This window comes from Mytilus galloprovincialis, chromosome 7 (genome assembly GCF_965363235.1).
Source record: "Mytilus galloprovincialis chromosome 7, xbMytGall1.hap1.1, whole genome shotgun sequence".
In the NCBI taxonomy this organism is placed as follows: Eukaryota; Metazoa; Mollusca; class Bivalvia; order Mytilida; family Mytilidae; genus Mytilus; species Mytilus galloprovincialis.
Genome location: NC_134844.1, coordinates 75551242 through 75623330, shown reverse-complemented (window position 1 = coordinate 75623330; position 72089 = coordinate 75551242). Strand labels below are relative to the sequence as shown.

The 72089-nt window shown below is 32.1% G+C and overlaps 3 protein-coding genes and 1 long non-coding RNA gene across 4 annotated transcripts; 2 read left to right on the top strand and 2 right to left on the bottom strand.

Moving 5' to 3' along the window:
• The first annotated feature begins 11521 nt into the window (after positions 1-11521).
• On the top strand, positions 11522-21577 carry LOC143083662 (uncharacterized). Its single transcript, XM_076259945.1, has 7 exons — positions 11522-11654; positions 12475-12586; positions 14897-15037; positions 16616-16726; positions 18125-18308; positions 20596-20728; positions 21212-21577. Exons 2-7 carry the CDS (start codon positions 12512-12514, stop codon positions 21372-21374), a joined length of 807 nt encoding a protein of 268 aa, XP_076116060.1. The 5' UTR covers positions 11522-11654; positions 12475-12511; the 3' UTR covers positions 21375-21577.
• Positions 21578-34313: 12736 nt separating this feature from the next.
• LOC143083661 (uncharacterized) lies at positions 34314-44594 on the bottom strand. Its single transcript, XM_076259944.1, has 8 exons — positions 44416-44594; positions 43942-44033; positions 43450-43490; positions 41354-41515; positions 40003-40119; positions 37362-38018; positions 36730-36790; positions 34314-35380 (listed from the first exon to the last, which is right to left on the bottom strand). Exons 1-8 carry the CDS (start codon positions 44463-44465, stop codon positions 35271-35273), a joined length of 1290 nt encoding a protein of 429 aa, XP_076116059.1. The 5' UTR covers positions 44466-44594; the 3' UTR covers positions 34314-35270.
• Positions 44595-45092: 498 nt separating this feature from the next.
• Positions 45093-50459, bottom strand: LOC143083668 (uncharacterized). Its single transcript, XR_012980827.1, has 3 exons — positions 50327-50459; positions 46935-47817; positions 45093-45661 (listed from the first exon to the last, which is right to left on the bottom strand). It is a non-coding gene; the product is annotated as an uncharacterized LOC143083668 (long non-coding RNA).
• Positions 50460-50593: 134 nt separating this feature from the next.
• LOC143083667 (uncharacterized) lies at positions 50594-61222 on the top strand. The gene is made up of 12 exons (XM_076259948.1): positions 50594-50735; positions 51472-51592; positions 52723-52806; positions 54120-54251; positions 54516-54647; positions 55268-56036; positions 56928-57005; positions 57480-57774; positions 58133-58234; positions 59230-59325; positions 59864-59951; positions 60989-61222. Exons 1-12 carry the CDS (start codon positions 50613-50615, stop codon positions 61072-61074), a joined length of 2106 nt encoding a protein of 701 aa, XP_076116063.1. The 5' UTR covers positions 50594-50612; the 3' UTR covers positions 61075-61222.
• Positions 61223-72089: the final 10867 nt, after the last annotated feature.

Here is a 72089-nt window from a genome sequence, read left to right as displayed (position 1 = left end):
GGCATTGCGAATCAAGAGAATATGCTCTACTGAAAATACGAAAAATGCTAGACTTGGACAACTTCGTAAACATCTAGTTGTTCGAGGATACAATAACAACATTATTGATAGCGCTTTCGAAAGAGCAAACAAAACTAGTCGCCAAGAACTTCTTGAGTACAAAGATAAGAATAAAGCAGCTAACAGAACACCCCTTGTACTCACTTACCATCCTGATTTTAAAAATGTGTCATCCATTGTTCAGAAGCATTGGAAAATTATAGAAAATGATTTAAATCTAAAAAAAGTATTTTCTTCACCACCAGTCATGGCCTTCAGAAGACCTAAAAACATCCGTGACAAATTAGTGACATCTGTATTAACCAAGCAGCCTAATCCATCGCCCGGTTGCTACAAACAATGTGGTCGAAGGAATTGTTTGTGTTGTAAAGCTGCCAATACAAGCAGTTCTTTCATCAGCTCCGTTACTAAACAAAATTATACCATCTACTCTAATTCCAACTGTAAAACGGAGAACTCAATTTATATATTAACATGTGACACTTGTGGCATTCAGTATGTGGGAGAAACAATGGACAAATTTAATATTCGGCTCAATAACCATCGTTCATCGTACAAAACCAACAAAAACTGTCCTCTCACAAGACATCTTCGTTCAACGAAACATCCTTTTGATAATGTCACTTTCCAAATTATAGAAGTCAACACCGAATGGGACACCACGGCGAGAAGGAGAAGAGAAAACTTTTGGATCCACCAACTCCACACTTTAGAACCTGATGGTCTTAACGAAAAAGACGAAAAAAGATACAGAAAAGATAAAGAATAATTTAAAACAAAGCATCGTCCTTTTTATCCCATAATATTGGCCAATGGACGTTGCTAACTTCAACTACCAATTATGTATTTTTAAGGTAGCTAAATCCAAGTGCAACATGTACATTGAGCTGCAAAATTTTCTTATTTTCAAAGCAGCTAAATGCAAGAGGTCATGTACATTGAGCTGCAAAATTTTCTTATTTTCAAAGCAGCTAAATGCAAGAGGTCATATACATTGAGCTGCAAAATTTTCTTATTTTGAAGGCAGTTCAGTGCAACACAGACGTTGAGCTGCAAAAGTTTCTTATCATCTACATCCTATTTCACCTGGATAGATGCACGCTTGATAAAGCTAGTTGGTCTAGCGAAATATTGCATTTATTTTCATCATTTTGTAAATATTTTAAACATTCTTATATTTACATACTAAATAGTGTGTTAAAATTACATTGTTAGGCAATCTATATATATATATATATATATATATATATATAATATTGGGACGAAATATAACACGAAATAAGTAAACATAGAATGACACAAATGCATTAATACAAAAGTGCGATTTGAGAGGACTCGCAGTTACTGAAAGCTAGTTAAAAGCACAAAAACATTAATTATAAACAAATTATGCACCAGAATAAAAAAACAACTAATGAACAGCCCAGAGATCTAATATTTTTAAAGTTATGGACAGTCGAAGAAAACATGACTTGTGCAATGCCAAAACAAAAGTATCAACAGGCAGTTGGATAGTTATAGTTAGAAGTTAACCTTTCAATAAATAAGCATAATGTAATATATAGATGGAATAGTCTATATAAAATAAATAAACGTCAATATGTATTTATACATCCCAAAACAAAAATAAACGATTGAAAAAGAATACAAATTATTTATGTTTGAATTTGCTGATGAGAAAATCGATATGTGTGCCAATGTAAACTATATTGGTAAGATGATCTTAACTACCAAGTTTTTTTCTTGGTTCAATGTATCACATACTGATTTCTGCGCTTTTATTTCACTTAGTTTAATACCGTTAAATTTAGAATTTATACCGTTTATAATAAGTTTACAGCCACATTTGCTTATTAAACATTTGTATCTTCAAAAGCAGTTATTACATTTTTTAAAACAACGTATGATGGAGCCAAAGGAACATCGTCGTTTATAAAAAGGAATAAAAAATCGTCTTTTCGTCATAAATATCATTATGAAGTTTCCGTTGGGAAATATAAATGTCTAAATCTAGGAATGGACAACTACTGCTGCTTATGTTAGATTTATTTGAAGTAAGTTCCTTTAAGTGAATTTTGGTAGTATATTTAGAGAACTCTGTTTTTTTAACAAAAAATATTATCAAGAGGTAGGTATTGGTTAAAGTATCAACCAAATGTAACAATGACGTGTCTTTACTGAGTTTGGTAATAAACTGATACATCTGCTATCAAAGGGGCGCAGTATATGTAAGTGCCAAAAGAAATACCTACTACCTGTTGATACACTTTATTGCAAATCGTAGATATATGTTGACCAGGTGAACATTTAAATCTTCAATCAAATATTCTCATTTCCAGTAAGTGTATCTAACATACTTTCCTTTTTTGTTACAGAAAACAAGCTTTAAATGAGTTACAGAAAATAGATAAGAAATAAGATTTTTCAAAAGACCAATAAATATGACAACTTTTTGTGTGTGGAAGTGAAGTGTAGAGAGTACAAAAAAGCTTTATTACACAAGTTCTTTTATAGTAATCAGGGAGGTAGTTAAAAGCAACGACAGATAAGTAGTAGAATATTTACATAAACTAGATGCGGATATAAAACGGTATTTAAATGGTTGTTTGTGTAAATTTCGTAACCAGTACATAGTCGGGACTTCCAAATTTTCGGAGAAGGCTTCAATCATGATATAGGACGTGATATGTTTGTTTACAATTTGACAAACAGTGGAGGGAACGAACGTGAATGTAGAATAATTGATAGCTTCGTTTTGGAAAAATTCCGTGTAGTATCTTCGTCACATCACCACTACATAATTGGCTGCCTAGTCTATCGGTACGAAACAAACCGCTTTTCGAGTACTTGGAGTTCATTATTTATTCTAGAAATGAGTATATCATATATTCTATTATTAATTTCAGAATTGTTTTCAAAATGAGATATACGAATATCAACAGTATTCATGATTTTATTCAAATAACTCTCTAGAGATTTTCTATCAGATTTTTTTGACAATGGGCAGGCAGATCGTTTCTAATGACCTAAGGCTACTGACTCCCATCTTTTATAGATGGAGGACGATATTTATAGAAACGTTTTGACCTCTTGGTCTTCGACGATGTTTAGGTCCCCTGATATAACATGACCATAGGGAAAATTTCTAAAACTGAATGTTTCAAAGTCTAAAGGAACATTATTTTCTTTTTTATTCTATGTTGACGTCTGATGTAACTGACTTATAATTATAAACCAACCTATTTTGTTTACACACAATACACATGGCAAAATGTTCCGTGTGGCAAATATTACAGACCGAAGACACTTACATACATTTTTAAGGGGTTAAAGCAGACTTATTAATCACTGTTTTTTAATGAGATTTTATGCATTGTCGTACAAGTATGAGGTTCAGCTAGCTATAAACCAGGTTTAATCAACCATTTTCTACATGAGAAAATGCCTGTTCCAAGTCAGGAATATTGCAGTTGTTATCCATTCGTTTACTGTGTTTGACTTTTCGAATTTGCTGAAGGAATTTCCGTTTTATATTTTTCTTTGGAGTTCAGTACTTTTGTTATTTTACTTTTTCAGCAGTCGATTTAATGATACTTTTATGGTACTTTTCTATCCAAAAGTCATGTATTTGGTTTTGATGTTATATTTGTCATTCTCATCGGATTTTGTCTAATGCTTAGTCCGTTTCTGTGTGTGTTACATTTTAATGTTGTGTCGCTGTTCTCCGCTTATATTTAATGCGTTTCCCTCAGTTTTAGTTTGTTTTTTTGTCCATAGATTTACGAGTTTTGAACAGCGGTATACTACTGTTGCCTTTATTAAGCATTTTGTTGGCATCCTATTTATCAGATTTGTACAATGATCATTTCAAGCATGTCGACCTCATAACAATCAAAAATATTAAGAAAGCAAGTTTCATTTTCTACTTACTTTTGCTCCTCATGTTATGTTAGTGAGGTTATGTCATTTTAATAACCTGCTAACTTTTCGAGAACACAGGAAATCAAACTCACATAGTGATGATGCTGTTGTTTCGCAGGTAGACGAATTTTTGGACTTTCTTTTATCTGTTAGACATTATCGCTTTTTATATTGCTTTCAATTTCCTCGTTGATATATTTTCATCCTTAAAATTAATATTAAAAGTCGAATTTCCATGTGACTATAAGTGAACCATCGACGTTAGCGTGTACTCAAGTATTCTCATATTGTGACATATGTATACACTAGTTCTAAAATCGAGCGAGGAAAAAAAAGTCGTTTATGCATTAACAGTATGGATTCATATATCTAGTTATTTTAAAACAAGGGGTTACATTTACCTGTTTAATATTTGAGTATTGATGTATTGCAAAACATTTTTAAATCGAACCCAATTTGTTATGCAAAGTAGAAGTTTTTGATTTACACGAAATCGAACTCTAAAAAATATCCTATGTATGCCTGATATAAGATATCAGTTAATTCAAGTCATTATATTTAAATATGTATCATTGGGCTGTGAATGAATACTGTGTATTCTAAAAAAAAAATCTTAAACTTGGCACCGTTCTATGAAACATAATTAGGTCTTTCCACTTTTCGTGGAAAGACCTTTTGTTTTTCTTCTGATTATTTTGTTTTTCTTCTGCCGTCTGAGATGCTTTTTTGTCTTACAACATATCGAATGGATTTTTTGGCCAATGATGTTGTACAGTAATGGGGGTTTCAAAACTCACCCTGTGTGACCGAGCACTTATTCTTATAGGAGTTATCTCCCCGCGTCCTTTTTTTCTTGTTATCGCTATATTTTAGATTTTAGCAAACTGTTTTCACCAAATTGTTCGTCTACTCTTGAGAAGGATTTGGTGTATTTTGACTTAACTGATCGGAAGACATCTTATTGGAGTTATTTCCCTTTGAAAATTTAAGATAGGCGATTTGTTGGATAAATTCATACGTTATAAGTCGTAGAGGACTACAGTCTTTTGATATGAAATCCTTGGTCCATTTGAAGGAAATTGAGGTCAAGATCAAAGGTCAAGGTCAAGTTCTAAATTTTGAATTGTGCTTGTTATCGTTATACCACAGAAACTGTGACAGTAAATGATATGATGTGTTTGCCAAATAACTGTTTACAATAAGGCGCAACTTCAACCTATTTCAGTCAAAGTTTTTTGGTTAACCCTATTAGGAGTTTTCTCCCCTTATGTATTTCAAATCAGTATTTCTCCACAACCATACAAGTGATTGACCTCCAGTCTTCCGTTTTGAGTTCACTGACCTATGACCTTGAAATTGAGATCAAGGTCAAAGGTCAAGGTCAAGTTCTAAATTTTGAATTTTGCTTGTTATCGTTATGCCACAGAAACTGTGACAGTAAATGATATGATGTGTTTGCCAAATAACTGTTTACAATAAGGCCCAACTTCAACCTATTTCAGTTAAAGTGTTTTGGTTAACCCTTATAGGAGTTTTCGCCCCTTATGTATTTGAAATCAGTATTTCTCCACAACCATACAAATGATTGACCTGGGGTCTTTTGATTTGAGATCACTGACCTATGACCTTAAAATTGAGGTCAAGGTCAAAGGTCAATTTGACGTTCTAGATTTTGACCTTTGCTAAAAATTATTTTCTGTTCTTAATAAAATAATTAAGTGTTCTACATATACCTTTTAATCTTATTTTTTTGTATCAATTTGAAGAACTAAATTACATCAACAAGGAGTGACATTTTCTAACATCCTTTTTTAAATTTCATTCTTATTATCGAGGTGGAAAGACCTTCAATTGTTCTCTGAAGAATTGGTTTTTAATTTATCTTAATGACACGTATGACTCAAACTTAGTAACAGTGTTAGGTATTGAATAAAGTTTAGTACCTTTCCTAAATTTAATCAAATTTGCATTGAAACCTTTCATACAAATATAAAATTGTCAAGGAAAATATAGACTGTGTAGGAATAAAAGTTTTTTTTTAAATTACCATAACCATATAGAATTTAAAAAAAAAGAAAAACATATGTAAATTTCTTGCAGTCAATTACTTAACAGTCTGACTCTTTAAATTTTTGTTCAGTGTAAAACATGGATGTTCTTGACCAAAGACCAAAGACCAAATGATAAAATACGTAAAATACATACTACATAATGAGCTATAGATGAATTTTGAAGTTCTTTTGTAGATAAATACTTCAGCCATTATCTATAATATTCTGCTAATTTTGACATTATCACGAAAATTTTGAAATCTTTAAAACAAAGACAACAGCAAATATTACCAGCGAAATTAGATGAGCAATGATGTCATCTCCTCTACGAGTATATTCTGTAAAAACAAAAAGCCTGCTGTTTGTGTCAGTTTTAGAGATTCTTTCATTTCAATTAAACTGTTCTTCTAATAATGTGTCAATCAGATATTTGTATCCATTTACGCGATCTGTTTAATGAATAAACAAAAATTAGAATTAGTGACCGTAATTTATTCCTAGAAAAGGGTAATTAAACGTCTAGTTTCAATTTAAAACAAATGAAGATATGGAAATTTCTCATCATCAGTCATTTGATTTTAGCACCACACTCTTCCCTGTTTAATTTAGGTGGAATACATGATCTTCTAATGAACCAAAGAAAATAGATGTAAAAAAATGCAACAATTTTATCAACAGCTTTTTATGAAGTTAACTTTATTGACTGTATTATTTCAAGTATTTTGAATTTCAGTACAGTTTATGTTTGTTAATAACTTAACCTCGGAAAATATTTATTTTCTACTATACACATGTCAATTAAGTGGATTATCCATTATCATTCCAGTAGAATACACCAAAACCGTACATTGTTGAACTGTTAAAAGGATTCAAGATACGAAACTTGATGTTTTCATAAATTATGTGAATAATTTCACCTTCATTCATATTGTATGATAACAAAGGAAAACAAAATTTAATCCATTTATAAATCTCTAAAATCGCTGGCTTTAAATTAGATAAATATTTATAGATACTTCATGTAAACACTTATCTATCTGATAAAATGGTGAACTTGTCTACGATTAATACTTTACTTGTAGTGAAAACAGACGCTGTGACCCTACTAATAAAATTATCATAAATACCAGAATAAAAACTAGGTACCCCACACGCAAGTTTCGTCTACAGTTAGATTCAGGCTAAGATCATGTTGTTCAATATTTAATAGCCTTTTGTAGTTATGTCCTGTATCACATGTATCATTAGATCTTTGTGTTGATTTTGTTTAGTAATATCTTTTTTGTTTACTTCCTTTGTATTTTCACAACCAAATATTTTGAATTATAACAGTCACATTATGCAGCAAAAGTAATCTCCCCATAATTGAAGTTGAAATAAAATTTCGTTTTATTTTGAATAAATTAATATGCATTAACAATGTTCGTTCAAAATCGTGTTGGGCGCGTTAAGACAAGGACTATTGTGCATGATCAATTAATATCATATATATACTGACTTATATATGTTTGTATAAGCATTGATGAATTGCACTCTTGCATGCACAGTAACACCTTAATTTGCTGTTTTTAAATTTTTAAAAAGAGAACAATATTGATATCAGAGATAAAACATGATGTGTTTTCAGTCAAAATGTACACTCATGAACTGTAAATGTTAAGATTAAAAACAAAATTGCTGAAATTTCAGCATTTGTGAGGAAAAAAATGATAATATAATGACTTTTTCCGAAAGAGGAAAAATTAATTATTTATAAACGATTCCAACCCGGGGTTTCATTAAGGTCTACGTTAGATGACGGGCTTAACCAGAAGAAGTTGAACTTGACACTATGTCAGAAAGGGCTTAAACAATCGGGTTACTGATAAAACGTCGAATTCATAAGTTGAAATACTACATGAATGATCGACCAAAGTATGTTTGTCGAGACAAAGAAGCTGTGAAATGTCTATCATCACTTCACACGATAAACATGATAAATATATTGTTGTTTCTGCGGACAAAGATTCAATTAATAATATTTTTAAATGTAAATTATTCTACTAAGAGTGTCCTGTAAAAGATTTGGAAATAAATGAGCCCTCATGTAATCCCACATACAAAAACATATTATTAGATAAGAATGTTATTTTGGCATATCATAAGTCCTTCATGGCCTTAGTGAACATTACATTAAACAACACATCAGAGGATTTATAAAAAAGAAAATGAAGCATGGATTGCCAAATGAGACAACTTGTCGCAAGATACCATATATCACAGAAATTAACAACTTAAGGTCACCCTTTGACCTCCAATAATGAGAGAAGCCCACACCGCATAGTCAGCTATTAAAAGCCTCGAAATGACAAATATAAGACACTTCAAACAAAATAACTAATGGACTAATATATGTACAAAATATTGATAAAAAAAAATATGAAACACAACAACAAACGCCTGAAATACGGGCATCTAATCATACAGAATGGGGCGGGGCTAAACATGGTACCTGGCGTCCAAACCAACCGTTAACCTCTAAAAGTTATGTAACAGTACAACATCAGCACAAAATTACAAAAATCTGTTCAAAAAGGCTTAACTCATAAGATGGATACAATTAGAGAAACATTCAACTAAAACACAGCGGTGACGTTTTTTTTTATTATATACCTAAGCTTCACAAAACTCCGTACAAGCAACAGAACATTTCCGGCTCATCTGCATGTTATACGAAGGACCTGTCCTTTTGATTGACAAGTCTATGTATGCGGTGACAAGAGTGTCTTCAGAAAAACTGTAAAAATGTTAACTTGTGTAGTGGCATTAACCATATGTGGATTCTTAAAATCATAAAAGAACTCCTGGATAATTTTAAATCTCGATCCTTCTCTTAGTTCTTAATTAATGTTATCAAAACTTTAGATTTTTCAACCCTGTATACCACTATTCCCATGTGAAATTGAAAAATCGACTTTAAGGAATAATCTACAATGCTTTTCAACATAAAAATGATAGCAGCCGCTTTAAATCTATTACTTTGTGATGTCATACGGCATATTTTATTTATAGTTAACAAAAACAAATGAAAAAGTAAAAAACTCTACACTGAGAAATAAGTGATCAGCATGCTGGAGTTTTTTTTATTGACAACATATTTGTAAAATTTGGAGGTAAATTTTTTGAACAAATTGTCGACATTTATTTGGGAACTGACTGTGCGCTTCTCCATTTCGACCTCTTCTTATTTTCGTATGAGTCAGAGTTCCTTCAGACACTTGTCAAAAACCGAAAGATCAAAATGTGCATTGTGTATATGCCTATTTGTTTGTTGTTGTTGACATATGTGTTTGATAGTGATTAAGATTAGAAAGCAATCCCTAATTCTGATATATTAACCTTTTGTGTCTGTTTTTTTTACATGTTGTTGTCAATAGAAAGAAGTTGTATGCGACTTTACTACAAGTTAGAGGTTTAGCTAGCTATAACACAAGGGTCATTTCATTGTTTTTTTTTCTACATCAAAAAATTCCTGCACCAAATCAGGCCATATGAATAAAAGCAACAGTAGTTTACCACTGTTCAGAAGTCATCAATCGAATTATAGAAAATAAATTTGAGTTACAAACTAAAACCGTAGGAAACACATAAACTAATCATTACAGTTAACTAATGGTATCAATTCGTTTGATGTGCTTTTGAAATTGCCATAAGATTAGGGACTTTCTGTTTTGATTTTTCTATGAACAAAACGATATCCTCTTTGAAGTTGAAGTTGGTTAATATAATGAAGAAAGCTGCATTAAATGTAAGCCTAAACATATTGTATCATATCATATTTAACAAAAAGATGTAAAAAAAAGTGCTTGAATGACAACTTCAGACAAAACAAGTTGTCAAGCATTCAATCATACCATATCTCCTTTTTTTAAATAGGGAGTTTATCAAGTCTATGAAATATTTCTATTGATTAAAATGTGTTTTTTGCTTTTGTGTGCTTTTTGTTAACTAGGTTGATATTTTTGGGGAAATTGTCTGAAACCTCACTTCTTCTACATTGCTTTTGGGGTCATACAATTCATTCAGTAACATTGTTTTCCGGATAGACAAACTTATGTTGCCTGAATTTGATTGTTTTCATTTAAGTGAAAACGTTGCGGCATGAAATCAATATTTCAGCTGGAACATGACTTTTTAAATTTGATAGATCACAAAATAATTAGAAAGAACAGGTAATTATAAAAGAAAACTTCATTTCTTTCAGCTTCTTATAACTGTTTTTATCAGATTTTTGATTTTTTATTGTTTTCCGGCAATCAGAACTTTAATGTAACAAAAATAGTGTACGTATAACACGAGGAAATTTACTAAATTATAAGTAAAGTGTGCGTATTTAATATCCTGTACCCTGTTTCTGCTGCTGAAAAAGCTTTCCATTCAAATTGCTTTTTTTCACGATTAAATGTTGGTCCTCTTAGGGGTCCACGTTTATTCAAACACGAATGCAATGGTAAGAAGGTTTAATTTCAGGATAAAACAAATTCCTATAATGTAGGAAGAAAGAGATGAATATTTAACTTAAAATGTTGCATATGATAAACATTTTTTTTTAATTACGCTATATATAGTTTAATCGTTGAATACAATCTTTGTCGTTAATAGCGCTTTATTTTTTACAGAAAATCAGATTCACACAGGAAAACTATGGTGTCTTTTTCCATGCTTTCACACTAATCACATTTTTATTTTTCATCCATTTATAATTTGGTATCTTTTAAACTTATATATATTAAAGAAGACGGGGCGAAAGATGTCAGATGGATAGTCAAACTCATAAATCGAAAATAAACTGGCAACGCCATGGCAAAAAATAAAAGACAAACAGACAAATAATAGTACACAAAACACAATATATAAAACTAAGAACTAAGCAAAACGAGCCCCACCAAAAACTGGGGTTGATCTCCAGTACTCCAGAAGAGAAAGCAGACCCTGCTCCACATGTGGAACTCGTCATGTTGCTCATGTCATTTCAAACCCGGTAAATAGTCTTATTCGGTACGTAAAATTGTGGGTGAAAAAATCTGACCATTGAATGTGTGTATGAACAAATGATCCTTATTCAAAGTTCGAGTAATTTGTTTTTGACAGTTCTTAGTAAATATCTTATAAACCTAATTTTATTATTTCGTGAATTGATACATTCATAGATTTCGATAAGATTGTCCTCGATGATATTCATGTAAGTTGACGACTTCATAAACAGAATATTAAATATTGTAGAAACGCGATTGCACTGTCATCACAATTCCTGATGATTTTGTTCCAAGAATTGATATCATTGTTCCCAAAGTGTATCCCATAAATCAATAAAGTTTATGGTGCTTTCATGTTATTTGATATTTACTACATGGTATATTTTATCAAAAGTGCCACGCATGACAATTCCTTTTTATGATTCAACGTCGTGGTACTTTGAATTTTTTGGAAAAAACATATTTTGATTTACAATAATTTGTAACAGGATATAAATTTCTAATCTCATTGGTCAATTATGTTACGAATTTTATATAAATTACGACAAGTAAGAAACAATTAATAAAACGTTTTGCAGTTAACACAAAGTTGAGGTTGATTGTCGAGGTAAGTAGAATATTCATTTAGTAGATATGTGTCCCTTTTAAACTAAAGAACATTCAATTACACTGGAGAAATCATTTGATTTACAAGGTAACTAAAAGTTGCCATTAATGAAACAGATCCTGGCATTATTAAAAGCTTTCTATGGCAGGTTTTCGAGAAAGAATGGTTGAATTTTTTTAACTAACGACATGCAAAACAAATCTGATTTATTCCTAGCAATACAAAATTGTTCGTTTCTGTTTTTATCTAGTTTAAACTATTGCTGAATTAGCTTTTGTGTTCGAAAATCGGATTCGGATTTTCTGAAAACACAGATTTTAGACTATTAAATTACAATCATTTTGTGGTCGTGTTCACGCTCAATTATAAAATAGCGTCTAGAAAAATTGAAGTGTTCAACCTTATCATTATGATAATTTATAAACAATCAATGACAAGGTCAAAAGGGAACTTCTTATGAAACATTTTAGATGTAAATCTAACACATTTGAATAAAATATTGGGGTATAGGGTAAAATATCTATAATACCAATCCCCAATGAAAGTTCAAAACGAAAAGCTCATAATCAATTCGTAACTTGAACCTACGACATCATATGAATTAAACACAACTGCAATTTTCCTGACTGGGTACAGGCATTGCCTTATGTAAAAAATGTTTCAAACTTGGTTCAACATGAGTTTTCAATTGAACAATTAAAACTCACTGCGTACTACTTGTTATATTTTTGTTAACCTAAGTAAAACACAACATCAGATATATGTAACAACCTCGTGTTGCAAAATCTGATTTATTTTACACACTTCGTTTATTTTCTAGGTTTACTCTTGTGTCACTGCATTCAAGAAGACAAACAATGTTATTACAAGTCTTTATTTCCTGTGTTTGTATGATCAGTGTGCAATGTGTGCCTAAGCACAAATATACTGCTGTAAGTAAATTAGGATATCAATTTTTTAAACCGGTGCACAAAATATTTCATGTCACACTAATCGCTAAAATGTCGTATTATTACACTAATAGTTTTATATTTATCTTTTGTCTTTACCCTGTCGATCTCTTAAATAATAAAAAGGATACGAATCCTGACACAAATGAATCATATATAGTTGATAAAGTAATTGTCATTTTATGCAATTCAAACTTGATAATGTTCAACAGATGCGCTTTTCATATTTAGGAACGCTCAATCTTGATATTTTGACATCCATAGATGTAAGGACATTACGAGCTATATAAACTAACTAAAGGAACCCCAAAAAATTGCTGATTGTATCAAATGTGGCGTTGTCAGTTTATTTTCGATTTATGAGTTTGACTGTCCCTCTGGTATTTTTCGTCCCTCTTTTTCAACTCTCCCGAAGGAGTGGGAATCTTTAAATTTTCTAAATTTCCCACAGGTTGATTTTAGAAAATATATGCACTGAAAAGTAAAATAACAAATATACCGAACTCAAACAGAATATTTAAAACAGAAAGTCCCTTATTAGATGTCAGAATAAAAAGCTCAAACACATTCAAAGAATGAAAACAATCATCATATCCCTGACTTTGTACAGGTTATACTTATGTAAATAAATGGGGGATTGACCTGGTCAATAGTGCTTAACAATGTTAATATCTTAATTGCATGGCAGCCGCAAATAATTCAAGTAAGGTGACAACCAAGTCGAACAATACAAACAGACATACTAGGTGAAAGTATAAAACAAATTGGGACACAGCAGTTAGAACAAGAACACTGATTACTGAGATAAAAATTTTAAATAATAATTTTAGAATGCATTCATACTTAACATAGACATAAATAGTTATGCACGCTAAATCGTTTTGGCTATAATAATAGCATAACTCCTGTCATGTTATAGTTTCCAAAAGATTATCTAAATTGATAAAAATTATCAGTACGACGCTAGATTAAAACTGACGTTGAAAGGTAACACTCGACCACCGAAAGCTTCATTTTCATTAAGCCCAGGTTGTCGTGTGGTCTAGCGCGCCGGTACAGTGCAGGCGATATGGTGTCACTATATCGCCACTACCATGGGTAAGAATCCCGGCGAGGGAAGAACAACAAATTTGCGAAAGCAAATTTACAGATCTAACATTGTTGGGTTGATGTTTAGACGAGTAGTATAAGTATATATATATATACATGTATATATATATATAAACGAGTCTAAATTGAAAACTACGTTCAAACCTATGATTGCGTTGGATAAAAACCGCAATTTTTATACGTGTGCATGTAAAACAAATTTCGTTGTAGAAGGGTCTAAAAACAGCACAAACAACATTTTCCAAAAGACCAAAAAAGTGAAAAAGTATATTTAAACAAAATGCATTTGACTAACAGGTCGAACAACTGATGTTCTTTAACCCTGCTGACTGCCATTGGCGATTGCCAAATACAATTGATCACAAGATGTAACAAAGTGGATCTTAATATGAATTTAATACTAAACACAAAATAATTAACTTGTGGCCACGATGTTATGCCACAAACATGCGGTGTCAATATTTTTTTAGTACACCAGATCCGGATTTCGACAATAAATGTCTCTTTAATGATGTTAGGGATCGAAACGGTATTTGGAAGGCCATATAAAAAGTACCCTCATTTTTAGATAGACTCTTGAATTTTAAGAGTCAATGTAGGATGAACGGATCATATAAATCGGAGGAAAAATATGATACAAGCCCAAACGAAAAAATATAAACGAGTCTAAATTGAAAACTACGTTCAAACCTATGATTGCGTTGGATAAAAACCGCAATTTTTATACGTGTGCATGTAAAACAAATTTCGTTGTAGAAGGGTTTAAACAGCACAAACAACATTTTCCAAAAGACCAAAAAAGTGAAAAAGTATATTTAAACAAAACGCATTTGACTAACAGGTCGAACAACTGATGTTCTTTAACCCTGCTGACTATGTATATATATATTGACTATATATATATTAAAATTTTTAAATTCGCAAACTAAAATTCACATCAAATAATAACAGTTCGTTAAAGTATTGTCACCAGCACTTCCATACCTACTGGCAATCTTCAGGCGATGTTTTAACAATGTCCTTGACGACACTACCGTTGGTAATGTATAATATATATATATATATATATAGAGAGAGAGAGAGAGAGAGAGAGAGAGAGAGAGAGAGAGAGAGAGAGAGAATCACAGTAGATTTTTTTTCTCTTTGTAAAAAACTGTGATAATTTTTCATAACTCTTTCCAGACTTTTGATCTCCACGTAGCAGAAAAAGGCGCACTGTTTGACCAAAGCATCGATACAGATATCATAAATGACATTATTTACTACCACACTCCGGCACACAATGACCTTGATGAAATGTACAAAGTGCAAGATTTTAAGCATGTAAGTTTTTTTTAATAAGAAACTGTTTATCGGGTCATATAGATATAATTTATGACCAGGACCAATGAGTTGTTTTTATATTCTATCTTTTATAAATAGATTGAAGCAAAGCATTTAAATTTGGCTCTCAAATATTCAATATATATATTAAACATATGTTGCTATAGGTAAATGAAAGTTGAATCAAGGAAATGTCTTTTAAACATCCGGATATTTTTTTTTATAATAAGACTTTGGGAAGACTTATATACTGCATTAACTACATTTTAATCTTAAATTAATCTTAAACAAACAATTTTATCTTAAATGAGCCAAAAAGTGTGAACATCAATTAAGTGTCAAGTGTTTTCCAAAGATAAATATATATATAAGAGAGGGACGAAAGATACCAAAGGGACAGTCAAACTCATAAATCTAAAACAAACTGACAACGCCATGGCTAAAAATGAAAAAGACAAACAAACAACAGCACACACGACACAACATAGAAAACTAACACGAACCCCACCAAAAAACTAGTGGTGATCTCAGGTGCTTTGGGAGGGTAAGCAGATATTGCTCCACATGTGGCACCCGTCGTTTTGCTTATGTGATAACAAATCCGGTAAATAATCTAATTCGGTAGGTCACATTCATGAAAGGGAAAGGGATTGTAGTTACGACGTAAGGAACATATCCGATATCATTTGTGAAACGGTTATTCCATAACGGTCAACCAACTCGTGATGGCGTCCGTAAAATTTACGAAGGGATGATTTCAACTTCACCATTTGGAACTATTGGTTTAATGGCTTCCTTGTGAGCAGCAACCCTCTTTCAAGAAAATCATGATAGGAAATGCAAGCACGGGAATATCGTATCAATTGGGAGATATATACCCCGTATGCAGGTGCTGCTGGAATGTTGCTACTTAGAAATGGAAAGTTCACAATTGGAAAGCTGAAATCATCTCTTTTGTCGTAAAGTTTTGTTTTCAACCGACCCTCATTGTCCATATTGTTCGACCAGTTTGCCTGTATTTAATTCGATACTGTTTATGTGTCTTGTAGACAATTCAGTTGTTTTCTTTTTATTTACAAAGAGAAATCAAATCTACAGAAAGGATCTTTTAAAAATTATTGGCGAATCATGTGTCAGGATATCACTGAATAATCTAATCGGTCGTTTAAACTGAAAATTCACTTTAACACTAAAACTTACGTGTTACCCTATTTAGTAGTTGAACAATTTTTCACAAAAATCACTGTTTCGGTTCAAAACTGTTATACCAACGAAATAAGTTGCTTTATTATAATAATTCTATGTAGCATGAAGACGGTATTTGTTGAAACTTCTCAATGCTTACATTGAAGTCCAGAGATAAGCCTAATCATATATTGGGACTCGTAATTGACATTGTAATTTCCAAACATACATTTTGTCATGTTATTCAAAGTACTTAAAACAGTCTTCAGTGATAATGCTATATCTAAATCCTACATGTAATTCAGTATCCATTTGTTTCAAATCTTGTATATATTGTATAACTTAATGGTAATTTGGGTGGTATTTTCATGAGTAATGTATTTTTAAATGCAGAATATTGAAGTATCCTGTTATCCGTCAAAGTTGGAATGTTATAAGACTTATCTAGACCGAACCGTGTACAAAGATGCCACAGAAACAACAGAGAGCTTAGTAAAGGGATATGTACGTATGATTATTCGATAGCCTTACTTAAGTCGGCCAAAAATTGATTATTACAAATTGGAGAACCTTTGATTCTGAATTATCATATTAAAATGAGCATGATTCATCATTATTTTGAAATATTTTCATAAATGTAAATCTACTGAAGTCATGATAAATCTTCAAATATTTTCTGTGTTTGAAAATGAAAAGTAGATCCATATAATAAAACATGAACTGTATGCTACTGTTCGTCTGTTTTTTTTTTATTGCAACGCAATTACGTCAAATGTTGTTGTTATTCTTTCCAAATGGTATTACCGCTTTGATAAATAGGTCTAAAAAATTAACAAATAAAAACATTATCTAAAAAAAAAAGTCATTATAGTTTAGGAAAATAATGAAAAGATGATGACTATCATTTCAATTTACACCTTTCTGATATCGTACAAAATATCATTAAAATGTAGTATCAATAGAGCTGTACGTCACATAGCATACATTTATTTTTGTAATGTAACCTAAGCATCGAACGTATATTGTATTTGTTAACTAATGAATAATAACACATAGTTGATGTCAGTTATCTACTGTGTACCATGTATTCATGGCACGAATTCTCAATTGGTCATTTAACAGGACGAAGTGTAAAAATTATTTCATTAGTTTTAAACTAAATGAATCTGCAGAACTAGAAGAACTGCCACCTGCAAAACAAAAAGAAACAACAGAAAAATGTTTAAAAGAAGGGACGTAAGGGTTTTACTTCAATTTTCTATTATAATATATCAAAGATTATCAACATGATATATATTAAATAGCGTTTTACTTTACGTCTTTCCGAAATAAAAAAATCTAACCTTTAAATGCATATTTTACCTGCATTTAACGTAGAAGTAGCAATGTTGTAATGTGAATAAATTACTTATTGCACAAAAAAACGAATTAATGCAATCAATAATCATGTGATTAAATTGCATTGATAATCATCATTTCTCAATTTCAAAGAATAAATTAAATTGGGAATGGAAATGGGGAATGTGTCAAAGAGACAACAACTCGACCAAAGAGCAGACAACAAACTAGTAACAGAATAACGGATTAAAGATCTTATTGTACAAAATGTATGATTGTTTATCACAATTATCAATATGGTTTATATTTTAAAGGACTTTTTTAATGTTTTGTCTATCAAATGATGCAAGAAAACCACACAATCTGAACGATAAAAATGAATAGCAGACATTCATAACTGTTACCGATTATGAGTTTGAGTATCAATAGTAAAGAGTAAAAAGTATTTCATAAATAAACATTTCAGTGGTCAAATATAGATGTTATGCAAACAATTCGCTTTCTTAAATACCAAACAATTGTCCAAAATTTTGATTTTCTGAACTCATTCATCGAATATTACAGAAATATAATGGCAACCAGATTTCGGGAGAGGAACCGACATCAGTATTTCTAAAAAACTGGTATAAGAAAGGGGTCATACTGGATTTAAATTTACTTGGCAGTAAAAGTGCTAAAGAATTTGTTGAAGGTTTTGGGTTTCAACTACATGAAGTTGGCCTAATTCCAGAGAATTCAGAGATTTTACGTAAGTATCATATCTCTGATGAGGAAAGTTGATCGTCAATTAGAAGTCGGGGATAAAAGTCAATTTACTGTTTGAAACTATATAAGAAAGGCTTTAAGCTGGGGTCACACATTGAAAGGACCATTCCCGATTCTACCGAATGTAATCCGACAAAGATTAGGCAGTGTCAGACAGTGAACCGACGCTGACGAAAGTTATCCGTTCGAAAACTGTCGGCATCATCGGGATGATCAGGTACTGTCTGAATGTAATCCTATCACGGTCCGCTCTATCGCATTGAAAACGGATTTGTCTGGTCTCAGTCGTATTGCATTATGTAATTGTCGGGACTCTGACGTGGGTATCATTTACAAAATTTCGTATTAATAACGGGACTCTTCCGGAACGGTTTCGGCAAAGACGGTTCGCAATCGACAAGATCTGTATGCAATCTGGACTCAATCGGCAGAAAAAAACAGCAATGAAAAATGTCTCCAGATCAGTCCTGTTCCACAGGACACCGTTCAGAAAACATTAAAAATTGTTAGGATTTTGATCCGATACAGCAGAATCTGTAACGACATAGACACGCTTGCAATCCGACTAGACAAAATCGGAGTTTCCACGAATGTTACGGGACGCACCTAACTGTCGGGATGCTTCGCCGAACCATCCGGACCATTCCCGACCCGTAGGAATCTGTTACGAACTTAAACGACTGCGTTCAGACAATGATTGGACATTCCATATAATTGAGGATAGTAATCCGACTTTTTCACTTTTCGTGTCTTATAGCCGTCTGATCTCAAACGGGAGAAATAATCGGCAATGCGTGAACCCCGCATTAAACATAAACAAAATGGTCATTGTCACAAAATAACTGAATTTGTAGTTATTCAAGTAACATATGTGTCTGTTCATCACCCCAAGTTTAGTAAACCTGATATTTATTGGCTTTTTCATGTTTGCAAATTGATTTATTGTGATTTCGATAAACGAAAGCATTTGAACTGTAAGAGAGGTAAACTACAGAAAACCCATGTTCAAACCCATGAGTTAACAAATCAACTGACAAACGACTAGACGACTAAAGCAGTGAATAAAACACAATATAAATATCTTAAAATTGAGGTTTACGAACCTTATTAGTAACCAGGAGTGATCTTATGTGCTACAGATGGATAAGTAGATCATGTGCCACATGTTGTAGCTGTCATGTTGCCAACGAAAGTACAATTCTGATTCTAAGTATTAATTTGTGAGTCTCATTCAAGTAAAAGATGACGGGATTGCAATTACGACAATTGGCACATATCTGTCCTTATCAACAAAATAAATATGTTGAAACACAAAATTCGAACGAAGTTAATTATAAATCATGGTATTTCATACCATTGTCCGAAATCTTCTTATCGTTATTTTTGTTCGTGCTGGATTACAATTTGATTTAAAAGCCATGGCAGATAATATCCTAAGTGTACAAAAAAAATTAGCAACCACGAAACCAGTAAGACAAATATCATTGAAAACTTACAAATAATTAATATAATAGTGCTATTCACTGGCTGTTTCTGTATTGGCACTGGTATAGATTCAAGGTTTGCTGTATGGGCCTCGAGACCCGTAGAGTCAATACAACTGACCAAGAATCTATACCAGTGCCAATACAGAAGCAGCCAGTGAATTTCATTTTTTCAATACAGATTTGTTCTGAATGCTGTATTACATACATCAAATGTGAATATAGGGCCAATATTACAATATGGACTGGAAATGATGTAAATATAGGGTCAATATTTCCAATACGGACTGGCAATAATGTGAATATAGGACCAATATTTCCAATACGAACTGGCAATGATTTGAGTATAGGACCAATATGTTTTTGGACTGAATTTACATGTAATTCAGGATTCATTGCCAGTCCGTATTGGAAATATTGGACCCAGCCGAAAAATAATGTAGATCACATGATGTATATGACAAAGCGACGTCACCTGTATGACACATGCCGTTTTAGTAATATCAGGGCTGTTTTCATCGTATCATTTAAAAAAAGTCTTATTTACATAAATGTTTATAAGTGGTTATTGGCTTTGGCGTTACAGTAGTGGTTAGAAACTACATGTAATTTATTGATTTCTTGTTGTGAATATTGTACAAATTCCCTGCCACGTCTGGTATGTGTTTGTGTTAGATATTTTTTCTTCTCTAAATCGATCTAATGATGTTTTAACATTTTCAGTGTTTTCCCAGCATTCGGTAACTAATATATTTTGTCATATCATTATGAGAATCCTTTTTTCAGAGAATACCAATACAACCACTGGAGAACGGAAAAAACGTCAGTTGGTATCCATGGATTGTGCAAATGGCGCTGAACCTACAATCAAATATGGCTATACTAACACCCAAGGTTGCGATTGGTTATATGTTTGCGAGTAAGCACTAGTAAACTGTTTGTATTCACCAAATGTAAAAATTATGTTCCATTTTATTTGAATAAGCAGTACCAAAAATACAGCAACCGAAAAATTCTCACAATAAATATACATTTTCATTCAAACAGTTTTTCATGGTTAACCTTGGCTATCAAATTAGTTTTGCTCATTAAGAAGTTTCAATTCTGTCTGAAAATGAAATATTTCCAATTTTTCTTAGAAAAATATTTTAAAAAATTCAGTAACAAATATGGTGATTTCTTTTTTCAAAGGAATGTAGAAAATACAGTTACATGTTAAATAACGGTGAATTACGTTGATTGAGATATATTCGACTTGATCCCCATTCCTGAAAAAACGAAATATGTAATTGATGTCAGATATATGTTGTATAACACCTCTTTGATTCTTATTTTCATACCTTGCATGGCAGTGTTGAGTTTATTCATTCATTTCTAAACAATGCCTTCTATTGAATTTCAGACCAACTCTTAGCAATGAGGGAAATGGAATTAGTGAAGAACTGGAATTAGAACTGGACTGTCCAAGATCTCATGTTCGTGACAGAGTGTACATGACCTGTCTTTGCTGTCCAGAACATAATACAGCAAGTGCCTGTTACTGCCAAGCGATGAATTATGAATGAGAACTACTATCTTAGTTATGACAGAGATTTAATTGTTGTGATGAAGCATAATCGATTTTAACCTTAATTGACGTATGTTGTTAATTCTATGTGTGATATTGTAGTCAATAATTTATGTATAATTTTTTTTATGAGTTGATTTTTTTTTACAAATGATGCTTGAGCTTATATAAATCAATTAATAAAAAATCAAAGTAATGTTATTTTTCTGAAAATTTTGCTTTCTCACATGTAAAAAAAGACTCTGTTAATTATATAACGAATAAAAAAAAACCACATCATAGACCTGCATGCTTATTCTGTGTGGTCACACTTGACACCTGTAACTTGCACAGTTTTATTATCTTATGTCCGGAAACTGAGTAGTTGATTAGGTATTTGTAATCACTATTTCATAAGCCGATTGTTTTGTTTAATCAAATGTTCATAAAATAACAAGCGAATTTTTGACACTTTTGTGTTTCTTCCAAGATGCATATTAGAAATGATAATTTCCTGCAAGTATGCTTTCTGATAAAAAAAATGTTAGAATTTTGCTACCAATAGACAAAAATCGACGTAACATCTTTATCACATGTATAAAGACCACCATCTTTTCTATAGAAAACGATGTCATTCGAAAATATTATCATCAGGTTTATTTGCAACAAACGGTGTCAACCACATCTGAATTATTAGAATTTCTGAAAATGTACATACATATATTAAGTTAAATTCTTCACAATTTTTTATGTCAAATAAAATAAAAGATTAGTTTGTGCTTTACAGTAGACATATGTTACATTTGCGAAAGTTCAAATATATCATCGCATTAAATAAAGCTTGTTTAACGGGTATCATAAGATTCTAGATTCAAAACTTTGGATCGACAACATATTTCTTTAATTTTGTGGAACTATATTTCAACAGGGAGTTAATATTCGAGTAGTTACAATTGTGCATAGTTACTTACCGGTTTCTTTATGAAGTACATGTAATAAAAAAATAAAAAATAAAACTCTTGCAAAGTGGTTAAATTTCACTATCATATAGATATAAGATGTGATATAAGTGCAAAATTAGACATCTGTCTATTCAATATTCTATAAAAGTAAACCATTATAGGTGAAGGTACGCTCTGCAACACGGAGCTGTGGCTCACACCGTACAGCAAGCTATAAAGGGCCCTAAAAATGGTATGAGTGCCAATGCGACAACTCTTCATCGAAGGTACAATTTATAAAAGAAAAAAAAAAAAAAAAACATTAGGCCACACCAATTTAATTTCTTGTTCTACGGATTTCTGGACTCCCAAAATTTGGGCGAGCGAGCGATTTGAACATTTCAATTGAAAAATATTTAGTTTGCAAAGTTTTGAAGCGAAGCTTGAAAAGTGAAGGCGAGCGATTATAACTTTTTTGTAAACATAAGATAGAAGGTTTTTACAATATTAAACCTTGATTTATCACTTGTACTTTGACATTTCTTTAATTTATGAAGTATTTTTCCCTGTTCACCAAGAAATAATTGAATGATTAAATCTGGTCTATGTGCATGTATGTGTGGCTGACAATTAGACAATTCTCCATCCAAGTCATTATCAGGTTGGGAACAACTTCTTAATGTTATAAATATTCCTTTTATGGGGGTCAATACAAGTTATAATATATTTTTTGGTAAAAAACACATTTTAGTACAAAAGTGCTCATGTTTTTCCAAAGTACTGTATATCTATCTGGTATTAAATGGTCAAAACATGTCCAAGAATTTTGTTATATTCCTGGACACATTTAGTTTAACAGTTTAAAATTATTCAAAATAAGTGGAGCCCTCTTTCAGAAAATTGTTTAAAATATGATGTATTTCTCCTCTTTTTGAGAAACTTGTCTGATGGAGGGTTGCTCCCAACCTGATAATAACAAACACTGGTCAAAATACGGACTACTTTTACAAAGTGCTTTGATCCAGAACAAACACCAAGTTATAAGAGACCCCAAAATTATTAGTGTAGCAATTTGAACAGGAAAACCAACGATCTAATTTATATATCCAAACGGGAAAATACTAATGAACCACATCAACAAACGATAACTGCTGAACGACAGGCCCCTGAATCAATCAGAACAGATGCATAAACATGCAGCGGCTATGGATAGTTTTGTTTCGCCATCATACAATATAATTGCAGTTGGAGGGAAATCCATCAGAAGTTCTTTGTACTTTATTCTAACAACGAACATTTTTTCATAGGGAAAATAAGTAAGGGGAAAAGAAACCAATGTTTTGTTCTGTACAGGTATTTCCGCTGTTGTAAATTTATATCGGAGCACTCCCACTCGGGATAAATTGGTTTCATGCTGAAACAAATTCTCTCACAGATATTTATACAGTGTGGTGGGGTACTTATAGGTTTAAAATCGTTGTATACAGGTTAGACTGTGATTTTAAAAACAAATGTTGATATCTTTTTATAATATTTACAACAACAAAAAAACGGTGCGGGAAATGGACATTACATTTCCAGATGCGGAAAGCGGGAATATAAAAAAAAAATTAAAAAAATCGGTTTTGAAAAAATAGGTTCAGCGGGTCCGTCGAACAAGGAATTAAATTGTTGTGGCCTTATAAGTCAAAGTACGATCTTCAACACGGAGCCTTGGCTCACATAGATTGATAAGATATATAGGATAAAAAAGAGACTAGTGTAAAAGCATTCAAACGGGAGAGCCAACGGTCTAATACATATAAAAAAAATAAAAACGAGAAACACGTATCAACCACATAACAAACGACAACTACTGAACATCAGATTCCTGGCCTAGGAGAGCAATTGCAGCGGGATTAAATGTTTTGATGGTACCAATCCTTCTCCCTTATCTGAAACAATATTGAAACATCACAACATAGAAAGACATATGTACACTTTAAAATATCAATTGGAATGGCTGAACTCAATCAAAAACGTACTAATATAAATTAACAAACAATGAACGGTTAAATTTGATCTATGATCCAATGTAAATGCAAAGTTCATAAAAATAAGGCATGAATGATTAAAGTTAAAGTATTATATCGCTGTAAAATATTAAACAATTTCAGAAAAAAAAACATCAACTTTGAAACCAATACGTCATATTATACACAAGTAAATGAAAATATTTGTCTTGTTGAGTATACTTAATCATTTGGAGTTTAGTATGGCGTTCATTATCACCGAACTAGTATATATATTTGTTAAGGGGCCAGCTGAAGGACACCTCCGGGTGAGGGAATTTCTCGCTGCATTGAAGACCTGTTGGTGACCTTATGCTGTTGTCTTCTCGATGGTCGGGTTGTTGTCTCTTACACATTCCCCATTTCCATTCTTAATTTTATTCTTCTTTTGTCTGTATAATCTTCTGTTTAGGAATACCTAGCAATTTCTTGTATACCAATAAAACTAATCTAAAACTTGGTTCATATGGGGTGAATATCAACAACATTACTGTAAATTTAGTGCTCGATAAATCTTCGTGTTCTTCATGTACATGTCATGAAACAGTATAAAAGGAGAAATGTATAGATGATTTCAATAATTCAGATTTACGCGAGGGCAGATAATAAATCAAGGTGAACTTGATGTTAAAGATTACAAAGAAATGAAAAGGTCTAGTTAATAATTAAATAGTTTCCTGGATGTTGACAAAAATACGCATCTTCAAACTAGAATCTTTTATTAACGTTATGCTTTCAACTGTCCTATTGATAACTTCTCATTTTCAACACGCATATCGCGAACTGAATACAGACAACAGTAGAATACCAATGTTCAAAACTCATAAATCATTCCTTTTTCGTACTAGTGTATAAACAGTTCATGCTTTACTATTTGCTCATACAAAATCTGGTTAGTAAATGGATTTTTTTTTTATCTTTTATATAAACAAATGAAGGAGCACAAGACACAGACAAATGAGACATATAATTTAGGTTGTCAAGTATCACATAGTAACAACTCATTACGGAATCCTAACTGCATTGTTCATTGTATTACCCTTGGTTCAGCACTCACAATTGTAACTACAATATTCTAAACAGTTAAGGTAAAAATAAAAAGTCAATATTCCTAAACGAATGAGACTGTCTAATCTAATATCAAACATAAACATATTTATGTTTGTTGTAGTATCTATTGAAACGTTTGACTCTCTCTTATCCCATCATAGGATCGCTTTTGGATATTTTTTCCTGTTGATTGACCGATCGTCTGTTTATTTTTCTCCGCCATAAAAGAAAATGGAATTTTACCAGGCAAAGTTGACCTTAGATGAATTTGGCTATTTGTTTTAGGTGTGTTTGTCGTATAGCTTCAACTGTTTCGAATTCGGTACTTATACATCCCTCGGATTTCAAATGTTTTGCTTTGAGCGTTCTTGATGAAGTTAAATCCAGAAAAGTGCTTCGGACGCATGAAATTATTGGACGTGATGTTTTCAATTTTTAGGTCATACACGTCGTAGGTTTTAAGCAATATAACATGTTTAATCATTTTAATGTAAATGTTATTATTACCTAAAAAGATTTTTTGTCAACACAGGCTTGCTCTGTTTGATGGGACTAAAGAATGACACACACATTAATTTTTAAGAATTGAAAACTGTCATTTATTTTTTAAGGTGGTACCCAAAACTTTCACTAAAATTAATTTGGCTCGTTTAATTTTCATAAAATTTTGTCAAAGTATTTACTTTGAGACTTTAATAAAAATATAAAAATTTAAAAAATTTTGAACCAACCGTTTTGTCAGAAAAATTACACTGGTTATATAGCAATTTGAAAAACACCAATTTTGATCATTGAGAAGCTTAATATTCCTTTTCCAACACAACGTAATTAAAACGTTTAGCTAACTTTACAGAGTTATCTCCCTGTAGTGTTAGGTATCACCTTAAATGACGAAGAAGCAACACAATGAAAAACATATATAATGAAATCAACAAATCATATTTATAAACAACATATATGGTTAAAATGACAAAACCTTATTGACCCATCCCATCAAAGATTGGGTTACATCCACAATATTGTTACCCAAAGCCTTCCTTGTAACAATATCCCTCGTCCAAGCCAGTGATAAAAAAATCTAAAGAAACAAGTAGTCATCACTTCCAAAAATAAGAAGAAAAAAAATATAAAAAAAGAAATCACAAATCTTAGTAAATCTACATCTATCTTAGAGTATTCATTCTATAAACTAAATGCTAACTATCCCATGAGTATAATGTATTAACAGGTTTAAAAAAAAAAAACTGGCTGGCAGAGGCCCATGTCCCAATGGCATAGGTATTCCAATCAAAATTTAAAGTTACCCAAATGATTAATAAAACCAGGTTTTTAATTGGCTAAGTCCTTATATTTCTTAAATATAACACTGATTTTCATTGGTGTATACTATTTGCTGATTAAAAGTGACTCAAAAGTAAAACCGTTGATCAACTTTGTTATGCAATGGGAAGTAACTCCAGCTAATTTATATGAATTTTGTAAATAAAGGGAGGTAACTCAAACGGTATTACTTACCAAACACTGTTATAGACTGTTTTAAAATAATAAAAACTTGAAATTTTAGGTCTGTTTATTATCTGAAATAAATAAAATCACATTTAGTTCATTTTCATGTTACAAATCTATTCAAAAAAGAAGAGATCAAAATCTGAGGGATGTAAATACTGCTTTTGATTAAGAATAACTTTTAATCAAACCAGGGACTTTCTATACTAATAGTATAGAAAGTTCATGATCAAACATATGACATTTTCTCTTAAAATCAACATTGACTTACAGAAGTGATAACAAGAAACCTTACCATTAAAACTGAATGTACCGTCATCTACATCTTCTAATATTTCCGCAAGTTTTAAACAGTAGACTTCTCCAGTGTTTTCTGGCATAGTACTGTCCCAGTAGGTTATCTGAAATAAAACAATGGTATAAGTCATGTAATTATGCTTTTCATTTGAATAGAAATAAGTGGTTTCATCTACATTTTGCTAAATGAATTTAAAAAAGCATGTGCAACTAGCTGAAGTGTGTCTTGTCTGTTAATATATTGCAAGGAAGTAAAAGCTAAGCAGATGAATGATAGTAAAATTTTAAATAACTTTTATTCTTGCACGGCTTACATATATATGTTATCAAAGCATGAATGTGACTAGCAATTAAAGCAGATTATATAAGCATAAAGCATATGTATGTCTAATTCTCATCAATACATTTCAATCACCAAATCATAAAAACTGTGTATATTGATATTGGTATTTTCAGAAGAAAATAAAAGTTGCATTTTTTATGTTTAATTCTTCTCTATATTTGAATATTATACAAATTATTTTAAATGCTTTTTATTTTCTTTCGAAAATAAAAATGTTACAATGAGATAATTAAAAGAGGGTACAAATTAGAAATACAGATAGAGCTAGCAAGTGAAACTGTGAGCTACTGCTCACTGATGATACCCCCGCCGCAAGTGGATAATATTAATAGTGTAAAAATATGCAAGTGTTCGGTAAACAGGAAGTTGTCGAGTGATGAATCTGAAAACGCATCACACGGTATAGCTGACTTATAAAAATCCTGAAACCAAATTTCAGAAATCCTTGTATTGTAGTTCCTGAGGAAAATGTGACGAAAATTTTTAACTTGGTTATCATGTGTAAAATCATACAAGTGTTCGGTAAACAGGAAGTTGTCGAGTGATGAATCTGAAAACACATCACACGGTATAGCTGACTTATATAAATCCTGAAACCAAATTTCAGAAATCCTTGTATTGTAGTTCCTGAGAAAAATGTGACGAAAATTTTCAACTTGGCTATCATGTGTAAAATCATACAAGTGTTCGGTAAACAGGAAGTTGTCAAGTGATGAATCTGAAAACGCATCACACGGTATAGCTGACATATATAAATGTTGATACCAAATTACAGAAAGGGTGGATGTGTAGTTCCTGAGAAAAATGTGACGAAAGTTTCATGGGACGGACTGACTGACGGACGGACTGATGGACGGACTGTCGGACGGACTGACGGACAGACAGAGGTAAAACAGTATACCCCCCTTTTTTAAAGCGGGGGTATAAAAATATACAAAGTAACTAATTGGAATATAATTACCAGTCTTGGTAAGAATCAGTCTCTGTAAGAAAAGAAATGACCTCCCCATACTTTGGTCAATATCATCTTCATTCTCAGTTAGAAGTGATAGGTCTTTGATTTGAGTGTGTGTCTGATAATGCTTGAAATCCTTTATATATCTTTTGGTTATAATAATAGCAAATTACAGAGTTGGTTCCCCTTAAATAATAATTTCTTGTGCATTTTCTACCAATTTATAACTTTAATTACATATACCAGAACAGGAAAAAGAAATGCATCTTATATTCCTGCATCATTATTTATTTTGAAATTATATTGTAAAACAAGGAAACTTGGGTGGTATCATGTTTTTCATGTTTTCACAACTGCTAAATTCTTAGGGAGACTGGCACGTAATTAATATGCATTCATTTTGTTTACAATCCCTGTATAAACAAAATCATAAATTATTATTCTGCTATAACTGAGGAACTGAGGACAAACAAAAAATGTAGGGGTATTTGGCCAAAAAAAGTGGGTAGTTATTCTATTTAAGATTTTTTATGCAGGTTTTACATGCAAAATTAAAGGAAAAATGATTATCATGACGGAAAACAAAATGATCACCAAGTTGGTATACATGGAAATAGTACAGTGAATACCATTTCAGAAACATTGTGAGATTAAGGGAAACACTTATATACCCCATGTGTACTGGATAAAAAAAAATTAGTGAAATTAAGATTACAGTGAACTGTCAAAATTTTAAAATAGATGATTGATAACCTCAAATTCGCTATCGTTGAATGATATAACTTTGCCCCTCCATGTTTGGTCACTCCAAGTATGCGAAACATATTTCCCGATGATTCCAGATGGATTATTTCGAATGGTATTATTAAGATGTTCTGTTTCATTATTTTTTCCATTTTCATTTATACTATTCATTAAATTGATCAGGCTTAGTAGATTGTCAACTAACTCTTTCGTGTCGTGCTGCTTTCCTTTCCTACTGAATAGTATTAAATGTTTGTTGTTGTGATCAAGATTGATGTGTTCTTTTACCATATTTATTTGTGACTTCAAAGCTGAAAGTTTATCCTTTTTACTTCTAATTTTCCCAATATTTTCCTCAATTATCTTTTGATTTTTCCAAATTCCAATAGTTTCCAAATCTTTAAGCATTTTACATTTTGTTAGCCTTTTTTTTTTTCCTCTCTTTTTGTTTTAGTCTTTTTTCTTTCTTCTATTATTTTTAGTCTATTTTCATGTAGTTTTTTTCTGTTTCAATTTCGAAAAGTTAATAAATTTTGAATTATTTCGTTCTGCTTCATTTATGATTTCACCTTTTTCCGACTCTTTTTTTCTTTTAACCATTCAGCTGTCTTATTGTTTTTATACAACAATTTTGATTCAACCGTTCGTAAGCTACAGTGTGGAGCACGTTTCAGTTCCGCATCAAGTTGACCAAACACTCTCTCTACTGAAATATTGTTCGACGGACATGACTTGGTTGACTCCATTAAATTATCTGAAGGTTCAAAAAATTTACCAGATGGAAGGAAATCTTTAAATAAAGATTTAGATTTTTCCATTAATTTTATACAAAAACGTTTTTAATTTTGCTAATTAACATGCATGCATTGAATATGTATAGTGAAAGAGGATAAATTTGTGCACATGCCATTTCAAGAATTTAGTAGAAAGCATTTTATATTGTTTGCAGTTAAACTTATCAATACTATCATAAAGCAAACCAAAATGATGGAAACACCAAAATCGTTCTTCGATAGACCTTTGTTATCACCAAATTATTATCTAAAAACCATAGAAATCCAACATTTATTATAATTCTTTATATTGGTATAAAGTAAAATTGACAGTAATATGATAATCATCATTTTTATTTAAAAAATCAGGTTTGTTTTATACTTTTTAAGTTATCTGCCCTCTTATTACAACATTGAGTATTTTAAAACTATTTTAAATTGTTTTTATTCCTTGGTCTGACCAACAGCTGTTACTACCTTCGCAGTCATATTTTTGTGTGATTTCCAAATAATATTTTGGCCGTTTGTTACTCGTTCTAGTTTTATTAATGTTCTGTATAGACAAAGGGTGATGTTTTATGGGGATATGTTTTTTATATTGTTGATTTCTTTGTTTGAATGGTTTTGGATGGAGAGTTGTCCCATTGGCCCTCATACCACATCTTCTAATATCTATGTCAATATGGCACTTTGTCTTGTGATTAGGTCATGCTTTCTAGACCAAAAACATGTCAGAGTTTTTTTTTTTATATTTATATATTTGAAATTTAGTTTTCTATTTGTATGACAATAATCAAATTTTCTTATTAACAATTTATCATTAACTTGCATACCAATAGGAAAAAAACTGTCAAACTCCTCTTGACTGGCTCTTTAATTACATGCGCACCATATAAATCTAAACAATTATACCTAAAAATTAAAGAACACCATATATAATATACATGTAATCATCATGCCCTTGTTAATTCATTAATCAGTTATTTTTACTTTAGGCCTATTAAATGAAATAAGTCATATTTACAGTTGTAAACAAAGTTAGAATTAATTCTCCTTACTTGTACAAGCAATTTTTCCAGATTCCAAAAACTCAAAATGAACACTTTTACATATGTAAAGGGGAATAACTGTAGATTTGTAAAAGTGACAACACCAAAAGTTAACTTGACATGTGTTTTGTGGTCATAATTTATTGTTTTTGTTTTGTTTTTACCTTAACAGCAGTTTAAGACACTTTAATCATGGGTGGATCCAGTCATTTTAAAAAGGGGGGTTCCAACCCCGAAACCTTCCACCTTGATCCGCCACTGTTAATGTTTTAGCAGTGCATAATTTTATTTGTGCCACTTCCTATATTGTTTGTTTGCTTGTCTCATTCAATGTACTTTAACATCCCATATATATCTTCTTATAATTGTATGAATTTTACTTTGTTTATAATTTAAAGGTTTGAAGGTTAAATGGTAGTTTAAATACAAGTATCACTTTAATAAGTCTACTTACCAAAATTTGGTTGATTATATAGGGAATCCCTGAAACATGACCTGAGCTGGGCCCCCTTAGGTCAGTCAGCGCCCCCCTTATAAAAAGTTCTGGATCCCCCACTGAATATCCTACCATCTCTTCTTATAATTGTATAAATTTTAATACTTTGTTTATAATTTAATGGTTGGAAGTTATGGTAATTGAAATATAAGTTCACTTTTATAAGTCTACTTACCAAAATTGAAAACAAAATAAGTAAGGTGATTGTCTTCTGTTTCCAAATATCAACTAATTATATATATATATAATTACTGTATAATACAAGATACTCCTACAACAAAGAAACAAGTGTAGGCTAGTATTCAATATCAAATTAGAGCATTGTTGAATCACTTTAAAAAGAGACACCATCACTATTAAAATAATTATCACTATTTGGTTGGACAGTAGATAGATAATCAACTTTTAAAAGGACTCATAGATGATTACTTAAGTTGTGATACCCTTATTAAGTATAAAGACCTAGTATCATATCATTAACACATTGTTCAAAGTAATCCTGCCTCCTGGCTGTGTACATTGTGTACCAATTATTGTAATGACCCATTGATTATGCAGGGATTATAATACCAAACAATTGATCAAGCGTTTAAGTAGGTCTTAGTTGAAATATTCAATGACCCTCCACATTTATATGAAACTTTTTGACAAGAAGCTGCTGCAACTACTTTATTTTAGGAGTATAATTGTACAATTGTCAGTAAGAAATTTTTCAACAATAGGGTTCATATCTATAATACTAAAATTACGAGGTCCAATTTGTCAGCCGTCATCGGGTAAAAACGACAAATCAAAGAATTCAACTCTATATATAACTAATATAGGACAATGGTGTAGATTAAAAATTACACCACTCCAGACCCTTTTGTTTTCCACATAATTAATATTGCCAATAATTAACAAGTTCCGGGTCGAATCCGATACCGATACCAATAGTATATTCACCTGTTAGCTATTACCTTATCTGTACGTTCCGCATTTGACAGGCGCACCACCAAACGGTGTATTTAGGATTTTGCTATATACACGGGTCATAATCAAAGGGCTGACACTACTAAATTCAATCATTGTCAAATTGTTCCCTATTGAAGTTTTATTCAGCAATCAGCAAGACTTTCTAAGATAACTAATATAGGACAATGCTGTTGATTAAAAAAATACTCCATTCCTGGATAGCCAGGACCTTTTGTTTTCCAAATAGTTAATATTACCAATAATTGATAAGTTCCAGGTCGACGGGTTCAAACAGAAAGATTTGAAAGCAGAGAAAACTTTGTATCTTATAATCGACATGACTTTATTAGATGACAATACTAATTACTAAAATAAGGCTTAGGCATAGTTATATACTTTAATTCAGTCACGGACCCGCGATATCACGGGTGTGTACTTGTAAATAATAAAGACACTACTTTTTATATCACATGGTTTAATATTTTCCTATTAAATAAAAAAAAATATCAAAGCTGCACCTAACTGCACTATGATTATCACATCATATGATATCTAAAAAAGTCTATAGTATAAGGGGGGTAACTCGAGTTGCCTAAAACCCGTATATTTTGTAGAAACCTAGCCGCCGACGACCGACTAAATTTATTTCAATATATTCAAACAAATTATTATCATAAACTATTGTTGAGTATAATTTGGTATGAAGTATCCCGCAAGCTTGGAGCTGTTTGATACATTTTGCAATAATAATGAAAGTGTCCGTCTTTCCGACCTCACCGTTTAACAGGACTATTTTTCAAAAGCAAAATACAGTAGAAAACTCACGTGTATTGATAAGATTTGAATAAAAACAGTTAGGCCTTACCATGCTTACCTTAAACAATTATTACATACAGCAAATATTAATATTGGTCTGATGGTTGATGTAGAAAGCACCTTTCGAAATAGAATACCGGCAAGATTGTGAAAATCGTGGAATGAAATACCGGAAGCTTTAATATTTCCGTTTTCTTAGGGCGCCACCTAGTGACCAATGGAATAGTTAAATGGCAACCAACGCCAAATATATAGTACATATATTAACATTATAACTATTATTTTATTTTATTTTATCTATTTTTATTATTATTCTTATATCTATTTTTTATTTTATTTAATTTGTTTTTATTTTGATCCAGTTAAATTTTTTTTTTTATCTATGATACAACATTTTTGACTGCTTAACTTCTTAAGAACAACAGCATTCCCCACACAGTTTATTTCAGTGCGTAAAGATAATTAACAATCATTATTGGATTCCTAAAATTTTATGAAAGCAGGTCGACCAAGATTTCACCCCATCGTCAGCTGCAATGACAAGAGGGGATGATTCATTACTGTTAGTTTTATACTTTCTTTGAGAAATTCGATGATACGGTATAAAATTGCATGACCATGGTTACAAACATAAATACTTCGTTTTATTATGTGTTAAAATTATCCTCAAAAATAATGATGTCAAATGATTCTATTTTTTTTATAAATATTTCAACCTAATTATTACAAAGAACAAAATAATACCGATATAAAAATAAACAATCAAAAAGCCTAAACAAAAACAAACAACATAAATAACAAAAAAAAAACATATACACTGCAAAAAGTACACAGGATTGAAAATAAAGAGGCCCATGTCCCAATTTCATTTTGTAATCACAGTTACCAACGTTAGATACAATCAAAAATTAGTATCAACTATACTGTCATCAAAGTTATTACATTCTAATACATGTAATTATAATACACTACATACAACTGATTCCATTTCTAAAAGGGAAAATCCATTGTTTTCCTTTTTTATCTTTGTAAACCATTTTAAGATTAATTTAATACATTAAATGCTTTTTTAATACTTTTTTACTAACTTAAGTATTAGATTTTTCATATTGGCTATAGAATTTTTACAAATTTTACAATATTTTGTAAATTTATTATGAAATGTTTCCTTCAATATACTAGTCCAAAGACCATTTTTAACATGTACACATAGCATAAAATTTGCTATCTGGTCGTTAGACCAAAACTGAAGAAGTGACTTTTTATTGTTGTAAAAAAAAACATCAATACAAACTTAATAAATACCAAATGTTTAATCCACAAATGTTTTGAATAAAGATTGTGGTCTTTCAACCAAAAAAGAATGTTGTCAAACGATATTGTATTATTCTGGTCTAAAGACCAAATATTCATGTATTTTCTTATTCATATAGAAAAAACAACCAAACAATTAAACCAATCTATAGGTTGTTTGATACTCATAAACTGGTCTTTAAACCAAAAAAAAAAAGAAAAGAAGAAGAAAATGATTCGGTAGAATTTTTAGTATTTACTATTAAAAACAAAAGATCAATATAAACGAATAAAGGCCAGATAAAAAAAAACACAAAAAACATCTAGGATTCACTGTCAATGTCATTCTAATCGCTTTGGGTCTCTCACATGTTATCAATAAGTTACTACTAAGATATTTTGGAGAATAAAACAATTTTTATTAATGAAATATTTAAAATGTGTTCGAAACTTGTAATTACAACTGACAACTGTCTGAATAATATATAAGTTGGTTTGAAATAGAAGGATAGATATGTGATGTAACAATTCTTTCCCAAAGACTTAGGAATATTTTGAGGTAAAATATCAACACTAAATGCAAATATTCATCTATCAAAAGATACATGAACAATGATTCTAAAAGAAAATATATCGCTAAGTATAATCTATGTTTTGTAATAACTTTTAGTTTTAAAAAAATAAATATATGAAGAGTAAATTTTTCTGGAAATTTCTTTAACATTCTTCTTCCTTTTCTTTGCTTGGCATGTTTTCTCTGAAATAGAAGAAACGATATATTTACATAAATTTGCTTAATGCATATTCATCTTTTTTTCTTCAGCTTTAAAGGAAGATATCAATATGAGGTTGAAAATGGCGATACCTTCGTGACTATTCACGGAAAAATTCGATGATTTTTCATTTCCTATAGTTAATTATCTGTTTTTAGATGGTGACGTTCCCTTGTCACCATCTTACGGTGTTTATATATCTCAGCTTGTACGATTCGCTCGTGTATGTAACAATGTTTTAGATTTTAACGAGAGAAATTTATGTATTACTGAAAAATTATTACACCAGGGTTTTCGATATCACAAACTAGTCAAAACATTTACTAAATTTTATCATCGGTATAAAGACATCATTCGTAAATATAGCTCAACATGCAGACTTCTAATACGTTCAGGTATTTCACATCCAATTTTTTATGGAAATATTCTTTATAAAGCACAAAGGTGTCAGTATTCACCTCAGAAACTTACAAAACCTTTGAATAGACTTATTAAGAAGGGATATAATTACGATACTGTTGTCAAGTCATTAAAAATTGCATATTTTGGCGTTAATATTGAGTCATTGATAAGGTCTTTGCATCGGAACTAAACACATTTATTCTAAAAACAGTTGTTGGCATGACACGGGTTATGTTCTTCTCATATATGTTATGATGGTATGATACTAAATCCCTAACGGGAAGGATTGTGCCTGATGTTCATATGATGATTCCATAATCTTTCAGTCAGTTTAATTGAAGTCTGGAGCTGGCATGTCAGTTAACTGCTAGTAGTCTGTTGTTATTTATGTATTATTGTCATTTTGTTTATTTTCTTTGGTTACATCTTCTGACATCAGACTCTGACTTCTCTTGAACTGAATTTTAATGTGCGTATTGTTATGCGTTTACTTTTCTACATTGGTTAGAGGTATAGCGGGAGGGTTGAGATCTCACAAACATGTTTAACCCCGCCGCATTTTTGCGCCTGTCCCAAGTCAGGAGCCTCTGGCCTTTGTTAGTCTTGTATATTTTTAATTTTATTTTCTTGTGTACAATTTGGAAATTAGTATGGCGTTCATTATCACTGGACTAGTATATATTTGTTTAGGGGCCAGCTGAAGGACGCCTCCGGGTGCGGGAATTTCTCGCTACATTGAAGACCTGTTGGTGACCCTCTGCTGTTGTTTTTTATTTGGTCGGGTTGTTGTCTCTTTGACACATTTCCCATTTCCATTCTCAATTTTATTGTCAATTGTCGCGATCGTAAACGATACTTTTTGGGCATACTTTACCCTCCAATATACTTAAAATTTCTCAAATGATAGAACAAAATACAAATTACATAATACCTTCTGATTCTTTTCTATTTCCTTTTGATGTCTTTTTTTGTTGTTTTGGTTGTACTTGCACCTGAAATGTACGAGTTCATATACATTGTAGTTTGTTTGAACAAATCACGTTTCTACATTTTGAAAATAACATCGAATGCAGATTTTTAAATAATTGATCTTTGACTTAACATATAACAGAAGACGATAGCGAAAAAAAAGGTCACATTTAGTAGCGTGATCGACTTTTTAACATTGCAATGATTTCCACAGAAACAAGTATTAAAATGTGTAGTGGGTCGGTCTAAAGTTGGAGCGATATGACTGTTTTTTTTTACTTTGCTCCATGTTGAAGGTTCACTGTCACTTTTAAATGAAAAACGTAGAGCGCTGTTCCTTTGGTTTTTATTTCGTGACGTATAGTATTTTTGTGTCCTATATTGATAAACTATGTCTTATCTTTTAGTTAAATGAACTCTGGAAAGCATAATATACGGACAAACTTTTCACATCGACTTAAAGCATTATTTATATTGTGATGGTCTATTTGTTTTACTTTTTTATTTCAATACAATGAAACTAGAGATTAAATTGATTAATATATAAAATGAGAAATGTGAAAACTTATATAGATAAGAACTAGACCGACTTACAAAACATTCCTCTCGCTCATTTTCCAATAATCTCCTTAGTTCTGCTGGAATGTCTTGATCAACGGATGGTCTTTGTCTTTTCAATTGCTGTTTGGGTAACAAAGGGAGAATCCATTTTGCCTTTGATAGAACTTTTGTCCTTCTGTATGGCAGACTGTCTCTAATTTTTTCTAGATGTCCAAGAAATCTTTCCCACCACTTTTGCTCTGTATGTTCTATTTGATCAGTGAATAGACATTGCCACTGTGGTATTCTAGATTTGATCTTATTTATATCTATCTTCTCGAATTGAGGATTGACAACTTTTGGTATTCCCTTTGGTAAATTAGGTTTCCCGGAAATTAGTTGAATAATGCCATGTTCAGTTTTCCATTCGCTGTCTTGGAAAGCTTTGTACTGCATTTTCACATTATGTGTTGCTAAATCCCGGATAAACTTATAATGCAAAGGTTTAGTATGCTTACGAATGTCGTTAAGGCTTGATGTTATCCATGAACGAATGTCATAAATAGCCTCTATATCCTTAACGTTCGGAAGCATCTCCTTCAGACGAGGCATTGTTTCAGCATCATTCCTACGAAGAGTTTCAGCTATTCGGCTAAAAGCAGCATCCACATCTTCGTGTGTATGTCCTACTGGTAAAAATGATAAATGCACCTGAAAAGAAAATTTGCTATTTGTAACAGTAAAATAATTGGTGATTTAAATACGCTAACCTGTAATGCTAGAAAGAACTAACATTATAAGTGTGTAAAATGCCAAATTGCTTGTATTTTAAGAGTTTACAATACCCATCGTATTGAAAGGCAGTAAACTTCAAAATGTATATGAATAAAGAGCACGTGATACGCCCGTAGTATTTTCAAAGAATTAAGTTCCAGTACTCCTAAATGTCATGTTATAAATCTATATAAAAAAAAAATTCAAGGGATGTTATATTGATAGATATAAACCAGCCTTCAAAAGTTTCATGAAATCTTTTTGAGTTGTTGTCCGAAAACTGACTAATCCCCATCCCTTTATGACTAAAACCCCACAACTAGGAACGGTAATTGCCATAATATATAACATCGATAGCATACTTCAATAAACACTTCACCAAAGTATCATGAAAAATGTTCAAAGCATTTGACAGTTATTATCCAAACACTGGAAAATACCCCTTTTAAATGGATAAAATTCCTATAACTTAATTGAACACGTAAAATCTAAAATTCATAAAAAAAATTATGAAAGAGAAAGAGACTCACGTAGACAGATCTATATAAATAATGTTTGATGCAGATTGTTATTATCCGACATGTTGACAACGGACGGACGGACTAACGTTCAGCGGTATACTATAATACGTTTTGTAAACAGATGTACATGTACTTATACAAACTGTGAGTCAACTAGCCTATTTTCAAGATGTGTGTGTTAGCTCTCTGGTTAGAAAAAAGTTCCACCTAATTCATTAAGATATAACTTCTATTCTATATAAGTTTCACTGGGAAAAACATTTCTAACTAAAATCGTAGAAGTATTTTACTTCCATGCTAAAACCTTATATTACAGGCATCATAACTTACATGATCAACCAAAAGTCACACAAAAAAATCCCCAAAAGGGGGTCTTGTAAATGAATGTTTTACAGACAGACGTACCATTAGCATGTATAAACTATAATCAATGATACATACATGTGTGCAATTTCAGAGGTAATTATATGGATAGGCAATAATTAATGTGTCAATTGATCATATATTTTCATAGTCTGGTAAGATACAATGTATATGTATATACTGTGCACTGTTCTTTTTATCTACTTGATGTGAATGACCCCATGTGGTTAGCATCTTTATCTGTGGAATTATTGTTGACACAAGATAATTAATCCTTATTAAGATGTCACAGATTATATGTAAGAGAAGAAATATATACAAACCATTAATATAGTATAACAAGAGGCTACGTTTTTCAAGTCCAGTCCTACATTTATAGTCCCTCCTCGTGAAAAAGAAGGGGGAAGACGGTTCTGATCCCAAAATCCCGGGCTTAAAAACATGAAATCCCGAGGTCCCGAATTTAAAAAAAAATCCCGACATCCCAAACTTCGGAAAGAGAATTCCCGGGTCCCCAAAGCGTAAATCCCGAGCTTATAAACACCCCGAAAAATGTCTTGCCGCCCCTCAAGACCATACAATTTCGAATAAAGCAAATCATTGTATTTATTTCTCGAGTAATAATAACACATAAGAATTCAGTGCTGATGAATTTTAATGTACTATATTTTCAAGGATTTGAGGGATCACAGGACCTTATAATTATCCAATACCCACCCCCTCCCCCGGTTGGATCTGCCTATACATTATGTTTAACACTTCCCACAGTTTTAACCCTTAAACCAAACCGTTTTAAATCTTGAAATAACCACACCGTTTAAATCTAGCAATAGCTAATACTTATTTCTTGAAGTGAAGAGGAAGTCCTCAACAAATTTGCCGAGCGGAGGTAAGAGGAATATATATATTTTTTTTGAGTAAAACTATTTTCACCTTTAAGGGTGCACACGCTCATATATATACCCACACAACCACCGGGTAACTGTTCCTTTCAATAAAGTAACAAGAATCGCAATGATTTGTAAATTGCAACTTACCTCATTGAAAATGCGTTGGTGAACAAGGAGTTCACAAAAACCCAATACATATCGATTTTTATTTTCCCGCCAACAATTATCTGCTTGCAAGTACAAAATAGGCGGTAACTTGTTACCCTACAAGAACAATAATCATAAAATTACTTCAGTATAGTATCTTACCACAGTTTTACCTTATAGACACATCGTTTTATAATAAACTTCTTATAATCACTCGTAATAATCCGTAAATGGCTCCCGAACAATTCATTAAAACTGTCAAAACTGTCGCAAAATGACCAAATCGTAAGGGTTTGTGAATGTGTGTGATCCTTAAGGGCTCGTTAGATAAGTTCGTGGATGTGAAACGGTGCAGGATAACTGGGATTGTCCATAGATCAACTCAAACCATCTACAAAGTCAACTCGGATCAGCCTATTCAGACAAAGAGATGTTCTACTTTTTAAATGATTAAACGAGTGTCTACGAAGAAGACAATTCAGACCGTCAATGAAAATGCAGCGAGATTATTAATGATAATCATCTATAATAAAAAAGAATTCAATTTATGGAAAAATTACGGATTTACATAAAAAATTTTGGGGGCACATTAACTCGATTTCAAAGGCAACAAGTTAAAATGGCAATTGTTATGCCCCACCTACAATAGTAGAGGGGCATAGTGTTTTCTGGTCTGTGCATCCGTAAGCCCGTCCGTCCGTCCGTTCGTTCGTTCGTGTACTTTGGACACATTCTTGTTATGTTAAATATATAACAATTAACCATTCAAAAAGCACAAAACTCTGTCATTCAAATTATATGGCTAATCAGACGAACTTATTTGTTTTGGGTGTATAGATTAATTATTTTTAACAAATTAAAAAGATATGTAGAAATGTGGATAACAGTAAAACTCGAAACCAATTCAATACTTAATTGATATGGTGTGCCGCTTGGATTCTGTTATCTCATTCTTTACATAATACTTTCGATTCAAAAAAATGTATTACTTTTCATATAATGCCTAGGATAAATGCAACTTTTTATTGGTATGATTTTGTGTGATGTGTTCATAGGAGTTCAAATCTGAGAATCAGCTATTCCTTATGTCATGTTTACCTACGGCGAGACTTTTTGATGTGAAAAAATACAGGGCGTGTCATATAACAAGTAATTGGAACTCTTTTGACCTTATTTCCGATTGTTTTCAAATATATTCATATATTTTCAAGCTGGAAATGTGACCAATTCAAGCGGCACGCTCTATCACTTTGTATATAGTATAGGGAGTGCTCATCACCACCCTCACCCCACCCGAGGTCACACATGTATTGCCTGATCATACGTTTAAATTGTGAAGTGTTTTACTTACCATAAGTTTTGAAATCTGGTGAAGAATTAGCATAAGGATATTCATGGTCAGGTTAGAGTCGTGCGCATATTGGTTCCAGTCGAGAAAGGTGAAAAATTTATTTTGTCCATGAGCTAAAACTCCGGTGACATGTGTCGTTAGTTGATCAACTTTATTCACAGCCTGCAATAAAACGTGTCAATAAGACAACTACATATATATGTAAGGACCAAAGTAAAAGATATATACAGATATAGATTCGTTTTAAATTAATTTTTTTTACTATACTAAAGAAATATAATAAAAAATTATTTACAAGGCATACTAAAAAGAGGAAGTCTGTAAAAAACTGACAAAATCAAACGCTGTGTACGGAACAAGTTAATTCGAAACCCAATTGCCATATTCCTACATTTTTGTAGCTTGGTACATAAATTTTAATTTAAAAAAATGGAGGTACAATGTCGCGTATGACTGTATGGATCTGTCATTTAATTTACAGTTGTGGCGTGGTCGTAAATTCGCCAGGGGCGTAGCTACCCGGAGGCACGGCAGCATGTGCATCCACGTCGTTTTCACAAATAAAAAAAATAAAAAATAAAAAAATAAAAAAAAGCAGAAGAGAGAGAGATGAGTTGGTCAGTCGGAATCGGAGACTGTTGGTGTTTTTCCATCTATCCCGGATATTAGTTTGACAACCTAGTTACAAGTGTTGATGAAGCTGTTCATTCAGAAAACTTAAAGATCGTAGCTCCGAAGTTGCGTGCACATTGATTCGGCATGCAAAAAAAGAAATCGCAAAATAAAAATTTATAAATTGAATGTTAAAGGAAACACCTATGTTGTCACTTTTTAATTGATGAAATATCATTAAATAACGACATTTGGTTTCAAAATTAAAAAGAGATTATGACAAAATCGGAAGGTTACCTGTATTTTTTACAAGATTTTTACTTTTGAATTTGTAATACTCAGTCTAAGATATGTAGTTTTGGAGCACATTTTACAGTGAACAGTTCATCAGTTTGGAATGAGATGTACCAATCGACATTAGAATTGTCAGATCCCTTCGATGTCGTTAAAAATATGCCGCTGCGATGTGGTTGACAGACTACCGGAGCCAATCACCCTGCAACCACGCCAAAACAGTATTCGAAAGTCTCTTTTTTTTTTTGCGTTCATAGACCATATGATAAGGCAACTCGATAGTGGAGTCGCGTCAAGTTATCAGAAAATCGCTTCTTTGTGCTGTATCTGCTTCATCGTGTTGTAGGAAATATCACAAACGAACAAATCTCAATATTGTCTGAAACATACGAAACTGACCTAGCATGTAATTTTGACGAATTCAGTTGGGAGGTCGCTCGATGCCGAACACGAACACTGGTTTATAACATCTCGCGAGTGCTACCATGCCATGATGGTCCTGAGATCTATCAGTCACGGTACTACGTATGTAAACAAATGTACGATCAACAATGAACAACGAAAGATACATAGCATTACTGCATATTCATCGGGATTTCAGTGTGAATCTTGACAAAGTAATAGAGAAGTTTGTTTCTGCCCAGACCCGGAGAGCAGATTTTGGACAATTTTTAGTAAATTCTGTATCACAAATATGTGTTGTTTATGTATTACTATATTCAGAAGATTTATTAATAGTTTTACATTCATAAATTTTTATCTACATATAGCTCTTCTTTTAACCGTCCTATGACCGAAAACCGAAAAAAAAATAATCTGCAGAATAGGGTCCCAAAATTTTTTCGCCTCGCTCCGCTCGGCAGTAGTTGCTTCCACATCGTTTCTTTCTAGCTACGCCCCTGTTCGCGAATAATTCCTCTCAAACTGCCGTCTAAAACTTGCAATGAGATAAAAGCTTAGTATGATAAATTAATTGTACATAAAAAATCGCTCTAAATGGATAGATTGATTTATTGTTGGTTGCTTAACCTCTGGTGCTCTTTAAAAGAAAACGTTTGCATGGTAAAAGATACAAAATAATGTCTGAATAATTCCAAAGTTCCACATCAAACTCTATAATCGGAAGAAAACTATGATGTTCGTACATTTCCGAAGAGGGAATTTTCTGTTATACAAAATACCTAACTTACCTTTGCCATTCGACCAACAAAATGAGGAAGATTCGTTTTTGCTACAATGAAAACAAAATTTAAAGTTCATGTTATAAATAGGTAAAATTATGAAAAAAATAGGCAATCTGATAAACTGTTTAAATTGTCATTTCAGTCATCCAAATTTGATTTAATAGAATAACATCACAGTTAAATTCACATTTGGAATACAAAAAAAAAAGCGGAAAAAAATAATTCCTTATCGAATTCGTTTCATTAGTTTGAACAAAATAGAAAAGATTTTAACTTCAATGTTTTTTCTGTTCATTCCAGATCTAATTGGTTATGCCTTTAAAGTTATCAGATGCTCATAGGCAATGAGAAATTGGCAAACTGAGTCAATAGTATATCGACTTATACAAAACTGACGCAATTTTAACTGACTTTTACAAAAATGACCGACCATTAATCTTACGGTCGACCCATTTTTCTCTAAAAAGTCCAAATATTTAGCCGTAGATCATAACTTACACTGATCCATTCCATCTATAATTAAGCTTAAATATTGTGATGGGGATGTCTTTGCAGCGTTTTTCTTTGTGTAATAGTACTTTCTTTCTAACCTGCAAAAATAGAAATTAAACATGTTAAAATATTAGTTTGCTGTTCAGCTTGCTTCTAGTAGCAAGCAAAGTCCACAAATACAACCCGATAAATTGATTGTCAGATTTTAATTTTATTCATATTGTTAAATATCAGCTGCTAGATACGATATGGAGCTTTTTGAATTCGTTCGCTGCGCTCACTCGAAAAAAAACTTCTTATCGTGACCTGCAGCTTACCATTAATATACAGACATTGTCAATGTAACACATAAACATAAACAACAGGACACGGTCGATAAATATTATTGGCTGTAGCTATAGTAAATTTATATTCTTCTATGTGTAGTATATATTATAACTTGACTTTGATGTCATATTTATTAATTGCATATTTACATACATCTGTCTGCTATTGTGTTCTCTTCGTTCAGCTCGCAATTTTTCTCTCATCACTGGATCATGCGTGGTCTCTATCTGTCTTTCCAAACTTGTACATACTGTGCATTTCGAAAAGGAATTGGTCTGAAAGTGTAAATACAATTACAATACACATAGCATATACTGGCAAATGTTTGCGCTACATACCAATGACTAATTTGTAACTATTTTAGTTGCACTTTCACATCTACATACGTACGTACGTAAGAAGTCTGAATTTATAAGTTAAATCCACAGTTAACGTTTTGCGAATAATCAAGTCAGTGGCGGATCCAGAAATTTCATAAGTGGGGGTCGACTGACTGCCTAAGAGGGGGCCAGCTCTGGTCATGCTTCAATGATTCCCTATATAATCAACCAAATTTTCCAAGAAAAGGGGGCCGCCTAAATCCGCCTCTGCATATACAATTATAGTGAAATAGGTTAATATTAAACTGTCCAAAATATGTCCTGGTTTACAGCATCACCTTTGTTTCGTAATGTACCCCATATAATGGAATAACAATTATTGGTACCATTTTTTTCACGCAAAGGAACGTACACGTTTCAGACCTTATTTTTTTAATATAAGTTTTAACTTGATTAAAGATTTGTGCCTAACTTGTTTGTTTTAATTTATACCTTTTTGGCTTTAAGATTGGGTAAATATTTTTTCCACATTCCGTAGAAGGCTGATGGCATTAAAAATTCTTCTGATCTTTCCTTCATATCTTCTTTATATCTTATATAAATCATGCACTGTCGTGTCCGATAAGGTAGTAAGAGTGTATTACAGTCGGGCATCCTGTCAACGTAATATGTAGCGTATTCTTCCAGCCAGTTTATAGCTTGGAGTGATTTTATGCTGGCACAGTAGTGTCTCTCCGATACAGAAAAACGTGCTCCTCCTATGAACTTTTTTCTATTAGAGTAATAGAAATTTTTGTGAATTCCAAGCATTCTCATCAATGCCTTTGGACAAACTACATGTCCGTTCTGTATACGGAAGTATGGTGTATACTCCATATTAGTTTCAGAGAACTTTTTTAATAACCACTGGTTGCGACCATTTATTGTCTTTGACCAGAATTCCAATCGCATGTTTTTAACCTCCACAAGAGAGAATTTCTTCGTACAAACTTTACTACAACAGCGCCTACATGACTTTAAATCCTTCTGAATACTTGCTACTTTTGTATGACGAGCAAGGAGACGACTTCTCTCTGGATCTACAAAAATGTGATATGATAGTTTTGTTAATAAACTAAAACACTAATTTTATTTATTTATTTGTTTTTATCTATTTTAAGCTCTCTTTGTTATTTTTCCCGCTTTACTTAAAGCTATACAATAATTGGATCATCAAACGTAATCAATCAATCTTATGTATTTGAACATGCAATTAACCGTAAGTGTTTCAACCACATGTGATTTAATCAACTGACTAAAGAAAAGATTAACGAACAACATGTAACATATGAATACTGATAAAGAACAATTGACCTTCACAAAATATCTTATGAACCTTTAAGACCATCAATTAACGTTAGCCATAATGAGCACTCATTGAAACATTATTCTCAAATCATGACAGATTTTAATAGGATAGTACAAATCATTGCTCTTCTTTTAAAACACGAAAACAATACGCAATAAATTAAATGCGTCCGATGCTTTTTTCTAGATTAACCTCCACCAAGAACTCACAAAGCTTCGATGCATAAAAACGATACAGTTGAATAGCTATTTAATAAAAAAAAATCACTTAAAAATAATAGCCAAAATCCTTCAAATCCTTCAAACGCCAACTTTGCCTAAGGTAGTTGAAACCTTTCTAATTATTCTAGTAAACACCAAATTTTATTAAGGAAATTCACAACCATTTAATGTACTGAAACAAGTGTATTATCGTTTGTCGAGCAAAGGCAAGTCATATTTCTCTTTAGAATGAAATTCAAAACAGTGTGGCTGTGGCTATTGATTGACACATTAAATTCATCCATTGGCTGGGACAATTTAGGTGAACGTTTGTATGTAACAACCACTGCTCACTATGTACTTTTTAAAGACACTTAAACTATTGGGTCACCAAAGGTTCTTCACCAAAGGTTCTCAACACCTTAATAAAGTAATTCGAAAAATTAATCAGAAATATTACGATGTTTTGATTTATACCAATTATATGAATCAAAACATAAAGGTTATTCCTGATTAATTTTTCGAATTATTTTATAAGTAAAGGCGTTAAGAAACCTTTGGTGACCCCACAGTTTAAATGTCTATCGTAGGTACGTCATGAACAGTGGTCGTTACAGACAAACGTTCACGTAAATTGTCCCAGTCAATGGATGAATTTAATGTGTCAATCAATGGCCACAGCCACACTGTTTTGAATGTCATTCTATATTACTTTCTAACTTATGGATAGAGAGTTGTCTCATTGGCACTCATACCACATCTTTCTATATCTATTATGATAACAAACAAACAAAAAACACTTACGTGATTGCGATTCAAGCAAAGGTTTTGTTTCTTCTTGGGGAAATGTAGCTCTAACATCATGATACATTTCTGCCATACCAATTGATGCATCTGAATACACTGAAACATTTTCATTTATACTGCTTTCTGAGCGAGAACTAGCAAGATATGAAGTTCCTTCAAAACCAGAAGATAGTGACAGTATTTCGGTTGATGCTAGATGAAGTGTTTCCGTATCATCTTCGTTGAATTCATAAGGCGACGAAGGGCAAATATTACATCTCAGTTTTGTGCTAATTTCTGAACCCATATAACAAGAACTTTCATGTTCACTGCTGGAAATTCCGAACGTTGGTTCTAACTCGATTAAAGTTCTATTTACGGAATAATCAAACAGTCCAAAGTCATAATTATCATCTGATATGTCTGCCACCCCACTAATCACTGGTATTTTTCTTGGTGTACTGGTCATTAAAGCTTTGTTTGGCGATTTTAATGTTGTGTCATAATTTACTGCATACTCTTCAAATGACTCTAATGTTTTTGTTTCTAGAATCAACGACAGGCTGGATTCAGCAGTGTTGCTTAAGTCTCCAAAACAATATGAATCAGACTGTCCAAGATTATGTAAATCAGAATCTCCAAGATTATACGAATCCCCTAAATTATGTAGCTCCGACAATGAATCTCCTAAATTTACCCCGTGTTTTTCGGTATAATTTAAACACACTACTGAGTTTTCCGCTGATTCTAAAAAATGAGAACCACCAAGATTACTTGAATTTACAAATGTATATTCATCAGTAGCGCTCGATGCATCAGCGAAAACAGTCACATCGTTCAAAATTGAATCAACAGGTAGGATAATTTGCGGTTCCTGAATGGAGAATGTCAATATTCGTCTCTGAAATAAACAATCGATTATTATGAGCATAAACTAAAAGTGACAATGGATATTTGTAGCCGTATTTTATTCGCTGAACTCCGGCAGTTTGTGTTGTGTTTCTGTTTTCATGTATACCCACGATCTCTTTTTACTCGTATATATATTCATACGGTTAAAATCAGAAAGCTGATGAAGCCTTGTAACGTATGAATATTGAAAAGACTAAGTGATAAAATTAATATATATATACTGCATACATATAGTGTAAACGTTTTGAAACTGTATTGCATGACTGTTTTACTATTGATAGTTTTGAATTCTTTACGTTTTACTTTACGTAAGTGAGTGTAGGGCAAAAAAAAAGGGGGGGGTCCTCTGCGCTACAATGTATCAATCAAAATTTATCTTCTTCAAAATTCAATAATGAATATAAGCTATGAGGGAAATCAGATGGATTTAAATTAATTTTTGTTGTCAACGGCCTCACACAAAAAAAATCAATCAAATTTGGGATCAGCATATATTTTTTCGGAAAACAAATCATAATCCCCTCCCCTTTGAAGTTTAATGGTCGTTCTCTAATTTTGGTGCTATTTTCACATTTCCTGACCGGTGTGAGAAAAAAAAATTCTCCTCACTATTGAAAAATCTGTTCTCGGCAAATGATTGGTTGAAAAGTTAATTGTGACGTTTTCTTCTTAATTTAACATACACAATTCAATTGAATGTCTTATTTAAGTCTCATCCCTCAACAAGTACATGTAAATAAATACATTGTAACTTGAACTAACACTAAATAAATTGAGAGCCATTATCAGAGACTATAACATGCTTAGATATAATACACTAAACAATATGAAATAAAATACTATTTACACATGTACATACGGAGAGTGAAATCACTTTATATAATAATATCCATTATTCAGATGACGATAGGTCATAAGTTGGAAATAAGTACCGACTGTATACCATAGCAAAAAAGAAATTAAAAAACAAACAACGGAAAAAACAAACAACTACCAACTAATTTAAAACACTACATGGAAAATACGGAAATGGGGGTTAGCAATACGAGCGCATTAAAAAAAATCTTATCGCATGTGCTGGAATATAGAAAAAAAAGTAACTGTAGGTCTGAATAAATTACCTATTTTTTTTTTTTTATTTATTTAGAGTTGTCGTCTTGCTTTATTCATACAATATTATATAGGCTTATTAAACAGTTGTTACAGTATAGCTAAAACAAATAGCAAAGAAACAATCACCACTGCTTAAGACGTAATCCCACTGAATGTGTGGATCGTAGCTTTTAAGTTATGCAATGTCCAGATAAAATGTTACAGAAGCTGCGCCCCGTGGTGAAAATTGCCGTAAAAGTAATGTATGTATACTAAGTATTCCGATCTATAACGAAAAATCTCACCCGCGATCACATCCTCAAAGCAAGAAAACACTTACATGTAATGCGATTAGCTCTCCAATTATAACATTTAGGAGGATTAATACGTTACTATTAACAGGATTATATTAAAGTCTGTTTTGTGAAAATTCGTAACTTGATAAACTTGTCTAAGTGGTTTTTTATTAGATGTCCGCTCCTGACCCCATACTTTTGAAATTTATCATTTGATATTGATCAGTCCTGTGACTGAAAACAAGCTCAGCGTATTTTAAAATATACAGTGCTAGGAAATTTCACCGTCACAGGACGTAGGAAATTGTATATGGAACGTCGAAAATAGGATAGGAAGGTACAAACATGTGCAGTTCCCATGAATTTTTTTTTGTATATATAAAAAAACAAAGGAAACATTTTAGCCTTGCTACCCACGTGTAACTAGCAAATCGATGTTTATCCTCAAGAATACCAGATTAACCTTTATTTGATTTATTAGGTTAATAAGGTCCACTAATTTTCCCTTATCTAAATATTAAAGCATACCCAAAGAAAAGTGATATATACTGTATGATCTGTCTGCATTGAATATGTTAAATTCATTAAAAAGGAGTGAAAGATATAATCACAACAATAAATTATAATAAAAGAAGATGCGGTATAATTACAAAAAAAGGCATTTCTCCGCAAGAGACCAAATTACACAGACATTAACCACTATATGTCACCATACGGCCTTCAACAAGACAAATGTTAATAAATTCAAACGAGAACACTAACGGCGTAATTTATGTACAAAATAAGGATCGAACAAAATAATATGTAAAACAGCAACAAACGACAACGTTACCACTGAATTACAGGTTCACGAATAGGGACAGGCAATTTTAGAATGTGACCGAACCAAGTATATATAAGCGAACGCCTTACACCCCTCTTTTTTCTGTAGAGTATACATTCGGTTTTTTAAAAAAAACCGCCAATAACTACCCAAATGTATCTTGAAGTCTTTGATCATGAATATTTAAAACATTTTAATTATAATAATATATGTGAACCTCTATATTTTTGAATTAATCATTTTTTTAAAATTTTTTTTAAAGATATGAATATTTCAAATTGACTTACCTCTGAAACTGGGTTGCAGTTCTCTCTTATATTCGTCTTGACACCATTCAAAGTTTGAACAGATAACAACACGCTTAAACACAGAGCCGATAAAAAAATACAGCAGTCCATTATGTTCTAATTGGAAAGTAAGAAACACATGGTTTAAAAATATACATGTAAAAAATGCGCACGTGTCTAGCAGGCGTGGCTTCGCAATGCGATTAAATATAACCAGTGGTGTGACATTGTAGCAGTCCACTATTTTTTTTTCTAAATCGAGATCAAACGGTCATATTACGCAATAATGTCGGGTTCAGAGAGATGGAAAATCATGATTGAAAACGGAAGACTTTGTGTAGAGGAAAATGGTAGATATTTTGAGGACATCGACAATGTTGGAACAACAAGAGAATTTGGAATTATCAAGGTGACTATATAAACATTTTAGTAATTTACAATTTTATTTGGTCAATTGCGGATAAGAAAAGCCATCGGAAAAAAAACTACAAGCTCAACAAACTTGTATTGAAAGCAAATAAAAATATTCAAATCAAAATAATACATAAAAGTAAAGAGATACTTTTAAGTATAGAGTAGATAACTTTCTATTAAAAGTTGCATTTAACTTATATTAAGGACGTCACTAACACAATTAGTGTACTACATGTATACTATTGTTTCTTAACACATTGTTTTGGAGTTGTAAACATAGGAAACTCTAAAAATATAAACTGAAATAGTAAAACTGTTTTCTTCTTCTGTATTGAACATTGTTGAATTACATCTTCAAATGTTAGGGCAAGTACATTTAGATTTTGAATTCCTTGACATCATGTCAGTGTTTTAAACAAAATCATTGATTGATCTTGTACATCTCTCTACATAAATATCTCAACTCTCGTTTTCAGAATGAAGTTTACTTTTATTAATGTTAATCCATCAATAAGCTGCATATTCTTTATTACATTTACTCTTGTGAAGTAACAACTGTTCATTTTATTGTGGAACGGTCATACAATTCACATTTGTTTTTATTTTAGACTTAACACATTATCAATCAATACATGTATATTAGTTTTCGTCAATACAGAAATACGACTGTTGGCTTCATGTTCAATGTTTGTCAACGTTCACAAAAACATGATGTTTTCTTATAATTTAAGGTTACATATGAATCTGGAAAAGCAAAAATGTATAGTTTGAAAAACTTATGCGAAGGTCTTGGTTTGGGGCCAGCTGTCAAGACTCGTTCAGGTTTTATGAAAATATGGAACTCCTTGAAAGGTGAGAAATGTATTTAAAATGTGTGTGTTGTTCTTGTATCATGAGTACATAGTATGTGTATGAGTATTTGCTTCTCTTGCATTCGTCACAACTCGGCCGATTTCGTACCTCCATCTAAAGATAGAAGGAGAGTAGCGGTGACTCCGAGGATTGCCAACTGCTACTCTTGATTTTGACATTTTGTCCGATATTCGGAATCCTCTAGTTTTATCCATGTAGTACCAATAAAAAAAAAAACACTACCAACCCTTACTTTTTTATTCATATTTTTATTACATATAGTTAAACTAGTCATTCATGAAAATCTTATACAATTCTTGTTATTTTTTCATAGTGTTTGAAAGAAAAAAGGTACCAATTTTAAATGTGTGAGCATTCTAAGAGAGAATCATTTCCCGCAAAATTTTCAATTGATTATATCTTAAAAACAAAGTCGCGGACCTATTATTTTTTCCTGCTTTTTAGCCTAGGTTCAGTTATTAATATACTATCAATTTATACCAGTTGATCAAAAAGCTAGTTATTGTCAAAAAGAGAAGCGAACATCCTTAATCAAACTAAGGCCTTAGTTGCTGTCGTATATATTTTAAACATTGAATTTTTGGCGATGTCAAGAGGCTGATATTGTTTTCAAAAAAATGACTACCATGAACAAACATTGATAATACCGTATTTCCATGACTAGTAATCCTCGCTCCAAACTCCGCTGGACCTCCTACGGCACCCGCTGGTACTTGTAGTTAAATATTTGATTGTATTCAACAAATTAATTTATGAACTGCATGTACGTGACGCTTATATACCAAATGGTCAATATTAATCATCCGTGTTATTTGCTCTATGGGATGTTTGTAAAATTTCAACGGAGGCAATGTCTTGGCATGATAATATCAATGAGCTTTTATTCGTATATTTGTCAAGTCTTTGTATGTGTTTTATTTCGTGATAGGAGGGGGAAAAGAAAAAAAGGTAAAAGGGGGTGGGTTATTGGCTGTCTTTGCCTACAACAATGTACTAGTGGGGTGCGTGTGAGTGCTTTTCTGTGTTTATTTGTCCAATTGGACTTGTCGTTTTTTTTACTGAAGAATATAACTGTAGCAAACAAGTTTTAACTATATAATTTTTTACAGCAAACGTAGACAATTATCAGCTACAGACATCTTCAACAGATAACATTGATCAGCCGGAGAACCAAGTTAATATGAATATTTCAGGTAGATGTGATTCTTTTAATACATATTTGATATTTACACACGCTTTCGTGAAATCAAGTTACTAAAGTAATCCATAAATATGATAAAATTCGGATTGAAAAACTCTTACCATAACCAATAATATTAATTCATATTTTTGCAATAACCCTATAATATTAATTCATATTTTATAAATAAAAGAAGTTATAGTATAATACTAGTATGCGTATGTGAGATGACAAGTAACGATTCTAGAGGTTCTATTATCGCCGTATTACATTTACGAATATTTTTTTTTTAAATTGCATCTTCGCTTTTCCGCACAAACCACCCATAATACATGTACAATGTTCAAAAGGGGGGGGGGCTGTATCCGTACAATCTTCAACAAATAATGGACAGGCCGGCTATACGGACAAAAGTGCAATCATTAAAAAGACGAGGTACATTTGTACGATAAGGCCCGTTTTTTGGCCCCTCCCCCTATTTTCTTATTTTTCAAAAACTGTTTTGGAAAGCTTGTTATCACGTTGACGTTTGTTTGGATGAACTTCAAAACCATTAATTTTAGAAAATGGTTGAGATTACTGGGTTAAAAAGGTATCAAAAACGCCAAATGGCATTGTTTCTTTAAAAAATCTAACACGCGCCGGAGAAAATAATGGCGATTTAGACAGCAAAAACTGTTATGACATGACATTGGAATTAAAAAAAATCCTGTGCCACGTTGGCACAGGCACCTAAAGACTAAAAATTCGTTGTACGGAAGACCTGCAATTTAAAGTGCATAATAATTACAATATTTGAATTATAAAAGGAAGTTTACCCACTCACCTCACCCAGTTGCTAGTATTAGTGGTTTTGAAGTTCATCCAAACAAACATTCAAACCTCGGGGAATATTCTAATATAAGACGGAGCTTTCTAAAACAGAATTTGAAAAATGAGAAAATAGGGGGGCCAAAAACAGGCCTTATCGTACCAGAATTTCCAGTTTTCCTGCCACACCGACTTCTTGCAACAGAGATTGTTTTTGTTTCTGTTATAATTAAGAGTTTTTTTTTTTACTATTCACTGAATCATAATATGAGTCATGTGGTCAGTTTTATTCGTTGAACTTAGTTCTAAAGCATAAAACATGACGCGGACGTTATGATTTTGTTCGAGTATCCGGACAAAAATGATACAAGAAATTTGGTATCTGTTGAAGATTTTTTTTTTACAAAACATACATTAAAATTAACATTATAATAATTGTGTTTGCAAAGTTCCATTCTTTTGTTGTGACAAATACGAAACATCTAATTCAAGATAATGCCTTTTTTCTGTGAATAGATGTACCAGGAGGGGAGGATTTAACCAGCACTGACGACAACGTAAACACATTGGATAATGTGCAAAGAAAATCCTCGACGCCAAAATCACCAGTCCAAAAGAAATTATTGTCACCAATGGACAGTTCTGAAGGTATTTTTTTAATCCTCCTTCTTGCAAACAATTGATCTGCTGCTTCGTAATACTAGTCATGTGAATTCGGCAAACAAAAATCAATAGTAAATAAGATATGTATGCAAGTAATATAAAATCTATTGCACTTAATATATATGCTTTTACAATAAAACTGGAAGAGACCAAGAACAAGTTAAAAATGTTAATGAAAATTATTTACTATTTGAATAAAAACCATAATTACGATGCGAAAATTTTATGTATATTTTTCTTTTGCAACAGATGCATCGACTGTTGAAGATATTCTAGGACGTAGCGTGGGTTCTTGCACTGAAGCGCACATAAATACAGAAGACGCTTCCGATAGCACACCAGTTACAGTGGAGCAGTCAATTTTGGACGATTATTTAATAGGTATGATATACCATCTTCATTCTCTTAATAGGCGCTACTCATGGTATGAAGTATAGAAACTTTTAATATTAACTTTTATACTGACTATATGTTGAAAGCCGTATGGTGACCTATATTTGTTAATGTGTGTCATTCGGTCTCTTGTGGAGGGTTGTCTCATTATCATACCACATCTTCTTTTTTATACTTGTCTGTTATTTTGACATCGCCAAACATGTTTTATCTCTAGTTGCTGTTTTTGTTTAATGACCATTTAAGAAAAATAATGTGCAAGTCTTAGTTTTGAACAAACTTGGGGATCGAACACACGATTACAAGGATCACTTCCAGAGGCAAGTCCTCCGAGGATGTTATTTTTTTTATTGCATATACGGGTACTGGAAACTATAACCATATCAACTTCAGAAATATTACTTTTACATCAAATGTTCAAACACTTGCTCATTAAATGAACAACATATTTTTTTTTATATATTTTGAACTCGAAAAATTACAGCGCCCCCTTACGGTCATTGTCCTCCTGGAGTGATCAAAGTGATCGTAATATAACGACTGGATTATTCGGGTTATTTGAATTGTTGATTTTCCATTCTAAAGTGATAGCATTTGTTTTCTTTTAGGAGACGCATTAAAGGTACATATTCAGAACTTAGTTATACCTGCCGATGATCGCTGTTTTCGAAATCTGGACACGAAACATGCTCACTGTCTAAAACAATTTTATGAAAATCAGCAAATGTGTCATACAATTCTCATTGGCAACATTGTCAGCGATGTTACTACTGATAAAGGTAATTTGTCAAAGTTTCTTCAAGAACCTGGCAAAGTAGCAGTTGAAACTTTAGGTGGTAATCATACAAGACATGCGCTACAATGTTTATTCGCAAGCCAAACGAAGCCTATTAGCATGGTAACATGTCGGTTATACAACAAATTACCAGACGAGTTGGCGCTACAATTAGGGTATGAACACAATGCATCTAATACATTAGGAAAACCGACAAGTTTTGTTGATTTAGTAAAGATGTTTCGAAAAGAAGCAACAAAAATAGTAGGAGATACAGATATTAGCTGCATGCAAAGTAGTGAAGTAAAGCAATGGAAAGATATTATATGTACCATTCTAGGGATGGACAGAAAGGCGGAAGAATTTCATAACAAGTACAAGATTGTTTTAAAAATTGCAAAATCAAAGGATTCCGTATGGAGAAAATTTTTAGAATTCTGTAACGCTTTCGAAATGAATGCAATTAGAAATACTCCAAGAGGATCCTTAAAGATTACACAGTTGAGAGATTTTTCAATGCTTTCTAGTGATAACCAAATACATATTTTGGAAGAAACTTTACAGACAAAAGACTGGAGAGTATTTAAGAGAGAAGTAGAAAGGTAAATAAATGCAAATCATGTCGTGTGTACTGGAAAAAAAATTCACTGCACTACATGATCTTCTTAAATGTTGATTTTATATTTGTAACTTGGTTTGTAAAATATGCTTCATAAAAAAGGCATTCAGCATACATTTACGTTATATCGGGAATATTATTAAAAAAAAAAAGAACCGTGGTTTTCGTAATTTAATTCACAGTTTAAGGAATAATTGGAGCATTTCATTAACCTTGAGGAAACTCATTTGTAATATTATGATATTAAAAATGAGTTATGAAAAAAGGAATGTACACACCAATTTTTAAAAATTTATCACCTATAAAATTGTTCACGAAAACAAAACACAAAAAAAACCTAATAAACACCAAGACAAGAATAAAAAAAATGTACAGGCAATGTTAATGAGAGACAGCAACCAAACGACACAAATAAACTAAAATTATCTAGAGACAACACATAGCCTTAAAAATATAGGCGGTCTCCATGCACTTTATCAAGCTCTTAATTTTCCATTATATACATCTTGTGAATAAGTTATACAAAGACTACCAAAGATCTTTCGTTTAATCGAAATCCCCCAAAAAAATGTATTGATGAAATGTCAATCGCAAAGTCATCTCGTCAACCTTTTCGATAGGTCGGGTATTTGGTGGTTGATGTAGACTGCAGCCTTGTAATTTTGTAAACTTATGTTTTTTTTTGTTTTTAATGTATAATTGGGCTAAAGTGCAATTTCAAAGATCTAATCGATATTTATGGTAATAAGCCCACCTTTCATTTAAAAAAAACCCGGTATATTGAAATATTACAGAAAAGAGCTGACACTGTACGTACATGTATATCAGTAATGAAGTTACCGACTTAGATAATATCACTGGATTTATTTTGTAGTGTAAGTTCAGATCGAAAGAAAACGATTGGGAAAACGAAAGCAGATCCGTCAGATGTTGACAGAAAGATCAATGAAAAGTATGTTAGCATTTTAAACGAACATACAGAATAAGTTTCATGCATCCATTTATGACAATATTATGTTCAGTTTTATCATTTCACGGGATTTCCAAATATCATTGATTTATATGATTGCGTACTTTAATGTTTGAACATCATTTGGTGCATTTCCGAACGTGCATCTAAATTATAAATTCCTACTGGCGGCACAAAACTGCCATTTTGATTTATTTTAGTTTACGATATTATTTCAAAACTGTCCTTTTGTTAATAACTGTTAAGAGATATTTTTTTAAATTTTAAGGTTTTAATTTGTTGATGAAACTTTTCAATATTATATACCTGCAGACTCTCAAATTTCTGTTGAAAGCTGGTTTAACTGTAGTAATAAGAGAATAGTTCACTCCTCCTCTATTACAAGTATTTAAAATGTGCCTTTGCTTATTTGAATTAACCCATTAAATTATTGAGCATTTCATTATATTTATCTAGTGAGTGTAAAATAAAACAACTGACTGCCGAAAGAGAAAAATTGGCAACTACTTCATCAACATTAAAATCAAAGTTGACAGAAGAACAAAAGAAAACAGAGGACTTCGAGACATTGTTGAATCAAGAAAGGAAAAAATGCAGTGCACTTGAAACTAAATTACAGCAACTGAGGAGATCGGAGAATGAACTCAAAGTTGTCTTGGATAAGCAGATTGATAAAAATGAAAAATCTAGTAATCTGCTACAAGTTGAAAAAACAAAATACCAAACCCTGGAAGAAATGTACAATAAATTGGTAAGTTGAGTACTCTGTTTTTTAGGGCTGTAATAGCCCTTTTGACAAAACGCTTATTATTTTGTTGATGATATATGGAATAATATTCTGCAACAGACTTACGATAGTTATCAGATCACATTAATGATGCATAAAGAGTTGTTCAATTGACCATGCAGTCTGATGATCTTGATCTTGCATTACATAATTAATCAAACATATTTACCAGCTTAGAATAAATACCAGAGACAACAAAGAAAAATAATTTATACAAGAAACATCTTACATGTTATGTACTTGTATTTAAACATAATAAGAAAATATTCCTTATTCAAATGTTCTCAATACGCAAACTCTGAAAACAATGATGTTTTTACAGGAAGAAGCAAAAGCTTGTTTAGAAAAGAAAGTTCAGGAATTTGAAGAATCTAGTAGATGTCAACATACTGAAAAACACAAAAGCCAAGTAGACAACTCTGTTGTAAGTTTTATAACCTACGTATATATTTACCTTACAATTAAAAAAAATGTCCTTTAATTTTTGTTAATTGTTTGTTCAACAAATGATATTCACTTTGTTGGTCTGAGTGAACGTAATTAACTTAAAATCGGGAAGATGTGTTGAGTTTCGTACGTAATTCTTCTTTCGATGTAAGTTACAAAATAATGTTGACCCCTGTGTTCATAATTTCTCATTTTTTTAATTTGGTCTGATTCTGTTATTCATATGCATTTGCTTTGCAAATGAATGATTTTCATTGGATAATTTTACAGTTTTTCCTTTTTATTATATTTTATTATAAATTTTAGTTCCAACGTGTGTATCGTCACGTTTGTTTCATCAACTATTATCTATATCAGTCTATATCAAGTTAACGTTAAGTTTTTATGCACCACCTACGATAGTAGAAGGGCATTACATGTATGTTTTCTGGTCTGTGCATCCTTCCGGCTGTACGTTCGTTCGTTCGTCTGTCCGTCCGTCCGTCCGTTCGTCCCACTTCAGGTTAAAGTTTTTGGTCAAGGTAGTTTTTGATGAAGCTGAAGTCCAATCAACTTTAAACTTAGTACACATGTTCCTTGTGATATGATCTTTCTTATTTTTAAACCAAATTAGACTTTTGACCCCATTTTCATGGTCCACTGAACATACAAATTAAAAGTGTGAGTTTCAGGTTAAAGTTTTTGGTCAAGGTAGTTTTTGATGAAGTTAAAGTCCAATCAACTTGAAACTTTTCAGGCCAAACTAGATCTTTTACCCAATTTCACGGTCCATTCAACATGGAAAATGGTAATGCGAGTGGGCATCCGTGTACTTTGGATACATTCTTGTTCAATATAGATTTGTATATTAAGTTTGTTTGCTGTTAATGACTACATATTACTGTAACTGTCTGTGACGTGCCATTGTCTTTAGAAAGCTTTTCATAATATCTCTTAAAAAGATATACACAACATATTTGTATATATTTACAGGTATCTGGCAGAGATTTGACTCCAAAACAAAAACTAAAAAATGACTGCAGTCACAGTGACAACTTAAACAAGAAGAAAAGAAGGATGAGTTCAAAGGTAAATAAAAGAATAAAAAATGTGTACAAACAACTATAACAAAATCTCTGATTACAGAATAATTCTGGACAGTATTGGCGTAAATAGACAGTGGGCAAATTTGAACATTCTGGACATTTCTGCCTCTCTAATATTTTTTTCTATCCAGAGCAATTTTGAAAAAAAAATCTCAAAGCTTGTGCTTTACTCCAAGTCTATTTTAGCCATGCGGGCCATATTAGTTGGCAGGTGGGATCATAAGAAAATTTAAAAACAAAATACTCCAATGATGCGTATTGCCGAATTTAGATAAATCTGGCAATGTAATTTCATAGAAGATTTGCTAAAAGGTTTACAGATAACGACAATACATGTTGTACGATATTTTTAACCTACTTTTAGGACGAGTTTAACTGCTGGACAGGTGGAGACTAGTCGGCCATGTCTTTAAACCTTGTCAATCTTTCGGGTCTAGACACAAAGAAATACACGGTGTGGTATAAACTCTATCATATGTTTTGTGCAGTTGTAAGATGCTTATTTTTCATTTATGTTGTAGGAGTTTGAAGTTGGTACGTCTGTTGAAGCATTTTGGTATCCAGACAAGTGTTGGTATACTGCAAAAATACTAATGAAGACAGGAAAAGGTAAGTACTGTTTTATGAAAACAAAATTTGGAGGGCAAATGTTATCAGATATAATATCAGACTGTACAAAGATAATTCTGTCGTATAAAGAAATAAAAGTGGAAATGTTTTGTACTCAATCAACACATGTACATATAAGTTGAAAAATAATCATATTAGTAAAAGTTTTCAATTCATGGTAGCTATACTGATGAAACAATTCAACAAAAAAGACGACGTTTATTTTTACAGAGGAGCACTTGTACTAAACTATCGTTTCGGTATATATTTATTTAATAAACTTTTTTAGTTTATGAACTTTGTTTTAAATCCATTTGCAAAGAGAACGCCAAGTATTAAATTTACGGTAATACAGAATTTTTTCAAAAGTACTACTTTTAGGCGTTGCATCGTCCTGAACATGCTTGTACTATTTCCCATTGGACGTCCTTTTTTAGGCTTGTCACACTTTTTTTACGTTTTATAATGTTTTCTTTAAAATGAGCTAACTGCGAATGAGTTTTTTTTTATAAAAAGGACTTCATAATGGTCGAGAAGATAATATTCCAAAGACTCAATATGCTGATTTTTTTTATGAAAGAAACAGTAGTTGCACCAGTAAACCGGTTAATCAGTTGATCAGTTAGGGTCAAACATTCAGTCAAACATTAAGTCACATTAAGTCTAGGTCAAAGTTAAGGTCAGGTCAAGCATATTTGACTTCACAAATCTAATACTTAATTTAACAAGGACCAGAGCAGAAGATATTGGCATGTAGTCATGTATTCTAAAACCAGGATTTATGACACTTAATCTATCTGAAAAAGTACTGATAAAAGCATTACATGCTATATAATACATAATCACACATACTCCTGTATTTATCAGTAATTTATATGGCCAGGGGTACTATTTTGAACCGACAAAAATACGTCTTATTAATCGAAGTCAGTTACTCTTTACTAGTATCATTATAGTTTCAACATTCAAGTAAAATAGTCCACAATTTATTATTCATTAAAACTCAGATCTTTTTAAAAAAAATGATTTTTTTACAGGCTATGAAGTAAAGTATGATGTTGATAAATTTGTCAAAGATCTCCCCTTAAAGTATGTGAGAGCGGAAAAAAATTTTACAGAATAGATCGATTAGATGAAACAAAGAAGAATGACCATCATTGGAGGAAAACTATGATGCACTTGCTAGCCAAAGTGGAGAAATATTTGACGAACATGTGTTTTTTGAATTATTATTGTTGTCCCTATAGAAATAATATAGATATTGTAAATAATGCGTAGTTGTTAATTATTGTCATAGAAAGTATCATATAGCTTTACTCTGCGTAAGGAATTTACAGCAGTCATTGTGACAAAGATGGGGATTTCTTTATCATTTACACCAGAAATTTGCGAAAAACAAAAAGAAAGCAATGGAAAATACCAATAATAATCAGTCACGTTTTGATTCATTGTGCTTATTAATTGCATTTGAAGTTGGATGGCGATGTTTAATTGATAAATGATATGAAAATATCATTGACTTTAAGTGTTCTACCATCTTAGATGAAGCGAATTAGTATCTACAACGCATATTTCAATATTAAAGACAGATGCATACGACCGGTTCACAAAATCGTTAGAAAAATAAATCTAATTTCAAATAAAGAGTTCTAAAGTAATATGCATTTTCAATGTAATCAATAGATCTGAAAAAAGAAACATTTATATGAAATTCATCTTTAAATAAATACTTCGACTGGTATGGTACACGTTTTTGTTTACCAGAAATATGCATCATTTCAGGGCCTTTTATTGTTGAAGATTCGGTATGGATTTTGCTCTTTTTTGAAGGCCATACGTCACAGTAAACCTATAGCTTTTTTATGTCATTTGGTCCCTTGCGGAGAGTTTTCTCATTCGCAATCATACCACATCTTCTTATTGAATATTTGAAAACGAAAATGTTACCGGTTGATTATGATATACATGTACTGTATGTACCTTTCTAATCTATGAATAAGTGTGATTAGAGTAACGTTTTCACGTTGTTCTTGGTCTAAGAACCAAAAAGCAATTTACGCATTATATTTTACATTCAATTTTGTTCTTGGTCTAAGAACCAAAAAGCGATATACGCATTATATTTTACATTCAATTTTGTTCTTGGTCTAAGAACCAAAAAGCGATATACGCATTATATTTTACATTCAATTTTGTTCTTGGTCTAAGAACCAGAAAAAATAAGATTGATAATAATTTATTTGATATCATTCGTTTAGTTGGTCTATAATAGACCAAAATCTGGTGGACAACAGCTCTATCATCTGCGTGAATGTAACATTTTTTTTGTTTAAATTAGTTAAATATAAACAACTTAGCGCTGACGCCTAATGTCCAAAGTGTTTCTGTTTTTGGTCTCGAGACCAGACTTTTTCAAGCATAAACAGTTTTATGCAAGTAAATACAAATAACAGTTTGTTGTGTTGTTTTCAAATGATGGGTTCATGCAGGGATTCAGCCATACCTTTTATATATTTAATGTGAGAACTTACCCGTTTTTTTATATTCTGGTCCAATGACCAAAATATGTATACACCGATCTAAAAATGATTCCAATTCTGTTAGACAAAACTGTTATAATTATCAAAAAACAATTTGGGGAAATTTCAATGTCACTGCTAGTGATATATCAATGGTATGGGTGTTAGAATTTTCAAAATTATTCAAACTTTGCAATGAAGTCAGTTAAATATGTCGATCTGCATTGGTATTTTAACTAGTACATGAATGTATAATGGTTGACATGTTTCAAAGAGGAAAAGAATGCATTTTCCCTTTTAGAAATGGATTCAGTTATACGTAATAACATTTACTAATTAAAACAATAAACTACATCTGAGGAAAACATCAGGCAAAATCAAAAAGTAAACAAAAACAAAAATTGTGAATTTCTTAACCTTTTGCACACATACCAGATAATATAAAAAGCTAAATCTAAACATGATTACCTGTTAATGGCATAGTGGCAAGAACAAGGAACCCTTCACCGTTTTTCGTGAAAGAACAGCTTTGTGCCGTATCAGAGGTCCATATCCCCATGATACAACATCAAAACAAAACAAAGATTCAGATGTAAAAGTACCAGTATCCGAATATATTTTTTGTACGCATCTGAATGCCATCTTCCAATTAACTGATTGTTATCACTTGAAATGTCCATCATAGCTGCTGAACTCGCTGCCCCAATCCTAAAACTATGTCTTTTATATACGGCGGTGTCACATCTAGCCCATTGTAACGATAGTTGTAAATTTGCGTGTTAAATACTGCCTAGTAATAATTTACCATCCATAAAACAAAATAAAGGACCATTTTGAACCCCCCTCGTCTTGCAATATTCCCATACCCCAAGCACTGGACATATATTATCATTTTTAACTAGTGTTGTCAACGGTTAACCGGTTAATCGGTTAACCGGTTAATCGGTTAACCGTTCGAACGACCGAATACCGAATACCAGAAACGCTAACCGGTTAACCGGACTTTTTTCAATTTTAATAGATATGATATAAATTTGTATTGAAATCATCAAATAGTTATGTTTTCTTTAAAAATTGTCGTCGTGGTAATTAATTTGACGGATCAATTGGCCTATATATTGATTGCTATTGTTAATCCAAAAATATAAAATTAATTAAAACTTGTCTCTCAGCTCGGGGCAAGAGCTCAAGGAAACATAATTAGTTACATGTTTTTTTAACAGTTACTTTAAGTCAGTAATACGATTAAATTTTACGATTCACCTCATTATTTCATTTTTGATCTAATATTGTGTACACCTACATCTGAATATGCAATCTCCGTCGTGCAAGTTTTTGTCATACTTTAAACCAATTGCTAACTCAATAACTGTAAAAAGCAAACCAACGTGAATGTTATCAATGTATACTTGATGGTACGAGTATCAGGATTAATCAATTCAAATTAAAACACTCCACATTATTTTCGAAGACAACAAAAAAAAAATGAAAGAATCATCGGTTTCAGACATATTCAATTCTACGAGATCAAGATTTTTTTTAATTTTTTCAATCTGAAGTTAGTTCAAACGCCATAGTTGATACCGTGTATTTGATTATAAAAGTCTAACCTCGACAGGAATCTTCACAGACAAGTTATGATACCAAAGGAAAAATTTCAATCCATCGTATTATAAAAACGTAAATGTATGACTTGAATGGAAGGTAGTCACATTGACACTCATACCACATCTTCTTATATCAATGTGTAGGGTACTATTGATAAGGTCTTCAAACACCAACTTAAACTACCGGTTAACCGGTTAATCGGTCGAACGATTATCCGAGTAACCGGTTAGGCAAAAGTGTACGATTTGACAACACTATTTTTAACATTACAGTTAATTTGAAATTGATGACAACATTTCCAAGTGTGGTGTTTGAAATGACTCATATCCAGCAAAACCCCAAAAAAATGCTCTCCAGTTAGTAGAAAGTTTACAGACCTGAAACGAAGTGCTTGTTATTTATCCAACTCTCAAAAAAGCATGGAAAGCCATTAAATACATTGCTTCAACAAAATTTGCAAAAATTTTGAAAAACCTAAATGTGTTAGTGATTTCACTGGTGTTATAGGTAAACGAGTATCCGCCCTTGTTATTTCTTTCGAAACACTTCCAAGCATTTTTAAAAAACAAAGTTTTTGGATAAATCAGGGAACCCATCCATTTTCTGTAAATAATTCAGCATAGAAACATATGATGAAACAGTATTGAAGGATAACTCACTATGCATACAGTATGCTATAAATAACATCAGGTATTCCAACGAAATAGGCAATACTGAACTTGCTGGAAAATATACAACTAGGCAATCCTTTTAATAGTTGATTGACCTATCATAATTTTGAAATGAATTCTTAGTTAAAGAACCAGCTAGAATTTCTGTATTAATCATTTTTAATGGTCCTTCAAAAAGTTGAGAAACATCTGTAGGCGTTTGATCCATCTCTGGTGCCAAACGTTTAAAATGTAATACCTGAAAACAAGAGTTAGTCTGTTAAAGTGTTTTTATGTACCAGGAATGTGCTTTGCTTCAAAACCAATATTGTATTAAAGAGCCTGTACAACGAATCTAGATCACCCCTAGTTTTTTGGTGGGGTTCGTGTTGTTTATTCTTTAGTTTTCTATGTTGTGTCGTGTGTGCTGTTGTTTGTTTGTCTTTTTCATTTTTAGCCATGGCGTTGTCAGTTTGTTTTAGATTTATGAGTTTGACTGTCCCTTTGGTATCTTTCGTCCCTCTTTTACGAACTAATGCCAATAATAGAACGTCTTTAGATGTCTGTTCGTTGATACAATGGACAACAGCTATAGTGTCACAATGAAACTGGACATGTTTATTTCTCAAAATGTGAGACCATAACTCAACAACAAGTACGATTGACTAAATATCCCTGATAGAAATTTGTAATTTTAGCCAAAAATCTGTCCAGCCATGAAAGAACCCATGTGTTTCCAGGAAAGCACCAGAACTTAAAATTACTAGCATCGGTATACATGTGTAAAGACTGAGTGGTTTCAAACTTGCTGTATAATCAAACCTTTACCATTAAATTGATCAATGAATTTGCTTTGTTATTTAAACGTATCTTAAAATTCGGGCACCTGATGCCTTTTGGTAAATTTATTAAACGCCTCAAAACGATCTTCTAGGGGGGACAACATAACAAGCAAAATTAAGTAACCCAATTAACGACTGAAGTTCTAAAAGGGTTACCTTTTTCTTATTACTGAAGTAGCCAAGAAGATTTCGTATTTTTTCGAGCTTATCTAATTGGAGCCTAATTTTCATTTTCCCTGAATCTAGTTCTAGGCCAAGGAAAAATAAGTTTGTTGTCGGAAGCACAGTCTTTTCAGATTTAATCGGAAGACATATTATAGATGCAAAATCTAACCAGACGCTCCACAGGGCGCAGCTTTACACGACCGCAGAGTTCGAACCCTGAACAGTTGGGGAAAGTATGGACACAACATTAAAGCTTGATACAGCTCTGAATTTGGATTGTGATTAAATAGTTTACACAACATAGGTTTCTGACACAAAATGAATGTGGTCTAAGAACTTAAACTTAAAAACTTAAAAACTTTAAATTGGACATTTACCTATTATGGTCCAATATCCAAAATCTAAATACATGGTTAGATTCAGCATATCATAGAACCCCAAGAATTAAATTTTTGATAATATCAAATAATGTTCAATTTGAGACCCTTTAGACTTCAATGTGGACCATTTTGATAACCGGGCCTAAACATAAAAAATCTAAATACATTGTTAGATTCAGCATATTGAAGAACCCATATATTCAATTCTTGTTGAAATCAAACAAAGTTTAATTTTGGACCCCGATTTGAACCAACTTGAAAAACTGGGCCCAAAATCAAAAATCTAAGTACATGTTTAGATTCAGCATATCAAAGAACCCCAAGAATTCATTTTTTGTTAAAATCAAACTAAGTTTAATTTTGAACCCTTTGGACCTTAATGTAGATTGATTTGAAAACAGGACCAAAAATTAAGAATCTAAATACACGGTTAGATTTGGCATATCATAAAACCCCAATAATTCATTGTTTGATTAAATCAAACAAAGTTTAACTTTGAACCCTTTTGGCCCCTAATTCCTAAACTCCCAAAAGCAATACCAATCTTCCTTTTATGGTCATAAACTCTGTGTTTAAATTTCGTAGATTTCTATTTACTTATACTAAAGTTATTGTGCAAAAACAAAGAAAATTGCTTGTTTGGGACCTTTTTTGACACCTAATTCCTCAACTGTTGTGACCAACACTCATAAAATCAACCCCAACCTTACTTTCATGGACATAAACCTTGTGTTTAAAATTTCTATTCACTTATACTAAAGTTATAGTGCGAAAAACCAAATGTCTTCGGACGACGACGACGACGACGACGACAACGTCATACCAATATACGACCAAAAAGTTTTCAATTTTTGCGGTCGTATAAAAACTTTTGAAGGTTAAATTGTCCATTTTGTATTGGAAAGGTGGGGGGGGGGGGGTTAATAAAAAAAAGTCATCTTACAGGTGAACACAGCTGTGAATAGCAAAATATAACCCCTCCTCTAACGCAAAAACCAACAAATGGTATCAGGAAAAATGTATTGGCACTAAGCGGTAAGCTTGGACCATGTAGACATGATACAGTTTTTTCCGTATTTAAGCATCAACTGGCAAGCATCATTCACCGATTGATAGTGTACAGCTGAATTCTCCTTGGAAATTCCGTCATTAACCGAGGATCCAAAAGGGTGAGACAAATCATGTATAACTCTAAATTCCCCTGGTTTTGATTTAAAGTTTACAAAAGGAGGTGCCTTAAATGGCCCAGCCATCCGACCAGCCTTGATCTCTTCTGTAATTTGTTAATGTAAAACTAAACAATTTTCCAAAGTTGACTTCAAATTTCTACTGAATTGGTAATTTTCAGCGCAACTTTACTTGTGTCATACCCTTTAAGGTACATGCCCAATTGGTAAATGTGAATAGGTGTAGATATTTGAAAATCACCTGGTTTTAGGTTTCTTTTTACTGGACTGTTTTTCTGAATCAGAGAGAGCCCCCTTCTATTGGTGGAGTTAAATTCGACTTTGATTGTTGGCAATCCCTCCTACTATGGTCTCCACCACACACCTGGCAGGTGTGCTCATATCTACACATTCTTGCCGTGCAGCCTGTATCATTGTTAAAAGCATAACAAAACCTTTTCTGTTTATGGACTGGAGCCGTGATGCTGTCTGTAAGAAAGGGCTGTTTCATGGCATTGGTTTTCTCAATAAGCCCCATAACTAATGCCTCTTTGAGCAACTCCCCATTTACGCCATCCAATGATAAATGAAAAGGGTATATTTCCCTCCACTGCCTAAATGCCTGATCATTAAAAAAAATGCAACCTCAATTCAAGCCTTTTCTGCCAAGTTTGTAATGATAGCCCATATTTTATAAGTTTCGGTGATTCAGAAGGATATTTTTCAAAATAAATAGCACCATAAATGCGAAAAACTTCGTGCCACTGTGTCATTGACTCAATTTTTGCCTTACTTCTCCTACTTTTTACAAATGTTAAACAATCATCCTTCTCTATGGAACATATTTAACAACTCTTGATTTAGATTTAAAAATAGACCAAATATCAGCTTTCATTTTTGGCTCGAAACCCAAAGCCAGTGGACGTGATAAACCCTGGCCTCCTAGCTCGTTTGAAAATGTACCTGTGTTTGGAATGCCCTGTAGAAGATGGTCACCACATGTTGATTCTCAGCTGACAACTGGTCGGAATTAGCATTTGGATTTGAAGAGCTTGGTACAGGATTGTCAATAGGTACATCAACTTCCAAATCAGAACTACCTTTGTTTCCCATTAATTCTCCCAGCCTCTGTGTGCTTTTCCTTTTACGATGACTTCTGTTAGGTATTTGGGATGTCATGAAAACGGTTGCTGGAAAAGAACACAAAGTATAGTGAATGCATGATGTAGAACTTCGACATTGTGAACATATTTATACCATCTGCACTTCTCTCTTATACCATATATACTCTATACCCTTAAATTCATTTAAGTGCCGTGTGCACTAATTCTAAATATCATATTTTATCAACCATGCACAACAGAATTGATATACGTACCCTAAGTATTGCTCATCAAAGCACCATTTGTACTAGAGCGTCACAAATTCATCTAAATGCTCTATGCACTCAAAAATAAGTACTCAAACACAACAAATCTATCCAAGTGCCATATGGGCACTGCTCATCAAAGCACCATCTGTACTAGAGCCTGAAAGATTCAAATGAATAAATGTATCCAAGTGAACTTTTAATCTAAGTGACTCATCAAAGCACTATTTGTACTGGAGCCTCATCAAATCTTGTAGGTGCCATAACACATGTTAAAAGTACACAATGTATCCAAGTACAAAATTTAAGAACAATTAAAATAAAAACCAATCATATTACATGCATGTGTCATATGCACTATTAACTAATAAATATATGAATTCTAATTACAGTGATTCTTGGTATTGAAAGTCTATATGTATAATTTTACAATTATGATAAAACTCAAGAAGACCTAAGCTCTGTGAATATTCGCAGTTCTGTTACCAGTATTGAATTGCCCACCTAATTTGCTATGATAAGGATTGCTAAATAAATGTATCTTAGTTGTTTTCATGAACCCTAGCAGGCTGTCTGAATGACCGTTAAAATTTATGTAATATACAGTTGTGTTTTAATTTGTCAGGGTTAAGGTTGTTAAAAAGTTTTTTTCTTAATTCTTTTTATGAACCTTAGCAGACTGTCTGAATGACCGTTAAAATTGATGGATGAAGCAGGTGTGTTGTAACTATCAATTACAAGCAGTATAGTTTATGAGTTTGTTTATTCATCTTCTGCTCCTATGTGTGGACCCGATTGATACAAACACACGAGAAAGTATCCAAGGAATATAATAAAAACTGTTGGGATATGTCACTTTGGTTAAAAGACCCTCGATTTTAATATAAACCATCCTGAAATAATATACCATCGTTACATAAAACTATTGTGGCATATAATACCAAAGTTTTACCCCCAGTTTTGCAAAATTGAACAATCATGACTCGCATTGCTCTGTAAAAGCATGTTTATGGGCAATTTCACTTGGACTTAATAGCTTTTAACAAATAAAGAAAGAAAAAAACCTGTCCAATACTTAACTGCGACTAACTTTCTTCTATTCCATAGCTTGAATAATTGACCCTCTTATATTCAGGCGCGTAGCTACGTTTACGTCAAAACGCCCGGGCGTACACCTAAATTTTGGTAAAAAAAATATTTTAATCTCAATAAAAAAACATCTGGTTTAAAGCACATCATGATCAGCATGATCAGTCTTTTTAATCTTTCTTCAAAAGCATGTATTTCCAGAAAAAAATGAAAAAAAGCTTTCGATCAAATTGTACCGTATTATATATTCGTTCATTTTTTGTCAGTCGAAGTCTGAATCTGCTGGAATTTCCTTTTACTTTTCTTTTCAGCTGAGATTCGATATGTGCTTTGAATTTTAGCCGAGCCTACATTTAAGACACGAAAAAGACAAGAAAAAGCTAGATTTCATCCGAGGCGTCAACATTTAGGTTAAATATGTAGTAAAAGATTTTTCTAATATCAATTATTTTGTCAAACCTTCATGAAATTTTACGAAAGTTGGACAGAAGCTTGTTATTCTCAAAAGAGTATCCAGACCATTATGATGAATTTACATTTTTAATTTCCCCGTATTTTACTGCAAATAGGAATTTCTGTTTGCAGTTTATAACAAGTACATGTATATACAGTCTGTGGTTGAAGTTTGTTACACTTTAATTACTTTGTCAACCCTCCATCGAATTTTATGAAACTTTGGCAGAAGCTTTTTTGTGATTCATGTCTAAAGTAAAATTTAGAAAATATAGTTTTTTCATTTTTCAAATGACATACGGACTTATCTTTAGCAGTTAACAGACGCTCTATGATTATTATGTTTTTACATGATAATTGTAAAAACCTTCAGATATTGTCATGAGACTTGCGTAAAAGTTAATATTCCAGATGAAGAAAAACAAAATCTAAAGAAAATGTTTGATTATTTGAAATCCTGTAATGGACTGATAAAAAGAATCCATTTTCGAGCGAAGCAGTAATCTAGCGAGAACCACGGTTCCATGGAACCCTTTACGAATTTTCATAATGCACCTAAACATCTATGCAAATTAATCAATTCATATCCATAAACAACTTTTGCACAAAAAGGGGTTTTAGTCGAGTAATTGCTATATATTACCCCACGGTTCCTTTTAAACGTATTTTAAAGTAACTGGTTTGGATATTTTTTCTAACACCATTGACCATAAGTTTTCAAATTAACACAATGCATACATTAAACATAAAAGATAAAAAAAATAATAATCTATAAGGTATGTTCAACTTACTATTGATTAGTGTTTAATGACACCTCCCCCTCGAACCCACTGCTAGAAGATGCTATAACCCGGGTCCGATTGGGGCTCCCAAACCCCTAGCCGAGGTTGGGGCGTACACTTAAAAATAGCCTAGCTACGCCACTGATATTTAGAAAATATTTTGGCATGCCAACATCATAGTTGAAGTGAACACCATCAACATAGTTATTGCGATCCGAATTTTTCACCCCTGTTATTTTCCAGTAACGGCAATGTGGTTGGTTCTTAAATTGTGATTTCAAAAATCTGTTAGTCTTAATTACTAAATCATTATACACATTTGATGCAATGACTCGTGTCGATTCTCATGGTAGAAGTTGGCATATTGTTACTGACTTAATTTCAAATCGGGTTGTCAATTTTTTGGGATAATAAAATCAGCCGTAACCCTAATTCCTCTGTCGTATCTTCAGAGGCTCCTAAAATATCAAAATCGTTAACACAAATGTGAACAATTACAATATGCGGGACGATTTTTCTCTATGAAAAATAAAATAGTTTGCACATGATCTGAATTTGAAACTTTTCCGCCTCCGATCCCAAAACATTTTACATTTTGTACCTCACAGTTGACCAAGTTAAAATCATGTAATGCATGTCAATTATAAATAAACGTTCCCAATCTTCGAACGTGTGAACTACCAACTACGACAATTTTCATCGTAAAATTATAAAGTCTCTCCAATTAAACTATAATTTATATTCTGGCGCTTCAGGTGACCCAAAATCACTCACTGGATCTAATACAACATTCTCTGGAAACTTTTTCTTGTACTTATTTTGTAAACGTTCCGTGAAAAGTCATACAAGAGAAATCTTTCAATTAACTAGACTACAATGTTCTTTTAACATGTTAAACTCTGGAAATCTCAAGCAGGTAGATACAAATTACGGACATATATATTACAATGTCAAATAACATATTAAAGTTACTTAATTATCTATAGAATATAATTCTTTTCCTTCTCAGTATAATCGTACTTTTACAAATTACACAGAATGTAATATAATTTTTAGTTCCAAAAGGTTCCTGCCACTTTTAACTGCAACTGAAGAGCCTTGTGAAATCATATAAC

Coding starts and splice junctions, on each gene's coding strand:
- LOC143083662 (XM_076259945.1), top strand. CDS start 12,512: ATGTTATTACAAGTCTTTATTTCCTGTGTTTGTATGATCAGTGTGCAA. Junction 12,587..14,896: donor CTAAGCACAAATATACTGCT/GTAAGTAAATTA, acceptor AACTCTTTCCAG/ACTTTTGATCTCCACGTAGC. Junction 18,309..20,595: donor AGAGAATTCAGAGATTTTAC/GTAAGTATCATA, acceptor TCCTTTTTTCAG/AGAATACCAATACAACCACT.
- LOC143083661 (XM_076259944.1), bottom strand. CDS start 44,465: ATGAGAGAAAAATTGCGAGCTGAACGAAGAGAACACAATAGCAGACAG. Junction 43,491..43,941: donor TATAGATGGAATGGATCAGT/GTAAGTTATGAT, acceptor TTTTCATTGTAG/CAAAAACGAATCTTCCTCAT. Junction 35,381..36,729: donor AAATAGAAAAGAATCAGAAG/GTATTATGTAAT, acceptor CTTCTATTTCAG/AGAAAACATGCCAAGCAAAG.
- LOC143083667 (XM_076259948.1), top strand. CDS start 50,613: ATGTCGGGTTCAGAGAGATGGAAAATCATGATTGAAAACGGAAGACTT. Junction 54,252..54,515: donor ACCAATGGACAGTTCTGAAG/GTATTTTTTTAA, acceptor CTTTTGCAACAG/ATGCATCGACTGTTGAAGAT. Junction 58,235..59,229: donor GCCAAGTAGACAACTCTGTT/GTAAGTTTTATA, acceptor ATATATTTACAG/GTATCTGGCAGAGATTTGAC.